Source organism: Dromiciops gliroides, chromosome 2 (genome assembly GCF_019393635.1).
Source record: "Dromiciops gliroides isolate mDroGli1 chromosome 2, mDroGli1.pri, whole genome shotgun sequence".
Taxonomy (NCBI): Eukaryota; Metazoa; Chordata; class Mammalia; order Microbiotheria; family Microbiotheriidae; genus Dromiciops; species Dromiciops gliroides.
This window is the reverse complement of record NC_057862.1, coordinates 297,492,918-297,555,734: the sequence shown is the minus strand read 5'-3', so window position 1 is coordinate 297,555,734 and position 62,817 is coordinate 297,492,918. Positions and strand designations below refer to the sequence as shown.

The 62,817-nt window shown below is 39.2% G+C and overlaps 1 protein-coding gene across 2 annotated transcripts; it reads left to right on the top strand.

Annotated features, from left to right (window-relative positions):
- The first annotated feature begins 13,939 nt into the window (after positions 1-13,939).
- Positions 13,940-60,109, top strand: LOC122741711 (cholesterol 24-hydroxylase). Of its 2 annotated transcripts, XM_043985437.1 has the most exons (15): positions 13,940-14,169; positions 14,803-14,880; positions 19,847-19,928; positions 30,001-30,074; positions 31,989-32,075; positions 34,439-34,577; positions 38,317-38,427; positions 40,064-40,220; positions 41,915-41,974; positions 44,415-44,487; positions 48,048-48,132; positions 52,893-53,006; positions 53,922-54,010; positions 56,340-56,406; positions 58,064-60,109. In XM_043985437.1, exons 1-15 carry the CDS (start codon positions 14,027-14,029, stop codon positions 58,205-58,207), a joined length of 1,503 nt encoding a protein of 500 aa, XP_043841372.1. In that variant the 5' UTR covers positions 13,940-14,026; the 3' UTR covers positions 58,208-60,109. The 2 variants fall into 2 exon arrangements, with proteins under 2 accessions (XP_043841372.1, XP_043841373.1); XM_043985438.1 differs by lacking the exon at positions 14,803-14,880.
- Positions 60,110-62,817: the final 2,708 nt, after the last annotated feature.

Here is a 62,817-nt window from a genome sequence, read left to right as displayed (position 1 = left end):
AACTCACCAAAACCCAAGGCCACCTTTGGGGAGAGAGACCGAGTCAAGCGCGTGCTGTTAACCGAGAGCCGGGCTGAGTCAAACTCCAGTCAGCGTCTGTTTGTGTAGCGCAGCCAGGAGACCAGCGGAGCAGGAAAAAAAGGCCTCACTTCTGTTCTCTCCTTGCCTTTTAAGCTCGCACCCCGGAAGTCGAGTGCTCAGCAGGCAATCTGGCGTGCGTCGCAGGCAGACTGGTGTGCTTAGCTCATGCTGTTGGTCTCCTCCCCAAAAGGGTGGTCCTAAAAAAAACCTGGCATCTCTCCATTATCTAACTGACTGTTAGAACTTTTTACCACATTAGCTGTGTGACCCTGGGCAAGTCACTTAACCCCAATTGCCTCACCAAAAAAAAAATCTACTACAAAATTGGTCTTAACACAGATTTAAATTATTTTGCCAATACCAGGTCAGATAATGAAAGTTAACTCAAACTTTATGTCTATTATTAGAAAATGAAATTTGAAAGCTTTTAGACTATTACAATTTTAGGTTGTCCAATTGTTATATATGAAACTCAGATACAAACAGAAAATTATAACCCAGTTTTTATAGTTGGCATTATTCAATCCCTCATTAGAAGGATGAGATTCTGCTAAACAATCTCAGAATGCTTTTTATAAGAAGATAGACTCCAATACAAAAATGAATACATGCAAAAGTTGTCAGGTTAACTTCAATTATAACAAAAGGTTCAGGGATGATATATGAAAATACGTCCAGTAGTTAATTTTACAACAGAGTGTATCAAGTAAGTTATTTATAGTAAAACATTTTCAACTTCTTGTTATGTTCAAATGAATAACTCCTAACAAAAGTAGATGTCTCTATACACAATAGATCACAAGCCATGTTGATATTCCTTTCCTTAACAAAGAACTGAGACAATTGTGATACAAGTTAAATAACAAAACATATCCTGGTTTCACAAGTTGTTGCATCAATTGCTTAATTATCCCAATACCATTATGAGAAATTAAAGGACCTTATTTTACACAGAAATATATAGCTAGTTATAGATGTCAAGGCTAAATATTTAATTTTTAGTTGCTTAGAATATAGAAAGGGGGCAGCTAGGTGATGCAGTGGATAGAGCACCAGCCCTGGATTCAGGAGTACCTGAGTTCAAATCTGGCCTCAGACATCTAACACTTACTAGCTGTGCGACTCTGGGCAAGTCACTTAAACCCAATTGCCTCACTAAAAAAAAAAAAATTAAAAAAAAAGAATATAGAAAGGATCAAAATTCTAGGCTAGATAGTTCAAATCTTATACCTGTATCTCACAATATTAACAAGGATCAAATATTATGTTTATCACATGACATCTGACATGATTATAGAAATTTGTCATAAAAGAATAGGGACATAACTTCAAGTCAATTCCAGGTAAAAGTTATGTAGATGGCTAATTGCTTTGAGAGGGCTTAAAGTCAGTTAGGTGGGATGTTTTTTGACTCCAAGAAATATCATGTTGGGGAAATTAAGTCAGGAGAATCCTACCTCAACCCTTGCTAATAGTCATTCTCCCAGTCTTTCTCAGGAGAACTCCACCTGCAATTTTAAGCATGTGAAACCCTAGAGGGTTGCTAGCATCATAGATCATTGGGTCATCAGCATTCCTTGACCCCTTCTTAAATACCCCATACACTCTACTTCAAAAGTATAGCAAGAACTAATGTACAAACATTCCTACCCTCTGAGCACCTCAGGCAATATATTCTCTTCTATACTATCTATGTTTCTGGAGGAATAAACCCAAAACTTTGGATGCTGCAGTTTGGTTAGCCCTATTCTGGGAGTATTGGGGTACAGAGTGAGAAGGGGAAAACATAGTTTTACCCTCATGGAGCTCACAAGCAAACAATCTAGTACATTGAAGTGTCAAAAGACAGTCTTGAGTGTAGCTAGAACCAGATTAAAATGTAATTAGAAAATATTTAACAAAATAAATAAAATAGAGAAAATGTTCATATATGTCTTTTTAATCAACAGGTACCCCACAGGGATCTTTATGTATGATTTAGTGTCCTCATTTCTATTTGAGTTTGACACCAATAATCTGGTAAGTAGAATAAGATATGGATACAAATAACTATAATTCGGGGCAGCTAGGTGGTGAAGTGGATAGAGCATCGGCCCTGGATTCAGGAGGACCTGAGTTTAAATCTGGCCTCAGAAACTTGACACTTACTAGCTGTGTGACTTTGGGCAAGTCACTTAACCCCAATTGCCTCACCAAACAAACAAACAACTACAATTCAAAAAATGTGTTAAATTCTGCAAGAGAGGTATGGACCAAGTGCTTCAAGTTTCCATAGAGGGAATGATTGCTTTTGCCTTGGGTAGAACAGGGTAGGTAGAGCTGGACCATGAAGGTGAAGGTTGGTCTTCATCTCAGCCTTGAAGGATAGGTTAGGATTTGTATAAGTGACCAGAGGGTATCTCAAGGTGAGGGAAAGGTGAGCACAGGAAGGGAGACGGGAATATTCAGGAGGCATTGAGGAAAGGACAAGTAATTTATTTTCAATATTAATAGTAACAATGCATTAAGGAACTGTGATTTTTACAGTATAGGAATCACCTCCATTGATGCAGGCCATAAGCTCTCTATAACTTACCATTTTGGAGAGTGGCCCGAAGCTCGAAGAGTTTCAATAACTTGCCTGTGGTCATGCAGTTAGTAAGTTTTGACTAGAATGTATTTATACATATACCGGTGAGTATATATTTAGAACTGGATGGTTTATAAAGCACTTTCCTCACAATCATTCTGTGAGGTAGTTGAGAAAAGGGATTCCTTTGACTCTCATCAATTCCTTTTTTTTTAAGTTACATGTTGAGTTTATTACATATTTTAAAAGTTTTACTGATGTATTTTGTTTTTATATTTAAAATACTGCACATTATTTCCACTTTGTGAGAATTCTTTTGTGCCAAAGTAGTATAATTAAGGAAAACTAATAATACATTGGTCTCATCTAAAAGTACATGTAATATTTTATATCTGTAGCTCCTTTGACCTCTTTGTTTTAAAAATAATCAATATAAATCATTTATTTCCCACACCGTTTCTTAAAAAATTATTGTACCAAGCATGCATAATCAAGCAAAAAAATTTCCCTTAGTGACTATATACAAAAAATAAACATGTCTCATTCACTACCATCAATCTATCACCTCTCTGTAATGGAAAGAATGTTTAATCATTGGTCCTTTGGGATCATAAATGGTCATTAAATTGATAATAATTCTCATAGCCTACAATGGTCTTTTCATTAATATAAATTGTTCTTCTGCTTATGTTCATTTCATCCTTTATCATTTAATAAAGGGATCTCAGTTTGCTCCTGGCAACTCTATAATTCTAACCAAAAAAGCAAACAAGAAAGACAAAAATAGATGTAATAGACCTCTGCAACTAATGAATGGAAATATATATATGTATATATATACACATATATGTATATATACACACATATATGTATATATATGCACATATATCAACAGTGCATGGCATCTTTACAAAAATTGATCATGTTTTAGGACATAAAAACCTCACAAATGAATGGAGGGAAAGAGAAATATTATATGCACCCTTTACTGATCACAATACAATAAAATTATAATAAAGGGCCATAGAAAATATATTAAAGTAAACTGAAGTTTAAATTATTTAATCCTAAAGAATTGTTGGGTTAAAGAAGAAATTGCAGAAATCAAAGATAATTTCATTAAAGCTTATGATGACAATAAGATAAAATTCTAAAAATTTGGGAATGTAGCCAAAGTAATCCTTAGGTAAAAAAATCATATCTCTAAATACTTTTAGTAACAAAAAAAAGAGAGTTGTAAATGTAACCAAAAATATTAGAAAACCAAAAACAGATACATTTGAAAATCATAACTAAATACCAAAATTGAAATCCTGAAAATTAAAGATGAAGTGAACAAAATTTAAAAAACAACAACCAAGTAACAGGTAAAACTAGGATCTGGTTTTTAAAAAATAGATAAATTATTAGCTAACTAGATTAAAAGGAAAGAGAAAACCACATTACCAGTATCAATAAATGAAAAAGGAGAATTTGCAACAAATGAAGAAGAAATAGAGGACTTGATTAAAAACTATCTTGCCAACAAAACAACTTAAATGAAATAAATGATTATTTGCAGGAATATAAAAAACTCAAATTAAGAGAATAAGAAATAGATAATTTAAACAATTCATTTTCAGAGAAAGAAACTGAACAAGCCATAAATGGACTTCCAAAGAAATCACTCCAAGGCCAGATAGATTCACAAGTGAATTCTATCAAACATTCAAAGAATAATTAATTACAATATTATACATTATCATTACATATTAATTATAATAGCAATTAAGAAATGCCTATTAATTACAATATTATATAATATAATTACAATATAGACATTATTTGTAAAAGTATTAAAATAAAGTTCCTGCAATAGTACAGAAGTGATCTTGATATATCAACCAGGGAGAGTCGATAAAGAAAAAAAAAAGAAAATTATAGACCAATATGGGGCAACTAGGTGACACAGTGGTTAGAACACCCGCCTTGGAATAAGGAGGATCTAAGTTCAAATCTGGCCATGGAAACTTACTAACTGTGGGACCCTAGGCAAGTCACTTAACCCTGTTTGTCTCAGTGATATTCCTTCTCTGAAGCTTCTGTTTCTTCAACTGAAAATGAGGCTAATGGTAGCTGTACTGCATACCTCACAAGGATGATACAGGGGAAGTAACTTCATAAAGTTTAAAGCACTATAGAATATCAACTCTTTACTCTTTCCCTCCAAACTCACCATTCTCTTTGCTAGATCCTGAGTTTAGAATAGTCAACTTTCTAAGGATTCCTGGTACATGGTGCAGAATGGAATATACTTTTCTGCAACTATTAAGAAACCAAGCCTGATAACTTCTCACATTGCTCTTTTCTGATACTGCCCTGTTTTCTCACTACTCAGGCCCTAAGAAATAGTATTGCCAATTAGGGGAAATGGGAAAAGAAGAGAGGAAACAAAAAACAAACAAAACTCTGTACTCTGTACTGTTTTAGTCAAACTCCTTCAGAGACAATTCATTAACTTAACAAGCATTCCTGCTTGGAATTCTCCCTTACCAAAGTAGTGTCCACTTACATTTTATAAAAATAAAACAAAAGATCGAAATCCACAGCAAAGGGGAAAAAAAGTACATAGTTTAGGTTTAAGGTTTTTGATATGCTTAAACAGATCAATAATCAGTGTGGGCCCACAAGATCAATTGTAGATAATCACCTTTGGAGAAATATCCTCCTGATAATATATCTTCCTGAAATATCCTCCTGAAACCAATTATCCCCTCTTTAACCAACTACTCTGAGGATTTCCATTTCAAGACAGTCAAAAGTGAACAAGGCCATGCCTCTCAACTGGATTTAAGCAAGAAGATATTCCCACTCTAAGCTTGGTCACCATAAATAAAGCTGTCTTTTTCCCCCAGGAAATCAAGGTTCCTGCCTGAAACTGGTTAGATCTTCTATTCAAAGAAAACTGATTGGCTTTGATTCAAGTGATTTCTGAGCATGTCAGATCAGGCAGGGTACTGTCATGATATTTTTTCTTAATATTTTATGACACAACAGAGACTTTAGTGCTTCATTCTTCAATATCCTTATACTTTACATATATTTTCCCAATGCTAGTTGGGGCTTTCTTATTATGTTAATTAGATAATAGATTCAGGTCTGGAAAGAGATTAGAGAGAGACTCACTAAACTGAGCTTCAGAGAGGTTGACTTGCCTATGGTCAAATGGGTAGTGTTGATGTAGGAGGCAAAAAAAAGATTAATAGAAAAACCTAAGACCCAAGCTCTAATACAGATATTATCTCTAAAAGGGAGTTAGATCCCAGTTAATGGATAACTTATGTTAGGTTCTCATACCCATAGTGATCAATATCCATAACGGACCAGAACAGGTCAGGTCAGGTCAAAATAACAATAAAGGAAAAAGACAACCTATAGAAATTCTGATGAAAAATGATTATATTTTGAAACTAGCCATGGGGATCAGAAAGAGACATGTGCAGAAAAGGCCAAATTTGTTCCCAGTTCACCTTATGACGTGTAAACCCCCAAAACACACTTCCACTGAAAAAAGTACCCGCCTCGGGGGTTGGCTTAGGACCCCCCAGGAACTCCAAATTAGGATAAGCCTTCCCCTGTAACACCCCTAGGTGGAGAATATTATGAGTAGGACAGGCCCTCCCTTGTACCTCCCTGAGGTGGTGATTATTATAATGAGACTGATAATCAATTTATCCATACTATAAATATAACTGTCTTTCCTTTCACTACTCGAGAGATACCTTTCCACTTTTCTGGTTCTCTCCCTGTGGTCACCCACAGTATTGCAATAAAACTTGGGAAACTGAGTCACTGAGTCTTGTAATTCTTTTGGGACGACTTACGATCAATTGGACCCCAAATTTCCTGCCCACATCAGTGTCAGAGAAAGGATTTGAACCTAGTCAAAGATTCTGCTGGGAGGATAAGGCAGTCACTGCTAGCTTTTGGAATTTCCTCTCCTTTCTCCAGTAGTCGGCCCACTTTGAACTCCTAAACCCTGCTGCCTGACTATAACATAACACTTGCTTCAGCAAGCTAAGATCTTCGGAGGGGCCTCACAAAGACACAACAGTGACCTTCTGTCATGACCTCAAGACCTCAAGAAAGGATCTACAACAGTCTAAATCCCTGCCTCCCTCAACAGACCTCTCTTCATCCACTGTTACTCTGCCTGGACTTGTTCCAATCAGTGCTAATACTAGAAACTGGCCTTCGGGATTTTCCCTAGAACCCAAGGGGAAAAATAGTAGTTGCCCTCTGGCGACCCAACCAGCCAGGTCAGTAAGAGTTGGGAAATGGGAGACTGCACCACACTTCCATTTCTTCTTTTGAGAACTGCCCATTCATATCCTTTAACTATTTCTCTCTTAAGGAATATATTTGTATGAAGACATATTTATTTCAATTCCTTACATATCTTGGGTATCACTTTTTAATCAGAGAAATCTGCTGCAAAGATTCACCTGACCACACCCAGTTAATTTCCCTAATTCTGCTGTTAGAATTAGTGAAACTATTAACTAGAGGAAGAAGTGTCTGCAGCAGATTTCTCTGGTAAGATAACATGCTAAAACTTTTTCAATTTTATGTAATTGAAATTGCCTTCCCCTTTGTTTCTTTTATGATTATCTCTACATCCTGTTTGATCATCTCTATCCTACAGTTGTGAAAAGTATCTCTTTCCCTTCTCTAATTCATTTATGACATAACCTTTATAATTATGTCATGTATCCCTTTGCTGTTAACTGTGGATCATCAATAACTTTTCAAAGTTCTGTCACATCCATTAGCTCAATGAATCCCTACAACCATATGAGATTTCCTGGAAAAAAAAATACAGCCTCACAGAGCTCAAATAATTTGGTCAAGGTTATTGCTACAGAGGGTATAATATCCCAAGCTAAGCTCTGCGTTGGTCTCTTTTACAATTCTGGGTAGAACTCAGAATTGCTCTGGGTACAACCCTTCCCATTTAGTGATTATCTAAGGCCCTTGAGGTGTCATCCGATTGAAAGTCTGAATTCTTTGGGGGAGTGAGTATGGATATGGTAGGCCAAGGGTTGAGAGACTTTAGTCAGATAAAGGGCTCATAGACATGGCAGTGATTTTTTTTTTCAGAGGTAGGAGGCAGTTCCCTGTTGGAGACAGGGGTGAAGTATAGTAATCTACTGGTGGGTCTGCCTGCCTCAAGTCTCTCCTCCCTCCAATCCATCCTCCACTTAGCTGTCAAAGTGATCTTCCTAAAGGTGAGGTATAACTATGTTACTTACCCCCTATCGCCATTCAATAAACTCCAGTGGCAATCAGTATCAGTACACAAAAATATATAAATTTAAATACATGTGATGTAACAAAAAATATATTTTATTTATATATTATACATTATAATATAAACGTATACTTATCTCTTATATAATCACATATTATACAATCATATTATTTTCATTTATTTATTTTTATGTGATCACATTATATATTAATCACACATTCATATATTATAGATTTATTATATGATTATTGTTAAGGGCTAAAATTCTAGCTAGTCTGTCTAAAATATTTAATGAGTGGTCGCCAATAAATTATAAGCTTTAGCAAGAGTTAGACTTTTAAGCGTTTATTAAGGAGAATAAGAATTTGATAAAGAGAGAAGAAAAGGCCTAGATTCCTATCTATTAAAGGGAGAGCACATTTCTAGCTCCGCTCTCCGCCAGAGTCCAAAGGAAAGAGGCGCGAGACTGAGCGCCAGTCTCTTCCTTCCTCCTCCCACTAGCCCGCATCACTTCCTGACTCCTGGTCTTGCCCTCAAAGACCTTCCCTTCATGGGCAGAACTCTTCTACAGTAAGTATCCAGCAGGTGGCGTTATTCCAATCGTTACAGTCCCCCCTGTTGTTCCTCAAGAAACAAAATGTTTCCTTGACGGAACAGTAAAAAGAATATAATAACTATTGCTAACTAATAATATGTGAACAACAATATAGAAAAGGAAGAGAGGAAAGTTTTGTCCAGAGGGGCGATTTTTTTTTTTTGTCCTCATGAACCGCCGCTTTGACATTAGTCTTGCAAAGGGAGGGCCTCTGCAGAGAATACATGTTACAGATGGTGTATATTATAACAGAAAGAGAAAAAAACAACAAAAACAACAAATCAAAACTGTTCATTTAAAGTCTCTGAAAGTCTTTTCTTAGATGTCCTCTAGGTGTAGTCGTGGAATGGAAGTCTTTTCAGGGGTTGATGTGTGGATGCTGGTAATCAGCCAGGAAAATTTCCTACAAAATTGAGCTTAACACAACTTTAAAATAGCTTTGTCAATAATCAAATCAAACAATGAAAGTTCTCAAAAACATGTCTAAGGGAATTCAGAATCTTAGTTGTTACACATGAAACATATAATAAAACAAAAATTGAACCATTCTTTAAAATTATATTATTATTATAGTCCCCCTTTATGGAGGGTAATTGAGAAGACAATTGCTGCGATATTAATTTTTAAAAATAATTTTTATCTTTGTTTCATCACTTTTTGCATCATCTGCCTAATTATCCTCATGTCATTATGAGAAATTAGAAAATCTAATATAATTGGTAACAGGTGTCAAGGCCAAATTCAACACTGTATTTATCATGACACCTGAGATAATTATGGAAGTTACCATAAAAGAACAGAGAAATGATGGGATATGAGCATTCCCACACTTGAGCAATATATACTGCCCATACAGTATGCCAGGCTTAAAATAGGTGGATGGAATATACGTCCATGCCACCGAACATATTGGAGGAAACTGAGTCAGACTTAATCAGATCCATGGGATTAAGATGTCCATGGCATCAGGCATATAGGAGGGAGCATAGAAGCCAGGTGTAGAAGTGAGATGGGTGGGATGAATACTTCCAGCTATCTGTACAATATTGTGGGGAAAAATAAAATAAAATATTAAACCAAGAGAATCCAACCTCAACATTTGTCAAAAGCCGTTCTCTCGGCCATACCTTGACTTCATGCATGTCTCCCCTCATGTGACAATTCAGTGTCTGCTCTTGCATGTATTCCTCTTGTGATTGGATGGCACCTTGGCCAACTGGCATCTGATAACTCAGAATAAAGGTAATTAGTGTCTTAAATGATAAGTTCCCATAATCCAAGTCTCATATGGATTTAAAAATTGAGGATAATAAATGATTGCAAAAAATGTGAATACATCTTGACTCAGAACACAATATATAATTATGCAACAATTTCAAATAATACCCCTTTTTTTAACTTAGTATACAATTACTTTTTTGAAAAATCTGAACATATTTAAATACAAGTTAAAGCACAACACAATCTCAAAGAAAACTTTTACAAATGTTCCCCTCTTTTTTTTTTTTTTTTTTGGAATATGCTTATCAAAAATAATACTTCTAGAATCAATTTACACTTGCCATGGCAAACAATTTGCCAGGGAAATGCTTTAAAGAGTTTGATCAAATAATCAGTTGAGAAAAAATAACAAAAACAAACAACTCAGAATATGGGAGCACAATACTCCTAGAATTAATATTGTATAATAAAATCAAAACCATCTTGCAATGTTTCAAAATTAGATAGACAAATGAATAGAAGAAAATACACATGGAACAATAAAATACAGTGAAATTCAAACTAAGGAAATCTAAATGAATATGAACTTAATATCAATAAGAGTATTATAAAATATAAACTTGATCACATGACTATAAAAAGCTTTTACAAATATTCTCCTTGTTTTAGAAACTAAGTATAAGACACAATCTCAAAAGCATGAAAATCTCTATGAAAATAAACCCATACCATTAATTTCAAAATGTATATATAATAGCACAGAAATCCTATGTAACCTCTGAACTGATACTATTACTCTGAGTGAATTCAGAACACTTTTGATTCCGATATCTAAAATCCCCACTACTCATATCAATACCTTGCTGTTTACTTCTACATTTCTGTAAAATATATATACTTCCATGGCAAAAGAAGCGGAGTCTTGAACTATGGTGATGATTGTCATTCTCATTCAGCTTAAGTTTTTCTTCTTTAACCCCTCTATATTGTCTGTCAGTCTTTTCACCATACAAATGCTTTATAAGATTACTAATTAAAGACAAAAGCAGGTTAGCAAAATTATGAACAAAACGAGTATATCTGGAATTTAAAGGGTTTTCTAAGGTTGTCTCAGAAGCACAGCCAGGCCGGGGAAGGGCTGAGCCTGAAGCTGCAAATGTAGTTAGAAAAAGGTGAGCATGCGCATCAGATCTCTGGACTTCCCAGGCAGGGGAAGCTATGGGCTTGGCCATAGGAGGAGTAGAGGGTGGGGTCTGGAGAGGAGGGGAGGGACCAGAGCAATTTGAATCAGACTTGATTTTGAACTCAGGCCTGGATTCCTCTTCCCCCACTTTGCCTCCAGGTGCTAGGGGATTAAAAGCTTCTAGAGGGTGGGTCATTGCCTCCAGGCATGCAAAATTAAAGCAACAATTACTGTTAGAACTGGGAAAAGCTGCGGGAATCTCTTCAGGTTTCTCTGAAAAAGCATGGTTGGGAGAGGGAGAGATATTTCCTTGTGTGAGTAAGTTGCTGGCTCTTTTAACAAAAATAAAAAGAAAAATAGAAAATCCACAAAAACAAAGCATTAACATGATCTTATCTCCCATTTGTCTGGTTAAACAGACTAAAATCAAAAATAGGGTAATTAGGGAGTTTAAAAGGTCCATTTGAAAAAATTTAAAGGAAAACACAGCCAGTACACCAGTACTTAGCAGTTAAAGGGAGAGGGAGGGGAAATTTCTTACCCAACTAGAAGATCAGAAGAAGACTGAGGGTTAGCTTTCCTCTTCGTGGTCAGCCATCTGTTAAGGGCTAAAATTCTAGCTAGTCTGTCTAAAATATTTAATGAGTGGTCGCCAATAAATTATAAGCTTTAGCAAGAGTTAGACTTTTAAGCGTTTATTAAGGAGAATAAGAATTTGATAAAGAGAGAAGAAAAGGCCTAGATTCCTATCTATTAAAGGGAGAGCACATTTCTAGCTCCGCTCTCCGCCAGAGTCCAAAGGAAAGAGGCGCGAGACTGAGCGCCAGTCTCTTCCTTCCTCCTCCCACTAGCCCGCATCACTTCCTGACTCCTGGTCTTGCCCTCAAAGACCTTCCCTTCATGGGCAGAACTCTTCTACAGTAAGTATCCAGCAGGTGGCGTTATTCCAATCGTTACATTATGTTATAGTTTTGGTTATTATATAGCATAATAGGTTTATTAAAATTCTATAACATATAACATGCCATATTATATAAAAATATATTATGTATCATATAAAAATATAAAATCCTATGACTTGCAAATCCCTTCATGACCTATCATTCCTACCTCTACCCCTACCCTTGCCCCCTCACCTCAATCTTCTTACGGCATGTACTCTGTGATCCAGTGACATTAGCCTTCTTGTTCCCTGGACAAGAAATTCCATCTCCAGACTCCATGCATTTCATTTTTTGTTTTGTTTTGGTTTTTTTTTGTGAGGCAATTGGGGTTAAGCGACTTGCCCAGAGTCACACAGCTAGTAAGTGTTAAGTGTCTGAGGTTAGATTTGAACTCAGGTCCTCCTGACTCCATGGCTGGTGCTCTACCCACTGGGCCACCCAGCTGCCCCAGACTCCATGCATTTTCACTGGCTGAGCCCTATGCCTGCAATTCTCTTCCTTTTCATCTCTTTCTCCTACTTTTCCTTGCTTCCTTCAAGTCCCAGTTAAAATGCCACCTCCAGATGTCATGGTCCTCTTCGAGAATGAAGGACAAACAACAAAATCCCACCTTCTACATAAAGCCTTTCCCATTTCCCCTTGTCAGCCCTTTGAATTTCTGGACCTCTACCCTGTTTTGATCAGCAATTTCTAACCACACCCCCCAATTAATTTAACTGCCCCCAAGAAGTCTCCCACACATTTCAGCAGTTTCTAACTACACCTGCTCCTGGACAGATAATCGCAAGGACACTTTTTGAAACATTCTTTCCTGTTCTATATATCCCAGCAATACTCCCTCCTATTTCCTGTGAGTAAACCCTATAAAAATCTCCTTTCTCCCTGGGGGAACCTTGTCTGATTAAGTCAGCAGTTTTCCCAAATTGCAATTCTTCAACCCTGAATAAATGCCTTCATTTATTTACTGATCACCTAGTTAGTCTGAGTTTTTGTACAGAATCTGACACCTTTAATCCTAGTCCATTCTCTCTGGTGATTTCAAATTTATTCTGTATGTGGGACAGCCAGGTGGTGCAGTGGATAGAGCACCAGCTCTGGAGTCAAGAGAACCTGAGTTCAAATTCGGCCTCAGATACTTGACACTTACTAGCTGTGTGACCCTGGGCAAGTCACTTAACTCCAACTGCCTCAAAAAAAATTATTCTGTATATAGCTTGTTTATACATAGTTATTTGCATGTTGTATCCCTCATTAGACTGTGAGCTAATTTTGAGCAGACACTTGTCTTTCTATGTATCCCCATTCCTTAGCACAGTGACTGCCTTAATCAATGTTTATTGACTGACTAACTAGAAGGGGAAGTAGCTGAGAAGAGGTGGAGAGGGGAAGGAATGAAAGAGTGGTACTAATAGGGGAAGGGAGACTTGCAGAGGACACAGACCGGACCAGAAGAACAACGGGCTGTTGTTCAGTTTCACACGCTTTGTGACCCCATCTCCTTTTCCTTTTACAGATGAGGAATTGAAACAACTTGCCCAGGGTCACACATCTAGTAAGCTGTCTGGGGCTGGATTTAAACTGATAAGGGCGAGTCTTGTTTCGAAGCCACTGGAGGACCCAGCCTTTCTTACATACAGGTTAGGCCTAGGTTACCTACATACTGGTTGCAGGGAAACCTGGAGGAAGTGTGGAGGGTGGGTTACTGAGCGGGACCGAAAAGAGGATCGAGACTGAGCAGGCATGGAGAGATGGGGGACAGATTTAGAGAAGGGACAGGGAAGGATGGAGGTTAGGAATTGGACGCGGAAGAGGGTGGGATGGAAATGCGGCTGAGATGTATTACTGGAGAATGATGACGGGCAGACGCGGCTGTGACTGGTGAGGAGTGAGCAGAGAGGTAGGAAGGAAGAATGGAGGGCATGGGGCAGAGACCCAAGGGTGAGGGGGGTGGGGCTAGAAGGACCTGCCTCCAGACTGGGTAGGGAGCCAGAGAACAGCAGGATCGTGGGAAGGGGAGGGGAAGGATGGAGACCGGAGGTGGGGATTGGGGCGGAGATTGGGAGGTGCAAGCGCTGATGAAAAGAGTCGGAGGAGCTTTGCAGGCCCGCTCTGAGTGAGACTTTTGAAAGGGCATAGTGGGGTGATGGCGCTGGTGGCTAGCGGTCTGTGCCTGTCCTGCCTCTTCCTCTTATTCTGCGGGCTCCTGGTTGTTTTCGGTTTCTACTGCGCCTATGTGCACTACGTCCATCTGCGCTATGATCACATCCCTGGGCCACCCAGAGCCAGGTGAGGTGGAGGTGAGGCAGGGCTAGTTTGGGGCAAAGAGCCGGAGCGTAGTGAGTATCAAATGCCATAAGTATTTTGCAAACTTTAAAAGCGCTATATAAACATCATCTCTTATTATTATCACCATTCGGATCATTATCTTCTTTATTATTCATTAACTTCCGGTCTGGTGAAGACTTCATTTCTAAACTCGACTACTGCACTATTGAGCTCAAGCAATATTTATATGTCGATCAATATAGAGGTATGCTGGTAAATGGTGAACCACCAGCCTCATGGAGGGAGGAAAATGTATGTGCACAAACTTTTACATCTAATCTATATTATTTACATTTTCTCGAAGTCTAGAAAAATCAACAGAACAATCACTGAAACCCTGATTTTCACACTCAGAAACACCTTTGGCCGAGAGGAAGCTGGGATGTTCTTTTGAAATTTTCCCCACCCACTGAATATCATAAAGTAATTAATTGAAACCCAGAGAGTACAGAAACGTTTACAATGGTGTTTTATTTGGTCCATATGACTGATAATTTATTGGTGGAATTACAATGATTATAAAGGGCAAAGAAATGGATATTTTCTTTGTATCTCTGACTTCAATTTCTAGTCAACTCCGATTTTTTTTTCCAGTTTTTTATTTGGACACATATATTACCTCATAAGAGCAAAAAAGGACGGTAAAATTCAACATGCTGTGTTTTTGGAATGGTGAGTTCTAATTTGAGTGGTGTAGTGTGTATGTGTGTGTGTGTTTAACTAATTCTATTTCCTTTAAATATTTCCACATAAGCCCTCTTTGGATGGCTCTTGCTGGTACAAATGACCCTGGGTTATGGCTGGTTCAGGAAAATTCTTGACAATAGTCTCTGTCTTCTATCCACCAGTAGGTTGGCCACAAGATGATTCATTTTGGGGCCAAAGAAGAACCACAAAATGTAAAACTGCAAAACTGTTTCTGTAGCTACTGGTGGTTACATCAATATTGATGTCAATGTTGATGGTAATATCAAGAGTGATGGGAGAGAATACTAAGACTAATGGTTCTTAGATTGTGTATAAACATTCATTTAACTTTTGGTACTTTTTTTGTGGAACAATGAGGGCTAAGTGACTTACTCAGGGTCACACAGCTAGTAAGGTCTGAAGCTGGATTTGAACTCATGAAGATGACTCTTCCATACTTCAGGCCTGACACTGTATGCCACCTAGCGGCCCCATCATCTTGAGGTTATATAGCCTAAATTTATAGTGAACCTAATTAATAGAATTTCATTATCACTCTTTGCAGATGATATGATAGCATACTTAGAGAATCCTAGAGAATCAGTTTAAAAACTACTTGAAATAATTAACAACTTTAGCAAAGTTGCAGGATATGAATATAAATCCACATAAATGATCATTTCTTTATATAAACAACAAAGCCCAGTAGCAAGAGATAGAAAAAGAAATCATTTAAAATAACTGTAAACAATATAAAATACTTGGGAGTCTACCTGCCAAGACAAACGCAGGGACTTTTTTGCTTGGGAATCTGATGATTCTCTCCTTGACTTGTTTTTTAGGTGAGTTATTTTTGATGGATAACATATTTTCTTCTATTTTTAGTCAGTCAGTCAATGAATATTTATTAAGAGCCTCCTCTTTGCCAGGCACTGTGCTAAATGCTGGGAATGCAAAAAGAGGCAAAAAACAGTCCTTGCCCTCAAGGAGCTCACACTCAATTTTACAATCTTTTGACTGTTCCAATATTTTTTGTATTCTGGGTTCTTTGAATTTCGTTTGCTCTATTTTAATTTTCAGGGAGCCTATTTATGTAAAGTTTTCTAACTTTTGTTCTATACTTTTTCTTCTTCCAATCTTCCCCTGTGGAGCCTTTTTTTTTTTTTACTCCCCCCCCCTTATTTAATTTCTCCCAAGTGTCCTTGTAGTCCTTGTGCTCAAAATATATTTTTTCTTTCAAGGCTCTGTTTCTACTTTTTGTAATTATTCTCATCTCACTCACTCTGACACTTTACCCATAATATTTTTTGATAGTGCCTTCTGTTTGCTCATAGCTCTAAAGTTCCTAATTTGGGATTTGGCACCAGGGCCAGGATCTACCTCCCTCCTGCAGTCTTGGATGAGGCAGTCAGGCTCTCTGTTCCTGACCTCAATTTTCTGGGCTCCTATTACTGGATTTCACCTCCTCCAGTGTGTCTATGCTAAGAGCCCTGGCAGGTTAATGCCCCTCTGTGGCATCCTCAGTAGAAGGCTCTGTGGATTTTTGACCTTTCTGTGGCTTCCCAATCAGAGGATTACTGGTTCTTAGCTCCTATACAATGGCAAAGAGCTGTGGGTTTCAGATTCCCCTGCCTCCCAAAACCTCCATGACAGCTATACCTGGGATTTCTTCCTCTTCCCTACCCTGAGTTCTCCTGGAACAGTGCTGCAGGCTTTGGGTTCTCTTGGAGTGAGCCTTGCCCAAACTTCAGCAGGCTTTCTCCCTATATACCTGGGTATGTGCTGGATTCCCTAGTGGCCCCCCTTTTCCAGTGTTTGCCACCTTCTCATCTTTTTTGTACCATCTGGGATGGATGCCAGGGCTTACTATTGCTCCTATTTGGATTTCTTGAACATTATTTGATTTGATGCATTTTTTAGATCTTTGCTGGGATACATGTTAAAGGGCTGGACTCCTCCCTGACTTTGCATGTCCCTATCTTTACTGGACTAAATCTTTACTGCTTCTATAGATTTCTTTTATACAACCTTTAAAAAGAATTACAGAGTCTCAGTCTTAGAAGGAACCTCAAAAGCCAACTAATCCAACCTTCTTTGACCAAGAATACTTATTCTTCATCTACAAAATGAGCTGGAGAAGGAATGGCAAACCACTTTAGTATCTTTCCAAAGAAAACCCCAAATGGGGTCACGGAGAGCTGGACTCCACTAAAACAGCTCAACCACCACCACTACCACCTGTCAATTCCCCTCCTTTCCCCCTTAGTCTTTGTTTGCCAAAGTCCAGTAGGAGAGAGTCCATTTTCTCCCAACGCCACCAACTCTACCTTAGGGTAGGTCTAATTGTTAGGAAGTTTTTCAAAACCTCAAGCCTATTTTCTCTGTAATTTTCACCAAGGATAATGATTGGTGGGCAAGCAAGCAAGGTGTTAACTGATACCTTAATTTGCAGTTCCATACATATTTAGACATTTTTGAGCATTTTGATTTGTTGAGGGAGTAACGATGGGAGAGTGTGAGAGTCTAATTCAAGCCAAGGCTGTCTGGGTTTATTCACATAAAGATAAGCATATACTTACATGACTAATATGGAAAGATGTTTTGCATGGCTTCACATGGATGATCTATATCAAATTGCTTGGTTCTCAAGGAGAGGGGAAAGGAGAGGAAAGGGTGGAGAGAATTTGGAACTCAAAATTAAAAAAAAAATGTTTAAAATATTTTTAACATATAATTGAGGGGCAGCTAGGTGGCGCAGTGGATAGAGCACCAGCCCTGGATTCAGGAGTACCTGAGTTCAAATCCAGCCTCAGACACTTAACACATACTAGCTGTGTGACCCTGGGCAAGTCACTTAACCCCAATTGCCTCACCAAAAAACCCCAAACAAACAAACAAACATATAATTGAGAAAAATAAATTAAAACAAAAAGGTAAACACAAGCTGTTCATGTTTTTGACTGAATTTTGAGAAACTCTCTCCCACAGAGGTGGTTATGAGAGATTGCAAAGATGAAGGTCATAAACTTTGTTGTTGAATCTCTGATTTAACTCTTAAGATATCTGACCCTAAAGTGTGCTATATGTACAGGGAAGAAGTTACCATTCACTGAGGACCTCTTTTTTAGTACCTCATATGTGGGGGTGTCTTGTATCAGTACAACAAAATATTGAGTATGGTAATTGACAGACTTGTGCTGTCACCACCACCACAGAAGTCCTCCCTGGAGGGAGGCAGTAGGAAGAATATGAGTGTGATGTACTATGGTACAGAGGGAAGAGGGCTGGGTTTGAAGGGCAAGGCCCTGGGTTCTTGTCCTGACTCTACCACTTATTACTGGTATGACTTAACATCTTTGTGCTTCAATTCCCTTAACTGTAAAACAAAGAGGTTGTTGGATTAGATGACTATGGAGATCTCTTCTGGTTCTAAATATATTATTCTAATTTCATCACCTTGGCATTAGACTTTTTTTTTTTATTTACTGAGGTGTTTTAAGTGGGATTCTGTGACAAGATTTGTTCCAAACTTAAAATTTTTTTATTAGATATCAATATATTAGACATCAATTATATGATATTATATACCAATTAATTTGATATTGCAAAAGAATTGTGCTTTCATTCATGGATACATATTATCCGCTGATGCAGATTGTAGCCTCTTTTTCTTGGTTGATGATCATTATGAGCTGTGATAACCAAAATAAAATCTATCGCCTAGCAGCCAGAATTCTGTTATTGAGCCTCTCTGCACTTAGTCTGGTTCTTAGATTATAGACTTGCTCTCTCCTGTCCCTGGATCTATTCTTTGAAGCCTTTCAAACTTGGTAATATTCCCTGTAAGGCAATCCCTTAAGTCTGCAATGTATTCTTCTCTTTCCTCTGCCTCCTAGGATCCCTAGCTTCTGCAAGGCTCAGTTCAAGTACCACCTTGCCCACGAAGGCCCTTCCTGATTTTGCCCCATCCCCACCTCACCCTTGGTTCTCCCCACTTACCTTATGCATATTCTGTACATACTTATGCTTTTGTACATACATAGAAACATATATGTATGTGTCGTCTCCCTCAATAGAATAAAAGCTCCTTGAATACCGGAGTTGTTTCATTTTCTTTGTAGGAGTTTAGTATAATTGCTTCTTCTTCTTCTTCTTCTTCTTCTTCTTCTTCTTCTTCTTCTTCTTCTTCTTCTTCTTCTTCTTCTTCTTCTTCTTTTTTTGCTGGGCAATGAGGGTTAAATGACTTGCCCAGGGTCACACAGCTAGTTAGTGTCAAGTGTCTGAGGTCATATTTGAACTCAGGTCCTCCTGAATCCAGGGCTTGTGCTTTATCCACTGGGCCACCTACCTGCCCCCTAGTATAATAGCTTCTTGCTGAATTGTATGTTGTTGTTCAGTAATTTTCCATTGTGTTTGACTCTTTGTGATCCCATTTGGGATTTTCTTGGCAGAGATACTGGAGTGGTTTGCCATTTCCTTCTCCAGCTCATTTTATAGATGAGGAAACTGAAGAAAACAGGGTTAAGTGACTTGCCCAGGATCACACAACTAGCTAAGTGTCTGAAGCTGGATTTGAACTCATGAAGATGAGTCTTCCTGACTTCAGGTCCTATGCTCTCTCCAAGTATTATGTGCTCCAGTATGTCGAAGCATTGTATCCCTAGGGCATGATAAAGCATTGGAAAAAAGACTTGTACCAGGTCCTAGAGTTAGTAGATATTTAATAAGGATTTGTCAAAACATTAAATTATGACTAAGAGACTGGAGCATTGCTTATGAAGTCTGGTAGTATTGTAATAGCAGAGGAAATGTAATGTTTGGAAACTAAGGTATAGCAACCTCTTTTCTTTCTGTTTCTGAAAGATATTTTGACAGGGTGTCTGCTGAGTTATTTCACAGAGAGTGAATTCTTTTTGAACATAACCTTTTTCTCTCTCCTTTTGCTCCACAGGGCCAAAGAATATGGACCAATTGTACGTATAAATATCCTACACCGAGTCTCAGTGATTATTACAAGTCCTGAGTTAATTAAGGTATTTAAATTGAACCCACCCTCCACCAATTAGGTAATAATGGACAGAAGCACTGGATTTGGAGTGAGAAAACCTGAGTTCAAATTTCAGCCTTGCCACTTATTGTATCTGTATGACCTTAGGTAAATTTTCTGAGCCCCTTAGGCCTCAATTTCCTTATCTGTAACACAAGGGGAAGAGGGCTTGGAATAGATTATCTCCAAGATCTCTTTTTGTTCTAATACCTTTGATCATGTGTGTGTGTGTGTGTGTTTCCTGACAAAGATATTGGAGTGGCTTGTCATTTTCTTCTCTAGGTCATTTTACATCTGAGGAAATTAAGGCAAATAGGGTTAAGTGATTTATCCAGACCTGCATAGCTAATAACTGTCTGAGGCTGGATTTGAACTCAAGAAAATTAGTCTTCCTGACTTCAGGCTTGGTACTTTATCTACTGTGTCCTCTAGCTGCCCTCCTTTCCACTTAGAAATAGCTTTAATTTTTAGGAAGTTTTCCTGATAACAAGCCTCAGTTTGCCTCCCTGAAGCTTCTGTAACTTGTTCTTTATCAAGCCCCTTTCCTATAATAGCCCTTCAAATATTTGGAGCTATCTCACCCCTCCTCCAAATCTTCTCCTCTTCAGGCCAAACACATGGTCACAGATGTAAGGTTCAAAGGGACCTCCAAAGTCATCCAGATTAGCCTTCTTGTTTACAGATAAGAAAACTGACGTCAAGGGAGAGTAAGTGACTTGTCCAAAGTCACACAGGTAAGAAGTACCAGAGCCAGAATTTGAACCCAGTTCCTCTGACTCAAAGAGCCAAGGCCCTCTACCTCATTAGCTCCTTGTCCTCCTATAGCTTGAGTTATCCCACTTGCCCTTCTAAACAGAGCACTTGGAACCTCAGCTAACACTCCAAATGTTATCTGACCAAGACAGATCATAAGACCATCATCACTTTCCTAGGCTTGGATGCTGTAGCCTGTTTGTTTTAGTGCTTTGAGCTCAGGAGGTAGATGTTTTCTAACCAAGTGTAAAACTTGACATTTTTAACCCTATTCACTTTTTTCTTACTGGATTTGGCCTAACCTTCTAGTCTGTCAAAATTATTTGAGATCTCGACTGTGGTCATCCATGGCATTAACCATCCCTGCAAACTTTGTGTCATCACCAACTTTCATTATCATTCTTTAGATATTTCTCCCCAAGGTATTGATGAAAATGCCAAACAGAAGGGGTACAAGGGCAGGTCTCTAGGGCATGCCACTGGGGACATTATTCCAAGATGTTGTTTAATCATTAATGGCTGGCAGCGCTTTGAATCTGGCCATTCATCCTGTTCTGAAAATCCCCATCTTTGCCACAAGAAGAAGATGAGACCATCAAATGTTTTTCTAAACTCTAGGTGAACAGTAACCCCAGGCCTTTTCTATCAATTCAAACTTCACTTGTTCTATGCCTAAATCAGATTCTATGGCTGAAAACAGTTCATCACCTGATAAGTCAGGCTTTTGGTGATGAATTTTTCCTCACCTGGCTGGTCTGGTCCTTGGATGAGACACATATGTTTCATTGCCTGAACTGTACTCAAAACCTTTCCAACTTCATGTATGGCAAGAGATTGTCACTTGCATTTACTTGCATACATATTTACATAGTATACTTATTTACATAATTATTATACTAGTGTGATTTTTATAGCTAGGTGACCTAATGGATAGATTGCCAGGCTTAGAATAGTGAAAACTTATCTTCCAAAGTTCAAATATGGCCTCAGACACTATATGACCCTGGGTAAATCACTTAACCCTGTTTGACTCAGTTTCCTCAGCTGTAGAATGAGCTGGAGAAAGAAATGACAAACTACTCCAGTATCTTTGACAAGAAAATCCCAATTGGGGTTATGAAGAGTCAAACACAACTGAAACAACTGAACAATAACAAGAACAAACTATTTCTTCTGAGCACTGATTTTGACTTGAAAATTATTGAAGAATAAATCATGATCAGGAGCCAAAAACTCCCCAACAAAACCAAAACTTTAGAAGATAAAATACATCATTTGAATTCCTTTCAATGACAAGGTGTTCGAGATCTAACCCTTGGATGAAACTGGCATGTCCTTTACAATACTCCCAATAAGTGGTCTTCTAGCCTCTGTTGGGAGACCTACACTGATAAGGAGAGGCAGTGTGGTGTAATAAATAGTGTTGGAATACTTAGGAAGACTTAGAATCAGGTTCAGAGGCTTACAGAAGGGACCTCGGCGGCTACAAATGAGAAAACTGAGACCCATGGAAGTTATGCCCTCTGACTCTAAATTCAGCTCCACTATTCCAAGTTTCTTTTTATCAACATACACAATTGCCCTTCTTTTTGCAAAGGCCAATCCCTCTATATGTATCCTGGATCCCATCTCCTCTCATTTTCTCTAGCAGATTGTCCTATCATCCCTACATTTTCTTTTTCAATCTTCAATCTCCCTGTTGCTTACAAACATATCCACATCTCCTTTATCCTTCAAAAACCTACTTCCTTGGTCCTTCTGTCTTTGTTAGTTATCATCCTATCTCTCTTCCTTGAAAAAAATATATCTAAATCCAATACCTCCACTTCCTCTTCTCTCACTCTTAGAAACCCTCTGCAGTTTGTCTTCTGAATTTATCATTCAGCTGAAACTGATCTCTTCAAAGGAGCTAATGATCTTTGAATTGCCAAATCTAGTGGCCCTTTTTTAATTCTCATCCCATTTGAACTGTCTTTAGCATTTGATACTGCTGGCCAGGCTTTCCTCCTGGGCATTCTCTCATTTATGGGTTTTCCTGTCACAGTTCTCTCTTTTCGATTTCCTACCTGTCTGAACCAAGTCTCCTTCACCAGATCATCGCCTATCTCCCTCCCATTTACTGAGTGTCCCTCCAGGCTTTGTTCTAGCATTTATAAGCATGTATATGCACATTTGTACAATTATTATAGTGATTACTAAAGGCAGCTAAGTGGTGAAATAGATTGAATGCCAGACCTAGTGTCATGAAGATTTATCTTCCCCAGTTCTAATTTGACCTCATACTTAGTAGCTGTATGACCCTGGGTAAATAATTTCATCCTGTTTGCCTCAGTTTCCTCATATGTAAAATGAGCTAGAGAAGGAAATGGCAAACCACTTCAGTATGTTTGCCAAGAAAATCCCAACTGGGGTCACAAAGACTTGGACACTATTGAAACAACCAAATAACAACAAACTATATTTCTTTTAAATAGTTATTCTGACTTCAAGATTATTGAAGGGACTTTTGTTGCCAAGATGGCAGAGTGAGAAAGGAACCCTCTGAAGCCCTCCCAAATTTCCCTTCCAAACAACTGGAAAACTGCCTCAGAATTGATCCAGGAGCAGGGAAGCAGCTTAACAGCCTAGCAGGAGAGATCTGTCTCACTGGGGTTGGAAGTGAGCAGGGTCCAAGAGCAGAAGCAGCAGCCAGTCTCACAGCAGAGGGCCTGAGCAAGGCTCTAAGCCTCGGGGAAGCCACTAGCAAGGGCCTGCCCTCTGGCACACCAGCAGTCCCCCTAGACAAGTGAGCATTCTGAGCTATGCAGTAAGATCCTACTACAGTGATCCCACACTCAGCACAAGCCTCCAGAGAGACCTTGACCCCACCGCTGATCAGTAGGAAAACGCTGACCTGAGGCTGGCTAACAGTGAAATCCCACCCCTGGGGCCTCTAGCAGAGAGACTCTGTTTCTATAGCAACCTAGCCACACAGTACTAACCCTGGGGCAGACCAGCAACAAAATCCCTCCTCCATAGCCAAGCACCAGAAAGACTCTGTTACTACAGCAACCCAGCAGTGAAGCCCTATGCTTGGGACAGGCCAGCAGCTAAACACCATAGCCAGGGTAGACCAACAGGACAGATCCACCCCCCCCCTTCCCCCCCCAGTATAAGAGAGAAGGGAAGCCTATCCTGCAAAGAAAGTAAGCACTTAAACCCTGAAACCCAGTGAAAGCACAAAGTGAAAGTAAGACCTGGAGCCCCAACAGTACAGCAACTCTCACATGAAAACACCAAGTTACAAAAAATGTCAGGAAAATGAGCAAAAAACCAACCAAACAAAAAAGATTGACTAAAGAAAGTTACTATAGTGATAGGGAAAATCAAGGCATAAACTGAAAAGAGAACAATAGTGACAAAATGGCTACATGTGAAGGAAGCCTCAAAGAAAAAATATAATTTGGTCTTGGGCCAAGAAAGAATTCCTGGAAAAGCTTAAAAAAGCTTTTAAAAAGCAAATTAGAGAAGTAGAAGAAAAACTGGTAAAAGAAATGAGAGTAATGCAAAAGAATCATGAAAAAAGAGTCTATAGCATGGGAAAATAATGCCCTAAAAACTGAATTAGCCAAATGGCAAAGGAAGTACAAAAGCTCAATGAAGAAAATTATTTTTTAAAAATTAGAATTGAGGGGGCAGCTAGGTGGAGCAGTGGATAAAGCACCGGCCCTGGATTCAGGAGGACCTGAGTTCAAATCTGGCCTTGAGGGGCAGCTAGGTGGCGCAGTGGATAGAGCACCGGCCCTGGAGTCAGGAGTACCTGAGTTCAAATCCGGCCTCAGACACTTAACACACTTACTAGCTGTGTGACCCTGGGCAAGTCACTTAACCCCAATTGCCTCACTAAAAAAAAAAAAAAAAAATCTGGCCTTGAACACTAACTTACTAGCTGTGTGACCCTGGGCAAGTCATTTAACCCTCATTGCCCTGCAAAAAAAAAAAAAAAATTAGAATTGAATAAGAGCAAACTGATGACTATGTGACATCAAGATATGATAAAACAAAATCAAAACAGTAAAAAAAAGTAGAAGAAAATGAAATTTCTCATTTGAAAAAGAACTGACCTAGAAAATAGATCCAGGGGAAATAATATAAGAATTTTTGTACTACCTGAAACCATGTTAAAAAAAAACCAAACCTAGATTATATCTTTCAAGAAATTATCAAAAAAACTGTCCTGCTATATTAGAACTAGAAAGCAAAATAGAAATTGAAAGAATCTTCTGATCACTGCCTGAAAGAGATCCCAAAATGAAAACTCCTGGGAACATCATAGAAAAATTCTAGAGCTCACAGCAAAAAGAAAGAATTGCAAGCAGCCAAAAAGAAACAATTCAAATATCATGGAACTACAGTCAGGGTTACATAGGATTTGGCAGTTTCCACATCAAAGAACCAGAGGGTTTGGAATATGAAATACTGGAAGGCAAAGCAGTTAGATTTGCAACCAATAGTCACCCACCCAGCAAAGCTGAACAAAATAGAAGACTTTCAAGCACTTCTAATTAAAAGACCAGAATTGAATAAAAAATTTGATCTCCAAATACAAGACTCAAGGGAAACATAAAAAAAGGCAAAAAAAGAAAGAAACAAGAAAAACAAAATATGAAGAATTCAATAAGGTTAAACTTTATATTTCTATATGGCAAGACAATATTTGTAACTAATAACAACTTTATTATTTGTAAGAACAATTAGAAGGAATATATATTGGACAGAAGGTGTGGATATAAGGTGACATTGATGGGATGATACCCCCCAAAAATAGAGGGGTGAGAAAGAAATTGCACTGGAAGAAGAAGGGGGAGATGGAATGGAGGGTGGGTGGGCAAAACTTAACCATTACTCTCATCGAAATTGGCTTAAAGAGGGAGTAACATACAGACTTAGTTGGATGTAGAAATCTATCTTACCCTATAAGGAAGTAAAAAAACCCTACAGGGATAATAGAAGGCAGTGGGGGGACTAATAAGAGGGAGGGTATGTTGGGAAGGTGATGATCAACAGTAAAACACTTGTGAGGAGGGGAAGGATGGAGGTAAGAGAGAGAAGGGAATAAACAGGTTGGATATAGCTTGGAGGGAAATACAGTTAGTTATCATAACTATAAATGTGAATGGGATGAACTCACCCATAAAACCAGAAGCAGATAGCAGAATGGATTAAAAACCAATAAAATATGTTGTTTACAAGAAACACATTTGAAGCAGAGATACACACAGGGGAAAGGATCTGGAGCAGAATGTATTATGTTTCAGTTGAAGCAAAGAAAGTAGGGGTAACAATCATGATTTCAGACAAAGCAAAAGCAAAAATAGATCTAATTAAAAGAGATAGGGGCAGCTAGGTGGTACAGTGGATAGAGCACTGGCCCTGGAATCAGGAGTACCTGAGTTCAAATCTGGCCTCAGACACTTAGCACTTACTAGCTGTGTGACCCTGGGCAAGTCATTTAACCCCAATTGCCTCACAATAAATAAATAAATAAAGAAAGAAGGAAACTATATCTTTCTGAAAGGCACCATAGACAATGAAGTTAAATCAATATTTAACATATATGCATCAAATGGTATAGCATCTATATTTTTAAAGAAGTGAAATGAGTTACAAGAGGACATAGATAATAGAACTCTACAAGTAGGGGAACCTTAACTTTTCCCTCTCAGAACTAGATAAATCTAACCAAAAAAACAAAAAGAAGTTTAGGGGGTAAATAAAATTCAGGAAAAATTAAATATGATAGATCTCTGGAGAAAACTGAATGGAAATAGAAAGGATTCTACCTTTTCTCAGCAGTACATGGCACCTACACAAAAACTGACTGTATTAGGACATAAAAACCTCACAACCAAATACAGAATAGCAGAAATAGTAAACACATCCTTTTCAGATCATAATGCAATAAAATACATTTATTAATGGACAATGGAAAGAGAGATTAAAAATAATTGGAAATTAAATAATCTAATCCTAAAAAAATAAGTGGGTCAAAGAAGAAATCATAGAAACAATAAATAATTTCATTAAAGGAAATGATAACAACGAGACAACATATCAAAATTTATGGGATGTAGCCAGAGTGGTACTTGAGGGGGAATTTATATCTCCAATTGCTTATGTCAGTAAAATAGAGGAAAAGCAGATCAATTAATTGGGCATACAACTAAAAAAACCTAGAAAATGAAAAAATTAAAAATCCCCAACTAAACACCAAATTGGAAATCCTGAAAATCAAAGGAGAGAATAATAAAATTGAAAGTAAGAAAACCATTGAACTAATAAAATAAAACTAGAAGTTGGTTTTATGAAAAAAAAAAACAAAATAGATAAACCATTGGTTAATTTGATTTTTTAAAAAAGGAAGAAGAAAACTAAATTACTAGTATCAAAAATGAAAGGGATGAACTCAACGCCAATGAAGAGGCAATTAAAACAATTGTTAGGAGCTAATTTGCCCAATTATATGCCAATAAATTTGATGATCTAAATGAAATGGATAAATATCTCCAAAAATATAAATTATACAGATTGACAGAAGAAGAAATAAAATACTTAACTAACCCAATCTTAGAAAAAAGAAATTGAAAAAGCCATCTATGAACTAAGTAAGAAAAAATGCCCAAGACCAGATGGATTCACAAATTCTACCAAACATTTAAAGAACAATTAATTCCCACTACAATGTAAACAATTCAGGAAAAAAAGTCCTACCAAATTCCTTTTACAACACAAACATGTTGCTGATACCCAAACCAGGAAGAGCCAAAACAAAGAAAGAAAATGAGAGACCAGTTTCTCTAATGAATATTGATGCAAAAATTTTAAATAAAATACTAGCAAATAGATTCCAGGGATATGTCAAAAGGATCATACACTATGACCAGGCGAGATTTATACCAGGAATGCCAGACTGTTTCCACATTATTAAACTATCAGCATAATTGACTATATCTATAAGAAAACCAACAGAAATCATATAATTATTTTATTAGATGCGGAAAAAGCCTTTGACAAAATACAGTACTCATTCCTATTAAAAACACTAGAGGGGCAGCTAGGTGGCGCAGTGGATAGAAATGCCGGCCCTGGAGTCAGGAGGACCTGAGTTCAAATCCAGCCTCAGACACTTAACACTTACTAGCTGTGTGACCCTGGACAAGTCACTTAACCCCAATTGCCTCACCAAAAAAAACCAAACACACACACACACACACACACACACACACACGCACAAACACTAGAGAGCATAGGAATAAATGGAGCTTACCTTAAAATGTTAAGTAATATTTATCTAAAACCACCAGCAAGCATTATCTGTAATGGGGATAAACTAGAAGCCTTCCCAACACAATCAGGAGTGAAGCAACGATGTTCATTATCATCTTTATTATTTAATATTGTACTAGAAATATTAGTTGTAGCAATAAGAGAAGAAAAAGAAATTAAAGGAATTAGAATAGGCAATAAAGCAACAAAATTAAGATGATATGCTATACTTAGAAAAACCTAGAGAATGAATGAAAAACTACTTGAAATTATTAACAACTTAAATGTAAAATGCAAAATAAAGCCACATAAATAACCAGCATTTCTATATATTATCAACAAAGTCTAGCAACAAGAGATAGAGTCACATAGTCACCACTCTAGTTAGGGCTCTCATCACTGCTCACCTGGACAATAGCAGTGGTCCTCTTTTTACCTTCCTGCCCCAAGTCTTTCTTTTTCTTTTTTTCTTTTTTTTTGGTGAGGCAATTGGGGTTGACTTGCCCAGGGTCACACAGCTAGTAAGTGTCAAGTGTCTGAGACCGGATTTGAACTCAGGTCCTCCTGAATCCAGGGCCAGTGCTTTATCCACTGTGCCACCTAGCTGCCCCGTGCCCCAAGTCTTTCACTCCAATTCATCTTCCATATTGTTACTAAAGTCCTCTGTTCAATAAATTCTAGTGCTTCCCTATTGCTTCCAAGATAAAGTCCTCTGTTTGGCATTTAAAACTCTTTAAATGGTACCAACCTTCCATTATTAAGTGATCAAACATCACTACCTTTCAGGCACTTTACAATCCAATTATATTGGTCTTTCTGCTATTCTTAACCCATTATATTCTTATCTCTTGTCTCTGGGCCTTGGCACTGGGTGTTCCTTTTGGTTTAACTGTCCTCCCTCCTTAATTCTGCTTCTTAAAATCTCTGGCTTCCTTCCAGACTTGATTCAACTGCTATCTCCTGCAAGAAGTCCTTTTTTCACACCCTCAGGCTTCAATTGCCTTTCCATCTAGGTTACCTTAGATGTGTTGTGTATCAACTCATATACATACCTGTTGTCCTTCCCATTAGAATATAAACTCTTTGAAGGTCAGGACTGTTTCAGTTTTGTCTGTGTATATCCAGCACCTAGAACTGTTTCTGGCATACAGTAGGCACTTAATAACTGCTTGCTGATTGAATGTTTGATTAACAATATGCTTAATGAAGAGAGGAAAAGATGTGATAGAAAAGACCAAACTAGCAGGCTTTCATCAAGAACATCATGCTATGATAACCTTGTTTCCATTTTTGACAGGGTTAGTGAACTGTTAGATCTGAGAATGCTGTGGATGTATAGTTTACCTAGCTATCTCCAAAGCATTTCATGGAGCATTTTATGTCATTCATGTGGAAAAGATGCAGGCTAAGACAACTAGATTTATTTGTAACATTTCCTGGATGGATAATCAGCCCCTACCACTAGTCAGCAATGATTTAATGTCAAATTTGGGGGAGGCCTCCAGTGGTGTGTGTCTGGGCTTTGTGTTTGCTATTATACTGGTTGGCATTTTTGTCAATGACTTGCATAAAGGATGGCATACTTATCAAATCTGCGGATGCCACGAAGCAGGAAGGGATAGGTAGCATGTTGGAAGACAGTCAAGATGCAAAAAGATAATGATAATGATTGTTACAATAGCTAACATTTATATAATGCTTCCTTCCTTCCTTCCTTCCTTCCTTCCTTCCTTCCTTCCTTCCTTTCTTTCTTGGGCAGGGCAATGAGGGTTAAGTGACTTGCCCAAGGTCACACAGCAAGTAAGTGTCAAGCATCTAAGGCTGGATTTGAACTCAGGTCCTCCCAAATCTAGGGCCAGTGCTTTATCCACTGTGTCACCTAGTTGCCCCCCACCTCCCAGTAGTTACCTTTGATGGTCTTTTACTATCTTTATAGAAAGAACTAGAGGTATGAAGGTGTGTAATACTAATAAGAGAAAAAAATTTAATTTGCTCTTTAGGTATTCCTGATGTCCCCCAAATACAAAAAGGATCCCAAAATCTATCTGAATCTACAGAATTTGTTTGGAGAAAGGTAAAATATATTATAACAAAATATATTTGGGATGAGTAGAAAAGACTGATGGGTTCAGTCATTCCCTGGGTACCTCATCCCTATGGTCCAATAAATTCAATTCAGCATACAAGATGTTTTTAAATGTCTACTGTGTTCAGGGGGGTACATCACTGAACAACAAAACAACCTCTGTTTTTGAAGAGTTTCTTCCTATATAGACTATGGTACAAGTTAAATTGAGATCAAAATATCAAGGAGAGATTGAGTAGTTTAACAAACCAAAGAAGGAAATAATTCCTTTTAGTTTGGGGGGGGGTGGCTTGGGAAGAATTTATGAAAAAATTTAAAAAAATTAAATTTAAAAGATAAAATTAAAATTTTAAATTTAAAAATTAAAAAGGAGGTATTGTCAAAGCTGGACCTTTAAGAGAAAGACTTATAATAACAACAGTGATAATAGCTAACATTTTTGCTGTGCTTTAAGATCAATGAAGCATTTTGTACACATTATCTCATTTGATCCTTTCAAAAACCATGTGAGATAGATGCTACGGGTATTGTCACACCCATTTTACAGGTGAGGAAACTGAGGTTCAGAGCAGTTAAATGACTTTGTCATGACCATACAACTGTTAAGTTGCAGAGGCAGATTCAAACCCAGGTCACTCCTGACTCTGTAAATCTAGGACAGTAACGTAGATACAGCAAAGAATAAAAGTTGGGTAGAAGCAGCCATTCTAGGTACAGGTGGTGGAGTGTGCTTTGAGAAATTAGAAATAATAAATGCTAGCATCTATATAACTCTTTAATGTTTTCAAAGCACTACAACTGTCATCTAATTTGATCTTCACAATGATCCTGGGAGGCACTTTTATTATCACCCTTTTATAGAAGAAGAAACTGAAGTAAACAGAGATTAAGTGACTTGTCCAAGCTCACATAGCTATTAAATGTGTCTGAGTTAAGATTTGAATCCATGATTTCCTGAGTCTAGGTCCAGTGTTCTACCCACTCTAACACCTAGGTGCAGTTCTTGAAACCGAGGATCATTTAGTAATCCAGTTTGGAAAGGAGATTATAATGAGGTTGGAAAAGTAGCTTGGACCCTGATGGTACAATATCCTAAAGTTCAACAAAAGAGTTCCTTTTTTTTTCTTCTTTTTTTTTCTTTTCTGAGAAGCAGTTGGGAGCCACTTAAGAGTCTTGAGAATGGTAATAGCATGGTCAAATATGTGCATTAGGAAAATTAATTGGTAGCATGGACAGAGTAAATTAGACAGTGGACTAAGGAGGCAGGGTGATCTATTAGCTGTAAGCTCATACTTGCACAACGTATTTCACAGTGTGATTGCCAAAATTATTGTAAACTACAAAGCTCTATAGAAATGTGAGCATCTGTTGTTATCACTATTATAATTCAAATGGTGGCAAAGTGGCTAGAGCCCTGGGCCAGAAGTCAGAAAGATTCCTCTTCCTGAGTTCAAATCTGGACTCAGACACTACTACTCTGTGATCCTGGGCAAGTCACTTAACCCTGTTAGCCTCAGTTTCCTCATCTGTAAAATGAGCTGGAGAAGGAAATGGCAAACCACTCCAGCATCTTTGCCAAGAAAACCCCAAATGGGTTGGACATGACTGAACAACAGACCTCCATTGACATCCTCCTCCAATGCTTCTTTTGGGGCAGGATGGAACCTGGCCCCTCCAAGACTTTTCCAGTGAATTCCAAGTTCTTTGGGCTACTGCAAATCTGGAATGGCTTTGAATTTAGCCCCAGTTGTGGGAATGGCCTAGCCATATATGGATTGGCCATTAGGTTTTTGTTTGTTTTAGGGTGTTTTTTTTTTTTTTTTGGAATGCAGCAACTCATCAAGATTATGTATTAAGGGACACAGATTATGATCTTGTAACATGTCTTTTTCTTTTTCTAAGATTTTTAGGGAGAGGTTTGGTGTCAGAAATTGATCATGAAATTTGGTACAAGCAGCGGAGAATTTTTGATCTAGCTTTTCAACGAAGGTGAGTAGGCAGTAGAAGGTGGCATAGTAAGTCATATCCATGTTCATATTGAGGCCACAGAAGTGCAAGACTAGGGTGGCTGGAATTACTATGCCTAAATCTCAAGTGTTTCTAGTTTGCCCATAAATGATCTTTTTACTGTTTTTTGGCAGTGGTGGAGATATAACAATTTCCTGATGGACAGAAGAGTTCACATGCTAATTCAGAAGGAGGCAGAGAGGATGAGTGGGGTTGGGAGTGAAGTATCAAGTCAGATAAAGAAAGATAAATTTTTCTTTTAATTAATAACATTTATTTGGCAGCCAGCATGGCATGGTAGAAAGAGAATAAGACTTATTTCCAAAGTTAGTTTATCTATTTTCTTTCACAACCTGACTAATGAGAAGATGTTTTGCATAACTGCACATGATATTGAATTGCTTGATTTTATAGGGAGGGTTGAGGAGGGAGGGAAGAAGAAAACAGAACACAAAGTTTTAAAAAATCAATGTGAAAAGTAATGATGAGGGGCAGCTGGTGGCACAGTGATGGAGCACTGGCCCAGGATTCAGGAGGACCTGAGTTCAAATCCAGCCTCAGACACTTGACATTTGCTAGCTGTGTGACCCTGGGGCAAGTCACTTAACCCCAATTGCCTCACCAAAAAAAAAAAGAAAAGAAGAAAAGAAAAGTAATTATGAGCAGGAGGAGTTCAGAGAAACCTGGAAGGACTTACATGAACTGATGCTGACTGAGAGGAGCAGAACTAGGAGAACATTATACACACTAACAGTAACATTGTGTGATGAAAATGGCTCTTTTTAGCAATGCAATGATCCAAAACAATTTCAAAGAACTTCATGATAGAAAATGTTCTCAACATCCAGAAAAAAGAACTGTGGATTATGAGTGCAGATTGAACTATACTGTTTCTACTTTGGGGATTTTTTTTTCCTTCTTTTTTGAGGTTTTTCCCTTGTGCTCTGATTCTTCTTTCACAATATGACTAATGCACAAATATGTTTAATGTGATTGCACATATATAACCTGTATCAGATTGCTTTCTGTCTTGGGGAGGAGGGAGGGTGGGAGAAAAATTTGGAGCTAAAAATCCTATGAAAACAAATGTTGAGAACTACAAGTGAGATTGGTTAAAAGATACCCTTTACAACATCCTGGGGATAGAATTGATGCTGCTCTCTTCCAGGCAAGTGTCCTAATTGGGGTCCTGTTGTGGCAGCTCCTTCCTAGCTTCCCAGATTCCCCCCTTTAGTAGAGGAGTCCCATCTATATATTAGAGATGCTTCTTTACTTTTGACTGGCTCCAGTTGGTGGGCAAGCGAGGTGTTATCTATTACCTCCATTTGCAGATCCATTTTTGGGGATTTTTGACCATTATAAACCGTTGTGAAGAAGGGAGAAAAGGAGAGGCAGTCAGAGTCTGATTCAACTCATGGCTGACTTTGCACTTATTCCCGTAGATATAAGCATTTGCTCTTTATATTGTTGGTTGAATTCTGAGAAACTACCCCCAGCCCCACCCTGGTGCAGATGCAGAAAACCAAGGTCACAGACTTCATTGATGGTGGAATTTCTGAGTTAATACTTAACTGCAACCCAGACCTGCCTTGTATGGACAATACAAGAGAGTACTGCACCCAGTGCCAGCAAAGGGTTCCCTGTAATCTCTTTCTGACCATTTGTCCAATCACCTCACCTTCTGTGGGCTGAAAGCTCCTGAAGCTACTGCTGCCACCACTGCTGCAGCTGCCTTGGGCCTACCACTAGTGTGGCCCAAGCCACAATCTAGTCAGTCACTATGTGGTGTCACAGACTTATCCTGCTGACCTCTTAAGTTATCTCAGGCTGGAAAAATGCCTTATACTGACCTTTTATTGGCTCTGCCACTCCAGAATTCAATTGCATGAATGATTTTTAATTTGTTTGGAGGGCAATTTGGGGAGAGTTCAGCTAAGTTGCTGCCTATATTCTGCCATCTTGGCGCTGACTCATGTTTCTAATTTTGATACTGCATAGTTCTCTAATTCTAAAGTTTCTCTGGAGTCTGGCATTCTGTGTTTTATAAACTGATTTTTGAATTATGAACTGCTACCTGTCCTTTCTCCTTCCCCTCCTCTTCCCCTTTTCCTCCTCCTCCTCCTTTTTTCTCTTCCTCTTCCTTCTCTTCCTCTTCTCCTCTTCCTTATTTTCCTTCTCATTTTCCTTCCTTTACTTTCTTCTTTTTCTTTCTCTTCCTTCCTTTCCTCCTTTCCCCCCTCCTTCTCTTCTTCATACTAGCTCTCTATTTACCATTCTGTGATGTTTCCTATTTGTCTAGCTGGAAAATGTTGTTAAACATCATATAATTATGCTTACTTTATTAGTTATTTGATGAGTTTGATGGGAGCAATCAATGAAAAAGCAGAGCAAATGATGGAAATACTGGAAGCTAAGGCTGATGGGCAGACTGAAGTATGCATGCAAGATATGATATGCTCGACCATTTATGCCATAACTGCTAAGGTAACTAAGGGACCTTTCTTTTTCTTTTGTATTTTTATTTATTTTATTCAACATTTCCAAATTATACTTTAATCTGTTCTGGCAGCACTCTGAAGGTTTTGTTGTTTTTTGTTTTGGGGTTTTTTTTTTTTTTGCAGGGCAGTGAGGGTTAAGTGACTTGCCCAGGGTCACACAGCTGCTAGTAAATGTCAAGTGTCTGAGGTCGGATTTGAACTAAGGTCCTCCTGAATCCAGGTACAGTGCTTTATCCACTGTGCCACCTAGCTGCCCCTCAACACCTCTGAAGTTTTGCAGCTGTATGCAACCCTTGGGCTACATGTTTAACCCTTTACAGTTTGTACCTCACGTCTCTAGGTTTTTGTGACACTACCCTCTCCTGGTTCATTTATTACCTTCCCAGTCCACTTTAATGGCTCATTAACCACATAATTCTCATAAACTGTAGGTACTGCCCAAGGTCCTGTCCCAGGTCTTCTTCTCTTCTTTTATATTCTTGATATCACTGGTCTAAGGGACTTTTCTATCATCATGTCAATGAGCAGAGAATGGAAAAGCAATTTACTTAATTTATTTTTTCTTTAGGCTTTTATATTTTGGCCAAGGCAACCTGATTTCTTCTTTCCATTACAGTCTGAATACTGTACATTTCTTTATAAAGTGCCTTTTTGGTCACTCCACTATTTTAATAGTAAAATAATGTGGAAGAAAAGATCCATTGCTTTATGTTCTGGGCTCAAACCTGCCAGAGATAAATATTTATTAAGTTATTCTAATTCTAAGCAGCTCTGCTTAGTGAGAAAAGGAAACACAAAGTCATCTTGCCTTTGATAATCTCTCTCTTTCTCTCTCTCTCTCACCTGAAGCATTTTCAAGTTACAATTTATAGTATCCTCACACAGACTAAATTCCACAATATGAGAAAACATAATTACAGAGGTCAGTTAGCAGTTCTGATTCATCAAATCAAACATGTCCACATTTGCTGGCGAATCCTTTTCCTAAACCATTTGCAGCTAGTAAATGTCTGAGGCTGGATTCCAACTCATCAAGATGAGCCTTCCTGATTCCAATGGGTCCAGTGCTCCATTCATTGGGTCACTTAGATGGAACTCAATATATATTTCCACATTCCCTCTTTTTTGTACCCAGCACAAACCATTTTAAAGCAATCTATTAATTATAGGATATTATGTGCCCACTAATCAGTAGCAAAATATAGTGTTCTGTTGGTTTATTGTAATTCTGATATTTTATTTTAATACAGAAAAAGTAGTGAAACAAAAAGAACTATTCTACTATGTGTATCATAATAGGGTTGAAGTCATTATATGGCAGATTATATTATTTGGGGTACAGAAAGTTATGCAGTGGAGCGTAAAGAGAAAAATACAATGTTAAACACATGTGAGAAACCAGTCCTTCAGCCTCTTCCTGAAAGGTAGCCAGAAGGCTATTAAGATTAGTCAAACTTTCCAGAATCAAAGTGGTCCAATCTATCTATCTATCTATCTATCTATCTATCTATCTATCTATCTATCTATCTATCTATCTATCTATTTTTGTGAGGCAGTTGGGGTTAAGTGACTTGCCCAGGGTCACACAGCTAGGAAGTGTTAAGTGTCTGATGCTGGATTTGAACTCAGGTCCTCCTGACTCCAGGGCCGGATCCAATGCGCCACCTAGCTGCCCCCAAAGTGGTCTGATTTAAAGACAATTGGAACTTTAGAAATAATAGTATTCTTATGGGCCATAGACAAAATAGATAGCCTGGTCCTCTTAGTTATAGCTTTATCACAAAATAAGTATCCTAAAGGTACATACTGATTCTTGTAATACAGCTCCAACTCATCTCTGGAGAAGGTACTTCTTATTCATTGTTCAGCCCAACAAATCTTGGAATATACTGTTGCTGCATCTTCCTCTCAAATATCATGAGCATAAGAACTACATGGCTGTGATGGTCAGAATGTGCACTGATTTCCTATACCACACCACCTATCTGGCACTGTTTGAATCACTTTCGAACTTTCTTAGCACTTGATCCCTGACATGTCATGATGAACTACTCAGTCCTATATACATCCTCCCCAAAGTCCACATGTCAGGGCCCCGACTTCTATAATGAGGCCCTAAGTGTTAGAAGATACAGTGAGAGTGGTTGCCTTTTAAACTTAGGAACTTCCGGGGGGGGCGGCTAGGTGGCACAGTGGATAAAGCACCGGCCCTGGATTCAGGAGTACCTGAGTTCAAATCTGGCCTCAGACACTTGACACTTACCAGCTGTGTGACCCTGGGCAAGTCACTTAACCCCCATTGCCCCGCAAAAAAACAAAAAAACAAACAAAACAAAAAACAACTTAGGAACTTCCAAGCATAACTCTATGGCCATAGGTCAGAAGGAATTCCTGATTCTTTGTAGACTCCCAGCCCAAATCCATTCCTTGAAATCCTACACTTTAGAACATTCTCTATCCCATCCTAGACTGAGATTTCAAAGGGTCTCTGAAATTGAATAGAACAAAAAAAATTACATCTTTATTTTTACTGACTTCATTATGAAATTTGGCATTTTCTCCAATAAAGATTTTTAAAAATACCTTATTCTGAGAAAGGGAAATAAGAAAGGATGGGAGAGAGAGAATGAAAGACATTTGCCTGCAAAGATATTGTAATTGAGCTTACAGCATAAGGGGAAATGAGTTAACTATAAGGAGACCAACACTAGAACCTGTTCCCTCAGTGGGAATGGGCAGGGTAAGAACAATGAGTTAAAGTTTTATGGATTTCAAGAGATTATAGATGATTGAAGAAAAGTGAAGGATTCCTTGCAATAAGTAGAAAAATTCCCTTCTGTCGCCTTGTCAACTTCACACACTCCTAGAAATCTATCCAGATGGCTCTGGAAGAGAGAGTGAGGTTGGTGACCTTGAACAGCTCTCTCTTGCTTAAATCCAATTCACTGCAAGTCATGACATCATCCCAGTGTCATGGTCCTCTTTGAGAACGGACAAACAACAATAACAAACAACCACCCTCCAATACTTATGGCCCCATTATGGAAGTCTGGGCCCTGACATGTGGATTCTGGGAAGGATGTATAAGGGATTGAGATGTCGCTAAGATGGAATGATATTTCTCTCCCTAAAGGCAGAAAAGGTCCCTTATAGGATTCTGTCTTAAATTGTCCCATATAGTAGGATTCTGTCTTATCTGAGGCAACATTAAACTTAATCTTCTTCCCCTTAATGAAGATCCCAGTCTAAGATGTGAATATTTCCTATAGATCTTCCAAAAAGTCATGAATCTGTAGGATCACCAGCAGTCAATCGATCATCAGTCCCTTAAGTGTTATATATTATTTTTTTTTTTGTGGGACAATGAGGGTTAAGTGACTTGCCCAGGGTTACACAGCTAGTGTCGAGTGTCTGAGGCTAGTTTTGAACTCAGGTCCTCTTGAATCCAGGGCCAGTGCTTTATCCACTGAGCTACCCAGCTGCCCCAAAGTGTTATATATTCTTACAATGCAAGAAGTGAAAACAAATCTTTTAAATAGTCTAGCCCAACTCCCCCATTTTACAGATGCAGAAACTGAGAACCACAGAGGATCAGTGGCTCAACCAAGGTTACAAAATAGTTCTCTTGACTCTCAGTCCAATGCACTTTCCATATCCAGCTGATCTTATAGCTTTCCACCCCAAAATGATTTGACTATCAACACTTTGCCTCTTTTTCTCTGCAGGCATTTTTTGGAATGGAGTTTAAATCTTTGGTTGATGAACAGAAGCCATTTCTTCTTGCAATACAAAACATCATCACGGGCATGACTCTGGCCAGAATTCCCTTTGCAAAGGTACTAATCTAGCATTCTTGAATGAATATCCTATTAGAGTCATCACTGATTTTAAAGCAAAGAATATTGAGGTGAGAGGGACCTTGAAGTCATAGAACGTAGACTAGACAGCTGTAAAGGACCTTAGATATCATTTAGTCCCATTCTTTCATTTTAAAGAAGAATTTGACATCTAGGGAAGGGAAATAATTTACCCAATGAGTAAATGGATGCACTAATACTACAACCTACTCTCCCAGTTCCTAGGCTATTTCTCCTTTTAGCACATTACAACGTCTTTTAGGCAAGAGAAATTATCCTAAGTAGTTGGCCAACCAGAATCTTTTTTTTTTTTTGAGTGAATCCAATAAGCATTCAATTAACAGGTCTTCTTAGCAGGGTCTCTGCCCTTGAAGATCTCATTTCTAGATGGAGGGACCATCTTTATAGAGAGGAATTGATTAAATAACAGTACAACACTCAAACTCTGGACCATGTGGTGGCATAGATTTACTAAATGAAGGGTGGGGTGGAAGAGACTCTGTAACAGATTAGGGGAGGCAAAGCCCAGGAAAGAAAAATTGTGGCATCTATAAAATTTGGGGCTTCTTCTACCTGATCAGTGATTTAAAACTAAAACCACTTTATTTTTTTTAATTAAATTTTTTTTTTTAGTGAGACAATTGGGGTTAAGTGACTTGCCCAGTGTCACACAGCTAGTAAGTGTTAAGTGTCTGAGGCTGGATTTAAACTCAGGTACTCCTGACTCCAGGGCCAGTGCTCTATCCACTGTGCCACCTAGCTGCCCTTAAAACCACTTTCTTAATGTGCTGTTACCTTGTCTCCTCCACATTGGTACCTGAAGCACTCCACTTGGATCTGAATCCTCTACTTGCTTAGCCCCCATTGTCTCCTGATCCTGGCATTCAAGGTCCTTTATAATTAGGTTTAACCTTATTTTTCCATCCTCTTTGAATATCGCTCCCATTTTCCTGACCATTTGTTCAGAATGCTCCTGAAGGTGTTCCTGCCAAAATGTGAGTTGGACTAGATGACTTCCGAGATCCCTTGCAACTAAAAGATTTTGCCAACATGCTGTGTTCCAAGCAAACCAGACTAATTTCTGTACTCTTTTCTTATGCTGCCCTCACCCATCTCTGTGCCTTTCCTTATCCCTTTTTCTGTGCTGGAACCCCTGCTTCCCAACTCCATTTATGGGAAGTCCCCTCATTCTTTCAAAACCTCAGTTACCCGGGGCAGCTAGGTGGCGCAGTGGATAAAGCACTGGTCCTGGATTCAGGAGGACCTGAGTTCAAATCTGACCTCAGACACTTGACACTTACTAGCTGTGTGACTCTGGGCAAGTCACTTAACCCTCATTGCCCACCAAAAAACAAACAAAAAACCTCAGTTACCATTTCCTAACCCTCCCTTCTTATCACACTTTTTTGGGTTTGTTCCCCACCTCCACTTCCCCTCTCTTCACTGCACACATTAGATTATAAGCTCCTTCAGAGCAAGATCTGTTTGATATTTATCTTTACATCCCCAGGACCTAGCACAGGGCTTTGTACACAGCAAAACCTTAACGTGTCTTTTCTGAATTGAATGGAATTGTCCTCTGAAATAATGAAACAAAAATGAACACCCTGTTAAGTTTTCACCAGGGAAACGGAAGTTGATAAACAAGACCCGGGAGAGCATAAGGTTTCTGCGTCAGGTGGGAAAAGAATGGATCAAGTACAGGCGTGAAGCCATGCAGAATAACCAAGAGTTCCCACCAGATGTCATGATGCAAATGCTTAAAGGAGCAGGTAGATACATTTGCTTCCATTTCCCTTACAAGCTTACCCAAGAAAGAGAAAAAAACCTTGACCTTCAACTTAATTTTACTTTAAGGGCTTTGTAAAGAGGCAGAAAGGATGCTTACAATCAGCATTATTGTTATTACCTTAGTATTTCAATTCATTCAGGTGCCTATCCATAAAGCTCTGTCCTCTGTTGGTACATATTATAACCTTTCCAAAACTTTCTTATGCATAACTCTTGTTTGTATCCTGTCAAAAATCTTTCACAGAAGATCCGCCTTTTAGGATGAAAGCCTCACACTAGGTCTTTTACCATTTCATGAGGCCCAAGGTAGCACCTTGAATGTCTAGCCATTGTCTTCGTATGACTGGTTCACCTCTTTTTCTGATTCCGTGCTTCCTGCCAAGGTTTTTAATGCCACCTCCTACAAGAAATTCATTGCTGATAATGTGGTCCTACCTCCTTGCGTGGACCATGTGTCTCTCCATGACCCTTTAGGTCACTTCCAATTTTTGTTTCTTTCTTGGAATGATTTTTTTTTCATTTTATTACATGAAAAAATTTAACTGATCTCTGTTTAAACAATTTTAATAATTTATAAATAAAATATAATAATGATACATAATATAATAAAATTATAACAATTTATTTAAAATAATTTAACCAATTATAATAATATAAGCTTTGAGTTTGTTTTAAAATTTGTGTCAAGGCAACAGAAGGGAATGTCTCTACTAATTGCAAGGAAATCTTCACTGATTTACAAATCCTTCAACTTCATGAACCTTCGTCTGATTGTTCTTACCCTGTCCATTCCCAATGATGATATGAAATAGGTTTTTGGTTGGTCTCCTTGCCCGTGAATCATTTCCCCATATTCTGTAAGCTCAGTTACAATTCCATTTCAGGCAACTGTCTTTTTTGACTATGTCTCTCCCTTCCTGGCTTCCTCTCTTTCTTCAGAGAAGAAGAGGAGGAAGAGGTTGAGAGAGATTCATCGTGAGTTTTGGTGATGAATCTCCCAGCCACAGCAATTCTCAGACCATTTACTAAGGTATAGAGGATTGCAATCTTCATTGATGAAGAGGGTATCCCTATCAAACAAATTACAGAGCATTGAAATTTTCAGGGAGATAAATGAATTAAAAAGGTGTGAGTAAATTTTTATAGAATTTCCAAGGAGGGAACAAATACTTCTGACTGGGGGTGGGATTTAAGGAAACTTTGTGACCTTGCCTTTGAAGGATGAGTAGAATGCCAGAGAAATGGGGAAGGGTGTTTTAGAAAGAGGCAGTGTCATTAAATATGTAATTATTTTAATATGTGAAGCAACAATTATTTTTGCTAAACTTTAATTTTATTATTTTCTTAATTAGTAATTTTTCCCTACTTCACATTGAATACACCAAAAAGAAAAATTAGACCCTCATACCAATCAGAATAGTCAAACAAAGCAACTTCTTATATTAACCATGTACTAAAGCATATTTCATTCTCCATCTTGAATACCATATCTATCTATCCAGAGGTGGGTAGCATGCTTCATCACCAATCCTTTGGAATCGTGGTTGGTCATTGCATTGATCAGTCTTTTAAAGTTGTTTTTCTGTGCAGTGTTATTATTATATAAATTGTTCTTCTGGTTTAAGCAATGATGATCTTAATGTCATATTAATAGTCTTTCCCTTGTCTTTTGCAGCTGAAGAAGGGACAAATGATGAATTTCTGGTGGACAATTTTGTCACTTTCCTCATTGCTGGTTTGTAATCCCTTAATTTCTTGGGGCAAATTAAAAAAGAAAAAAAGAAAAACTTGTCATTTTAGTCTTTGACCCTAAAAGGAAAATTTTTCTCTTTATCTTAATAAGAATTGGGTAACTAGAGTCCAACTAAAGACAGGGGCTAATGTGAGCCCGTTTTCTAGTTTGCATATCATTTTCATATTGGATGTGAATGCTAGAAAAGGTCTCAGAATATAGAGTCCTAAAATGTAAGAGCTAGAATGGGCCTTAAAATTTTAGACCAAAGAATGTTGGATCAGGAAAGCATCCATCTTAGGCTAAGAATTAAAAATGGCAGAGACTAAATGGGGTCTAATCTTCTAGCCCAGTGCTACATAACTAGATTTATACTTGGTCACATGATGCTTTTAGCTGGGAAATTGAACACTAACATTATCTGGCCAAACAATGACTTTACTGTGGATCTCAATAATCCCCCCCATTTTCAAGATGAGGAAACTTGGGAAGGGAAGGGAAGGGAAGGGAAATGATTTATACTAGGCCTCACGGCAAGTTATTAGCAGAACTGGGACTCAAACCCAGGTGTCCTAACTCAACCCAATCTACTGTATACTATATAGATGTCAAAATATTAGGTTATGATAGCAATGAATAACTTTCCATTTTATTTTTCTAATATAGGTGAACCTTCCTAATTTAGGTTCTACCTATCAAGAATTTTTGGTCATTGAGACAAAGACTGAGCTGAAGCTGAGCTATTATCTAGGAAGCAAATGTATAATATAAATAAGTTTCCAGGGTCTTGGTACTTTAATCATCACAGTAGTTGTGAGATCTTGTGATTATCTGGTGCTTTGCAATTCATACAATATTTTATATATGCAATCTCATTTAAACTGCATAATAAACTTCTGGGTAAGTAGTACAAATATCATTCCCATTTTGTTGAGAAAACTGAGGCTTAGGTTAAATGACTTGACCATGGCTGCACCACCAATAAATAACAGGCTAGCAAAAGAACTCAGGTCCTCCGATTTCAAATCCAATGTCCATCCACAACATCAGGCAGTCTCCGTCATGTTGTTAAGTCAGCATTTTCAGAGGTTCATTGGCTTTAGGACTGGAAAGGACTCTAGTGATTTAGTTAGTCCAAATCCCTCATTTTACAGATAAGGAAATGTAAGGGGAAGTAATGAGCTCAGCATCACAGAGCCTGACTCAATAATAATAATAATAATAATTTTTTGTGGGGCAATGAGGGTTAAGTGACTTGCCCAGGGTCACACAGCTACTAAGTGTCAAGTGTCTGAGGTCAGATTTGAACTCAGGTCCTCCTGAATCCAGGGCCAGTGCTTTATCCATCTAGCTGCCCTCAATAATTAATTGTTAATGGATGAGTGGTGTACCAGCTGCCAGGAAATTTAGTCTCTGGTCTTGGCTCAGCCATGACTAGTTCTGTGTTTTTATGTGACTCATTTCCTTTTTCTGGGTCTCAGTTTCTTCTGTGAAATCAATCAATAAACATTTATCAAACAACTACTATGTTCCAGGCACTATGCTGAGTGCAAAGGATATAAAAAGAGGCAAAAGATAGTCCCTGCCCTCAACAAGCTTATAATCTAATAGAGACAAAATGCAAACAAATCTATACAAAGCAAGCTATAAACAGAATAAAGAGGAAGTAGTTGAAAGAAGGAAGTCACAGGAATTAAGAGGGTTGGGGAAGGCTTCTTGTAGAAGGTGGGATTTTAGTTGAGACTTAAAGGAAGCCAGGGAGGTCAGTAGTCAGAGGGAAATGAGGAGTTTGGATGAGTTGACCTCTCAGCTCTCTCCCTGCTTGATCATTCTGTGACTCTATGATTCTAGAACCATTCTAACTCTAACATTCTGTGACTCAGGGATTCTAGGGATTTTTTCCTATTCTGATAGTCTTTGGTTTTGTGATCTAAATGTACTTCAAGTTGCAGTATTATAAATTTAGCAATACGATTTGTTTAGCTCTAAAATTCATTTCATTCATTCAACAAGAACTTATTAAAAGCCTGCTTTGTGTTGGGGAATGAGGGAGATGATTTATTAAGTAATTTGAACCTAGTCCTTGTGCTTTTAGTCCTTACAAGTAGTATGTGTCAGTGACTCTAATGCCTCAGCAACTTTGACAATAAGTGGGAGATATATAACACTTGGGCATCTAGGTGGCTCAGTGGATAGAGTCAAGAAGTCCTGAATCAAGTCCCATCATACACACTAGGTGTATGACCATGGGCAAGTCACTTAGACTCTATTTGCCTCAGTTTCCTCATCTGTAAAATAGGAATAATTATAGTGTCTACTTCCCAGAGGTGTTGTGATGATCAGATGAGACAAGATTTGTAAGGTGCCTTGCAAACCATAAGGTGCTATATAAACGTTAGCTATTTCTTATTCCTTTCACCATTTTTTTTTGTTGTTGTTTCAGGATCTGAAACTTCTTCCAATCAGGTATTATTTGTATTAATGGAACTGCAACGACATCCAGAAATAGTAGAACGGTAAGTCGTTGGCATTTGAGTTTGGTGTTTCTTGAGGATTATCTAGCCAGGATATTAATTTATTGCTTATAACTTTCTGGGCAAAGATTCTGTATTATAGGATATTCATGGTTTATATGAAGTATGGACTCGCTGTGGAGGTGTTGAAATTAGTGCTGAGCAGTTCTTGATGGGGGCAGCTTCAAGATTCATCTCAACTACCACAAGAGGCCTTTCCTAGTCTCTCTGGGCAGCTAAGGGGCACAGTGGTTACAGTGCTGGGCCTGGAGTCAGGAAAACCCAAATTTATCCAGCTTCAAATACTGCCTAGCTGTATGACCTTGGACAAGTTAGTGAACTTCTGTTTGCCTCAGTTTCTTCAACTGTAAAATGGGGGTAATAATAGCACCTCTTTCCCAGGGTTGTTAGGATCATACCATGAGATAATATTTGTAAATCACTTAGTATACTAATATTCCTGGCACATTGCTGTTAAATTATTTTTCAGTTAGCTGGTGCAGCTAGGTGGCGCAGTGGATAAAGCACCGGCCCTGGATTCAGGAGTACCTGAGTTCAAATCCGGCCTCAGACACTTGACACTTACTAGCTGTGTGACTCTGGGCAAATCACTTAACCCCCATTGCCCCCGCAAAAAAAAAAAAATTCAGTTATGTCCAACTTTCCACAATCCCATTTGGGTATTTTTTTGTTTTGGCAAAAATACTGGTTTGCCATTTCCCTCTCCAGCCCATTTTACAAATGAGAAATGGAGGCAAACTGGGTTAAGTGACTTGCCCAGGGTCACACAGCTAGTAAGTGTCTGAGTTTAGATTTGAACTCAGGAAGATGAGTTTTTCTGGTTCCAAGCCCAATGCTCTATTCACTATGCCACCTAGCTTCCTTCTTGACTCACAGTAGGCATTAAATAAATGCTCGTTTATTTCTTTCCTTCCTTCCCAACTGCTATTGCCTTGCCTTTCAAGGTTACCTTTTATTTAATTTGTATATATCTTGTATGTATACCTACATATGTACATGTTATCTCCCTTATTAGATTGTAAGATTCTTGAAGGCAATGACTGTTTTGCTTTTCTATTTGCACTTTAACTCTTAGCACAGTTGTTTTTCAGTCATTCAGTCATGCCCAATTCTTTATGATGTTGTGGTTCACAGCACAACAATACTGCCCATGGGGTTTTCTTGGCAAAGATGCTAGAGTAGTTTTCTACTTCCTTTTCCAGTAGATTAAGGCAAATAGAACTTAAGTGACTTGGCCAGGGTCACACAGCTAAGTGTCTAAGGACAGATTTGAATTCAGGTCTATCTCACTCCAAGCCCAGCCAGCATTCTATCAATAGAGTCATCTAACGGACACTTAGCACAATGCCTGACACATGAATTCATTGCTTGATTGACAGTGATAGATTCTCCACAGAATATCTTTTTTTTTTTTTTGGGGGTGAAGCAATTGGGGTTAAGTGACTTGCCCAGGGTCACACAGCTAGTAAGTGTCAAGGGTTTGAGGTCGGATTTGAACTCAGGTCCTTCTGAATCCAGGGCCAGTGCTCTATCCACTGTGCCACCTAGCCGCCCCCAGAATATCTTTTACAACAGAAAAAAATATCTTGGGCAGGTATACATTTCCCCACTTTATGTCTTGATTGGTAGTGATAGAGGATCATTGAACAAAGTTATCTATGGTTGCCTCTATCAAGGAATTTTTTAAAAGAGGATATTATTTTTTTCAAATAGCATGTAAAATAGTTTTTTATTTTATTTTAATTTATTTATTTTTTTTTGTGAAATAGTTTTTAACATTACCTTTTTTTTTTTTTTTTAGTGAGGCAATTGGGGTTAAGTGACTTGCCCAGGGTCACACAGCTAGTAAGTGTTAAGTGTCTGAGGCCGGATTTGAACTCAGGTCCTCCTGACTCCAGGGCCGGTGCTCTATCCACTGCGCCACCTAGCCGCCCCTTAACATTAACTTTTAAAAATTTTGAGTTCCAAGTTCTCTCCCTCACACTCCTTCCCAATCCCTGAGATGGTAAACAATTTGATATATGTTATACATCTGCAATCTCATGCAAAACAAATTTTCACTTTAGTCATGTTGGGAAAGAAAACAGATTTTAAAAACTATGAAAAAATAAAGAATGTGAAAAATATGCTTCGATTGTCTTCACACTCCATCAAGTCTTTCTCTGGAGGTGGATAGCATTTTTCATGAGTTCTTTGGAATTGTCTTGGATCATTGTATTTCTGAGAATAACTAAGTCATTCACAGTTGATCACCCTATGGTACTGCTGTTACTATGTACAATGTTTTCTTGGTTCTGCTCACTTCACTTTGCATCAGTTCGTGTAGGTCTTTTCAGGTGTTTCTGAAAGCATCCTGCTCATTATTTCTTATAGTACAACAGTGTACCATTATAATCATATACTACAATTTCTTCAGCCATTCCCCAGTTGATGGACATCCCCTCAATGTCTGATTCTTTGTCATCACAAAAGGAGCTGCTATAATGTACATATAGGTCCTTTCCCCTTTTTTAAAATCAAGAACATTTTAAAGATCTTTCAAATTTTTTTCTATTGGTGTCTTTTATTTTTTTTGTCACCCACTTTTTCTTTCCCTCCTCTTTTCTCCCGCTCTTACACTATCATTGCAGAAATGGAAGGGGGCTAAACAGTACTGAGGGCCATTTGGTGTTTTTCCTTCCTTTGAGGGTTACAGGAGCCAAACTTAAAATCATGATGATCTTCATATTTATAGTGCTGTAGTTTAAAAGCTGGAAGGGACCTCAGAAGCTCCTCATTTGGTGGATGGGGAAACTGAGGCTTAAAGAGATTTAGTTTCTAGCAAAGTCACACAGAGCACAGAGAGGGTCTGAAGTAAAACTTATCTTCCTGAGTTCAAATCTGACCTCAGACACTTACTAGCTGTGTGACCCTGGGCAAGTCACTTAGCCTCTGTTTGCCTCAGTTTCCTCAACTGTAAAATGGGGATAATAATAGCATCTACCTCCCAGAGTTGTTGTGAGGATCAAATAAGATACTAATTATGAAGGGCTTAGCACAGTGCCTGATACATACTAAGTCCTATATAAATATCAGCCATTGTTATTAACACAGTCTGTCATAGGGACCATAGTCAAAGCCATTCTTCCAGACTGGTAGAACTTGTGAGAACTTGTTACATGTAGCCTTTGAGAACCCAAAGTCATCCTAGTTCAAGATAAAGCACCAAAGTGATATTTCCACATGATAACTCTTTTAATCGTGAGAGAGAACCATCGTTCCTCTCCTAGCTTTCTCCATTTCCTTTAATCACCCTCTAATGACAAAGATTTAAGTCTCATCACTGGAGGGTTGAATAGTATAGGCAAAGGACCGAATACCATGTCACATGAGGAGTAGAAGTAGAGAATCTCTAAGATGAGCAGGACCCCAGAGACCACCAGGCTCTGCACATCTTGAACAGAAACCCCCTCTATAACCTCCTTGATAGTGTTTGAATCTAATTGAATGTGGAAACACTTGGAGAATAGTTTCTCACTGTTCCTTTTTGATTTCTCCAATAGACTTCGTGCTGAGTTGGATGAAGTTATTGGTTCCAAAATAAACATTGAATATCAAGACATTGGAAAGTTGCAGTACCTCTCACAGGTATAGAAATCTACAAACATGGCTCAGAGCCATGAAGAAACAGCTCCTGAATTTGAGAGTTGTACTTCCGGCTCAGCTGTACAACTTGTTCAGCCATTCCCCAATGGATGGGCATCCCCTCAATTTCCAATTCTTTGCCATCACAAAAAGAGCTGCTATAAACATTTTTGTATAATAGAGATTCTTTCAAGGACTTCTGCCTTGATTTGAGACCTTAGCTGATGAGGGTGTTCTTGCCTTTCCCAAGTGTGCTGGAAATTCACAAACCATAGAGCCCACACTTTACACCTAATAACTGAACTCAGTAAACTCCATGTTAACAATTGGAACCTCATTTAAACCCAGAGTTATAATTAGGATATGGCACACAGAGCTGAAACATAGACGGTACTTAGAGCATTTGTATTTTTTCAGCAGGTTAGAAACAACCAATGGGTTAGGTAGATAGCCAACCTCTAGGTGTTCTACTCCCTCTGTCTGGAAGTCCTCTGGCATCCCTGCACCATGGCCTCTTTCATCCATGTTATGATTATTCCTGTTCTCTTTCCTAAGGGTCTAAACTCACATTCCCAGTGGTCTCATAGCCATTATGCCCCTCCTCTCAGTGTTGATGTTCTACCCACCTTATCTGCCCAAACCCAATGCTGTATATTCTTGCTATATTTCAGAGTTCAGAGAAATAATTGCTGCCACATCCCTGCCTGCTTCCTCTATTATCTATATTTATATATTTATTTATGTATTTATTTATTTTTGCAGGGTAATGGGGGTTAAGTGACTTGCCCAGGGTCACACAGCTAGTAAATGTCAAGTGTCTGAGGCCAGATTTGAACTCAGGTACTCCTGAATCCAGGGCCAGTGCTTTATACACTGTGCCACCTAGCTGCCCCTATATTTATTTTTTAATTAAATTTTATTTTAAAAAATTAACCAAAATCTGTCTTCTCTCCCTCCCTCCTGTACCTCATCCCCATTGAAAAAGAATGAAAAGAAAAGCCCTTGTAACAAATATACATAGTCAGACAAAAAAAAAATTCCTACATTAGCCATGTCAAAAAAAAGATGTCTCAGTTTGCACTTTGAGTCCATTACCTCTCTGTCAGGAGGTGAGTAACATGTTTCATCATGAATGAGGCCTCTGGGATTGTGTTTGGTGTGTATTAATCAGAGTTCTTAAGTCTTTCAATGTGTTTTCCCAATGTTCTTATTATAGAAATTGTTCTGGTCACTTCACCATTCATCAGTTCATATAAGTCTTTCCAGGTTTCTCTGAAACCATCACTCTTATCATTTCTTACAGAAAGGCAATACTTCATCCCGCTCACACCACAACTTGTTCAGCCATTCCCCAGTTGATGGACACCCACTCAATTTTTGGTTCTCTGCACCACAAAAAAGCTATTATACATGCATACATGCATGCATATGTATATGTATTCTACTTAAGACTCATTTTCCTCTTTCTTGTTTTCTTTGGGGTATAGACCTAGTAGTGATGTCACTGAGTTATGCAATTAGTAACTTTTTAGACATTATGTCCATTGCTTTCCAGAATTGCTGCATCCATTCTTAGCCCTCTCCAAATTCTTCCTTTTGGCTGAGCAACAGGGTTGTAGGACAGATCCCTTATGGTTAGGCCTCCCCTACCAGAATGAGACTATACCCCAGTGGGGTAGACTGGCCATACTGCATCACCAGGCCAGGTTCCAGATTTGGAAAATGAGAGGGATGGATTAGTTAATCTTTAAGGTCCCTTATTTCGCCTGCATTTTCATTTCATTTTGGCCAAGGCTTTTTTTTTCTTCCCAAGGCTTTAAAATAATTTTTTTTATTACTTATGCCTGTAGGAGAAGAAGCATTTCAAACACAGGTAGAAAATTATATTGCCATGAAGAATTCTCCTCTTCAATCTGTGCAAGGTTAAGCATTTTAATACAGTTGGAAGAAACAAACAAAAACCAAATGAGACTAGGAGACAAGCTAAATGAAGCTACAGAAAGTTGGGAAACAGGGTATAGATACAAAGTTTAGTTAACCAGATGGAGTGTATGAATTGTGACTAGAACATTTGGGGAACAATTGATTTCTTTTTTTGTGGTCACTGAGGGTTAAGCGACTTGCCCAGGGTCACAAAGCTAGTAAGTGTCAAGTGTCTGTGCCCGGATTTGAACTCAGGTCCTCCTGAATCCAGGGCCAGTGTTTTATCCACTGCACCACCTAGCTGCCCCAACAATTAACATTTTAATAGATAAAGTAATTACTGCAAGTGGGTCTAGTGCTTTCCATTGTTCTGTCTAGAGATAGCAAAGTTTCCTGTGGCAAAATATGTTTCTTATAGACTTTCAGGGTAGCAATGTTTAACCTACCTATAGACCTTTGCAGTAATGTCAAACTCAACATAAAACCAAAAAGGAAAGCCTAGAACCCTTCTCTCTGCCATACTTCCCTCTATTTGTACTCCTAGAATAGAAAGCTTGTCAGCTAACGTCCTCATTTGTGGCCAAGGGAGCCCCGTGGAGGCAAGGACCATGGGAAAGACCCTGTTCCTTGGAAAGGGATTAAAAGTAGTTGTTTGCTTGGACAAAAGTGTAGGAAAAGTGGTAATGACCAACCAGAACCCCAAGACCTAGGACAATGACAAATATAGTCAACAAGCTTTTATTAAGCACCTGTTCTGTGCTAACTGCTGGAAATACAAAAAGGGCAAAAAACAGTCTTTTCTTTCAAGAGGCTCAGTCTAATGGAGGAAACATGTACAAATATGATATAATCACAATGAATTGGAGAGAATCACAAAAGCAAGGCACTAGCATTAAGGGGGATTGGTAAACGCTTCTTGTAGAAGGTGAGATTTTAGCTGAGACTTAAAGGAAATCAGTGAAACCAGAAGGTGGAGTTGAGGAGGGAAAGAATTCCAGGCTTAGGAGACAGTCAGCAAAATGCCCAGAGTCAGGAAATAGACTGTCTTGTGCAAGGAATAGCAAGGAGACCAGTGTTACTGGATTGAAGAATACATGTAGAAGAGTAAGTTGTAAGTAGACTGGAAAGGTAGAAGAGTTCAAATTATGAAGGGGTTTTAAAAGCCAAACAGGATTTTATTTTGTATTCCAGAGGTAATTGAAGTCATGGAAGTTTACTGAATAGGATGGTGACATGGTCAATCCTGTACTTTTGGAAGACTTAATTTGATAGCTGAAGGGAGGAAAGCCAAGTTGGGACAGAGAGATCAAAAGGAAGACTTTCTAAATAGTCTCAGGTGTGAGATGAGGAGGGCCTGCACCAGAATAGTGGGCGGCATCAACAGAGAAAGGAGAATGTGCAAGAGGAGTTCTGAAGGTAGAATTGACAGGACTTGGCAAGTAACTGGATCTGTAAGTTGAGCATGTGAGAAGTTGAGGACCATACCTTGGTTTCAAGCCTGAATGACTGAGACAATGGTAGTCCCCTTGACAATAAAAGGGATGTTAGGAAGAAGGGGGTGGGTGCTAGGGGGAAAGACATTACCTATATGACTTTGAATAGATCACTTAATCTTAAACAAGGGAGTTGAACTAAATCAACTCTAAGATCCCTTCTCTAAATCTGTAATCTTATGGAATTTGTTGTCAAACCAGTCATTTGTTTGCCAAGATTTGAAACAAGTTTCCTTACTTGCACCTGAACTCTTTTCATCATAGTATATCTTGGAGTGAATTCTAAACTCATGGAACTTAGAGTCTAATAGGAGGAGGACACAAAAATTGATGTTTGTAACACCATGAGGGGGCCAGGTAGAAGGCACAGTGGATAGAGCACTGGGCCTAGAGTTAGGAATATGTCTCCCTGAGTTCAAATTCAGCCATACACAACTTACTAGGTATGTGACCCTGGGCAAGTCACTTAACCCCGTATGCCTCAGTTTTTTTATCTGTAAAATGAGCAAGAGAAGGAAATGGCAACACAATCCCAAGTGGGGTCAAGAAGAGTTGGATATGACTGAAGTGACTGAACAACAACAAACAGCAAAGTACTAGGAGGAAGTGTGGAAAGAATGATTTACTCAGGTGGTGCAGTGGATAAAGCACTGGCCCTGGATTCAGGAGGACCTGAATTCAAATCCAACCTCAGACACTTGACACTTACTAGCTGTGTGACCCTGGGCAAGTCACTTAACCCTCACTGCCCTGCAAAAAAAAACAACAACAAAAAAAGAATGATTTACTCCTGCCTCTTACACTTGCTAACAACGTGACTATGAGCAAGTCTGAAACTATTTTCCTGAATAAGGAAGATGAGACTGGCAGTATGGGATGGATGACTTGGAAGAGGCAGAAAATGGAAGCAGGATGGGCTGGTTAGGATGTTACTAAAATGGCTCGGGTAGGGATAATTAGGCTAGGCTGATTGATGTCCAGTGGCATTAGAAAACAGGATCATAGGAAAAGAAATTTAGAGCTAAAAGGGAACCTAAAGATCATTAAGTTCAAATTCCTTATTTTACAAATGAGGAAGCTCAGTTCCAGAGAGGTTAAATGACTTTCCCAAGATCACACAGTTAAATGTCTGTGTCGGGATTCAAATATGGGACTCCCTGACTCCAAGTCCAGCATGCCATATGAGAAAGAGGTTATAGAAGTAGAAAGGACAAGACTTGGCAACTGCTTCGATATGAGAATTGGGAGAGATGAGACTCAAAATTATGAGACTCAAAAATTGTTTTTCCTTCTTGTCTGTGTTTTTCTGTACGGAGGGCTAATTGCCCTTCTAATGTATTTCTCCAGATTCTCAAAGAAGTTCTCAGGTTATATCCTCCTGTAACAGGAACTGTACGGTGGCTGGAGAAGGACTTTGTGGTCGATGATGGCCTTCTAATCCCAGGATGCACCTCATTATGTGTATGTATGTCTATCTTTTCATAACTGGCTGTGAGGGGAAGCTTGACAAGTCAACTGAGAACCTTGGAGTTAGGGCAACATGCTAGTAATGAATGGAAAGGAAGGCATCAAATTTTCAAAGTGCCAGAAGCTCCCTTTTGAGTACTGGGTCCTGATGCTTCCCTGGAAAATGGGAGACTCCTTGGAACTCTGCACTCCTCAAAGGTTCACCTTTAAAAAGTAACTTATGGGGGCAGCTAGGTGGTGCAGTGGATAAAGCACCGGCCCTGTATTCAGGAAGACCTGAGTTCAAACCTGGCCTCAGACACTTGACACGTGCTAGCTGTGTGACCCTGGGCAAGTCACTTAACCCTTCTTGCCCCGCCAAAAAAAAAAAAAGTGACATACAAATCAAGTACCATTGTGAGCAGGGTGAACTGGGAGTGGCAAGGAGGAAGTCCAGCTGATCTTCTATGCCTTCTCACTTCCTTTTTTAGAAATGCCTTGAGTTCATATGGCACTTTCTAGTGTACACAGCACTTTCCATAGAATAGGCAGAGGTGGAAAGGGCCTTATGATTCTAGAACATAGAATATCAGAGCTTGAAGCAACCTTGGGGGAATAAATGGTTAAGTTCTTTCATTTCATTTCATTTTGAGGCCAAGAGGAGTTACCTGTTCAAGGGTAAGAGACAAGGCAAGGCTAGGATATTGACTTCCAGATTCATACTCTTTCCCCAGCATTGCCTCTCATTTACCACAATGGCAAAGAGATTTTTGTTCAGAGAGATACATTAGACCCCGTTTAAGATTTGGCCTATGTTTTGACTATGATGGGGCTCACTGGGGGATGTCCTTGTTCATATGGTGATTTCACTGTAGCTGGGCTATGGATCCCTGTGAATAGGGAGTAACAGAAGCTTCATTTGGTCAACAGTTCACTACCTATGCAATGGGCAGGATGGAGATTTACTTTGAGGATCCCTTGACTTTTAATCCAGACCGGTTCAGTCCTGAAGCTTTCAAGTAAGTACATTTTAAAAACACTAAAAGAAGAAACCCCTTTGAAAAAAGGCATGATTTCACTTGATTCTTACCTAATAGTGAATAGGTAGTGATAGATGACACAAAGTAAGTTGTCAAGTGGTTTTCTTTTTTTTTCTTTTTTCTTTTTTTTTTAGTGAGGCAATTGGGGTTAAGTGACTTGCCCAGGGTCACACAGCTAGTCACTGTTAAGTGTTTGAGGCCGGATTTGAACTCAGGTACTCCTGACTCCAGGGCCGGTGCTCTATCCACTGTGCCACCTAGCTGCCCCTGTCAAGTGGTTTTGAGATAGACTAGGGAATAAGAGGATGCTCACAGCAACTGACTTTATTTTCTCAATAAAATGTAAGGCCCAAACCTTCCCTTATGAGGGGCTGGGGGTTGAGGAGAGAAGAAAAGGTTTGGAACAAATACTGTGGGATGTGTGATAGAGAATCAATCAACAAATAAAGGTGATTGCCTTGCTTCAGCAACCACCTAGTTAAGAATAGATAACATAAATTTGTAGTAGACCCTCTCAGTACAATTGCTCAAGTCAGAGAGATTGTGAGTTACATTCTGAACTCCTTAAAAAAGATGGAAGGGGTGGCTAGGTGGCACAGTGAATAAAGCACTGACCCTGGATTCAGGAGTACCTGAGTTCAAATCCGGCCTCAGACACTTGACACAGCTGTGTGACCCTGGGCAAGTCACTTAACCCCCATTGCACTGCAGAAAAACCAAAAAAAAAAAAAAAACCAAAAAGATTCTTTGGGGGCAGCTAGGTGGCACAGTGGATAGAGCACCGGCCCTGGAGTCAGGAGTACCTGAGTTCAAATCCAGCCTCAGACATTTGACACTTACTAGCTGTGTGACCCTGGGCAAGTCACTTAACCCCAATTGCCTCACCAAAAAAAAAAAAAAAAAGATGGAAGACTGACCTGGAGGCTGGAAACTGTTGACAACCAGGTTCCAGACCGGGTGATATAGACAAATGGGATGAATTTCAAGATGGTGGCCCAGGGAGGATCTGGAAGGAGCAGTGAGAAACAAGGAATATACCCACTATTTCTGGCCAGGTTTGTTGGGGGATTTGACATAAGTTACCGTGAGCAACACTGAAAAAGGTGGCAAGGGAGTAAGATGTCTTCAGGAGATTTCTGTAAATGCAAGAAGTTGGGGAAAATATAATCAGAAGATATCTAGGATCATGTTAGTGATAGATTGAGAGACCAGGAAAGCATAATAGAAGGGGAGGGAAGAAAGTAGAATAGGTATTAGGGAAGCAGTAAGGCTGAGGGATGAAAATTGGGAAGAATTGCTAGAGAAAGGACTTTTTTTTGCCTTGAAAGGCAGTGACTCTGACTTGAGAATAGGGAATAGGAGTGTTGTTTGCTCGTCTAAGGATAGAGGCAGGATCAACTATGAAGCATCTTGTAAATCAGCTCCAAGGTCAGAAAACTGAAAATGCTTCTATAGGTAGTGAGTATATCTGAGATGAAACTGCCTCAGTGATTGGAGGAGGGCGTTGAAAGGTTGGTGGGTGTGGCATTTGGTGAAGAAAGGAGGGCTGAACAGTTACCATTTGCAGTTTCCATCTCTAGACAGAGCCTTCATTGTTAGCCAGCTAGGGAGAAATCATGGTGGTCAACATGAAGAAGTCTTGGGAGAGAGGGGAGGGGCAGATGGATAAGACAATATCATCCCCTTCTTCAAGTACTCAAAGAGTTGGCATGTGGGAAGAGGTGTTGAATTTAGTCTGCAAAGCTCTAGAAGGTGGAATTAGAATCAAGATTGTAAGATCAGAATGGAAGACCAGCAGCAACAGGAGGCAGATTGTAACCCAAGATAAGGAAGGATTCATAACAATATAACTGTTGGAGGCAGCTAGGTGGTGCAGTGGATAAAGCACTGGCCCTGGATTCAGGAGGACCTGAGTTCAAATCTGGCCTAAGACACTTGACACTTACTAGCTGTGTGACCCTGGGCAAGTCACTTAACCCTCATTGCCCCTCCCCTCCCCCAAAAGTATAACTGTCCATAATTAGAATCTACCACCTTCTTAGGGCCTACAGGGTTCAAGTAAAGGATGGATGATTGCCCGACACAGGTGTTATAGAGAATATTCCTCTGTGGTTGGACCCTACTGGGGCCCCTTCAAACTATAAGGCTCTCAGAGTCATTTATTCCTCTGGGGTACCTGTTGCCTATGGGAACAGCTTTCTGCTGTAATTATATGTAAGTCTTCTGAGGTGGGAGTGGTCCCTGACCTGAGTGCTATAAAGAGGTCTCTGCTATCAATTGTGTGGTTAACCATCTTTTCCTTTTCTAGACCGAATTTTACCTACTTTCCATTTTCTTTGGGGCCAAGATCCTGCATTGGTCAATATTTTTCACAGGTAACAAATGACTATCATTTACTACCTTACTTCCAGAACAGTTAGGCATCAATGAATAGAATTCCAGACCTGGAGTTAGGAAGACCTGAGTTCAACTCCAGCCTCAGACATTTACTAGCTCTGTGACCCTGGGCAAGTCATTTATCCACTGTCTGCCTCAGTTTCCTTATCTGTAATAGCACCTACCTCCTGGGGCTGTTGTGAGAATCAAATGAGATATTTGTTAAGTGCTTTGCAAATCTTCTAGCTATCATTATTATGTTATGTAAAAAATGACTCATTTCCTTGGGGGAGCCCTTCAAGCAAAGGTTAGGGAATTACTGGTCAAGGATTTTGTAGAAAGGAGGCGTTAACGCTTCTGGTGGAGAGCCAACACGGCTCCTTGGGCAAATAGCTTCCTCCTTTGGACTTTAGTTTCTTCTTTTGCAAAAAGAGGATACTTAACTAAATAACCCTCTAGCTTTGACATCCTCTAAGAAGTTTGACATTTTATAAGGAATATGACTTTGTCTCAGGTTTATAGTCAGCAAACATGTATTAAATATTTGCTGGATGTGAAGCCCTGTATTGAGCAAAGTGGGAGATAGGAAGATGAATGAATCATAAGCATTGCTGTCAAGGAGAGAGAAGACAGGGATTCAAATAGCTCTACCAGCTGACCTTTATATGGGACTTTATTAAGTGCTTTGCTGACATGATCTCATTCAATCGTTATGCCTGATCTGTGAGGGAGGACACGAGTCCCCATTTTACAGATGAGGAAACAGACTTAGATTCTCTTGCTCAGCATCATCCAGTGAGTAAGGAGCAGAGCCCAAGTGTTCTGGTTCCAATTCTGGTGATTTTTTTTTTTCACTCTTCCACTATTAATTTGTGCTTGGGATAAAGGGAGGGTAAGGGAATAAGCATTTATATAGTGCCTATTGCATGCCTGGCACTGTGCTAAGCACTTTTACAGATATTATTTCGTTTGATCCTCACAACAATCATTAGAGGCAGGTGCTATTATTATGCCCATTTTAGAGTTGAAGAAACTGAGGCAAACAAAGGTTAAGTGACTCGCCCAGGGTTACACAGTGTCTGAGGCTGCAAATGAACTCTAGTCTTCCTGATTCCTGGCCTCCAAATTCTAACCCCACCCCACCCCATCCCCCTCACCCTCATGCTCTAAACCAGGGCTTCTTAAACTTTTTCCACTGGCAATGCCTTTGCCCCTGAGAAATTTTTAAGCGACCTTGGGTATATAGGTATATAAAATAGGTATACGTTACCTTTTACTATTGCCAAATTTTTCACAACCCCCACATTCAGCTACATGATCCCATATGGAGTTGTCACCTATAGTTTAAGAAGCTTTGCCATGAGCTTCCTCAAGAGAAAGGTATAAAGAACATGCCAGGAAAAATTTGAGAGGATTGGGATCACTTCCCCTGGGGAGATTAGGGAGGGCTTCATGGGTCTTGGAGAAAGGGAAGGATTTCTATGGTCATAGCTGGGGAAGAAGGAGAATAGATGGTACTGGAATCTTCTTTCCCCAGCCTGATGATATCACCGGGGGCTTTGTGAGTCCTTTCCACCATGACAGATTTCTGAGTAACAGCTTTAATAGCAAAATAGTGGCACTGTTACTGACCCATTATTTTTCCTTCATGTATAGATGGAGGTGAAAGTGCTGATAGCCAAACTCTTTCAGAGGCTGGAGCTTCAGATGATCCCAGGACAGGACTTTGGAGTATTGGATTCCATTACTCTGAAGCCCAAGCATGGACTGGTCTGCACCCTCAAGCCCCGGGGAAGTTAGGAAGGCTTTCTCTGGTCATAAAGGACATCTCTGGTTCAGCCTCTAAATGTTGGTTTCTTTAGATCACGGCTTCTTAAATTTTTTCTACTCACGACCCTTTTCACCCAAGAAATTTTTACGTGACCCCGGGTATATAGGTATATAAAATAGGTATGCATAACCTTTTATTGTTGCCAAATTTTTCATGACCCCCCCACATTCAGTTATGCAACCCGATATGGGGTTGTGACCCACACTTTAAGAAATTTTGCTTTAGATGTCATGGACCTTTCCCAGAATAGAATTTGGAACCAGAGGTTTCTGATTAAGACAGCTGCTGGAATATAGGTTGCTAAAATATTGGATCTCAAAGGCCCAACTTGCAAGAAGCTCTCTGCCATGTAAAGCTGAGAATCATGTAATGGATAGTGCTAGATTAGGAGCCAGGAAAATGTGGGGTCCTATCCTGCCCCAGATACTTAGTAGCTCTGTAATGTTGGGGAAGTCACTAGACTCATCTCTGTTTCCTTATGTGTAAAAATGAGAATTATAATAACAACAACATCTAGTTTCACAGGTTTATTTTGAAAATCCAATGAAGTTAGGTATGTGAAGGGCTTTGCAGATTTCAAGATGCTACATAAATGCCAGCTATGATGGGGAATTAGGATACCTTTGTCTTGGGATTCATGAGAAAATAATCATCTTTACCTACATTATGATTGAGAAGGGTCCTGGTGAAGGGCAAAGAACTGATCAAAGTTGAACTCAAAAGATGAAGTAATCAGAACCTAAAACAATCAGAGAAGTTTCTTCCTTCTTGTAGTCTGAGGATTGTTCAGACTTGTTGCACCTCAGCTTCAGAGGCTGCATTGAGTGCATAGCCATCTGCAAACAAAAACACATGTACCAATACTCCCTCCACTTTAGTTTTGGCTTATGGCCTTTTCAAGTTGAAGAATTTACCATCCTTGTGGTAGCTGACCTTGATGCTGTGTTCATCCTCATTGAAGGCATTTACCAACGTGGAAAACCGTGCTAAAAAGCATGGGAGCAAGCACACAGTCTTGTTTCACTCTATTGGTGATTGGGAAAGTGTGCCAATTCTCTGCTGCTTGTGATAATTTTGGCCAAACAATTAATACTAAGAAAACACAGGTGCTCTATCAGTCAGCATCACACCATCCATATGTGGAACCGTTAGTAACAGCAAATGGAGAAGTTTTGAATGCTGTGGATAAGTTCCCTTATCATGGCAGTGTGAGAAAATAATTATTAATAAATTTTTTTTGGTGGCCCTTACCCCCCCCCCCCCCACACACTTTGGGATGTTTAGCTCAGGAAGTTTAGCTAGTCTCTTTCAGAGCCAATGAAAAAGTACATTAGAGATGAGGCTCTTTGAGACTAGCTCAGTGAAGTAAGGAGATAGAAACCACACCTATCTGAAAGCACCTTTGCCCTCAGGGAATCTGTCTTTACACTAGACCCTGACATCATCACTGTAGAGCTCATTTTAATATGAACCACCCTCAAGTCGCATCAATCAATGGAATTGAATGACACTGACCAATTAAGCTTTGATCAGTGTGTAGAGACATGCCTCTATCAAAAGAGGATAAAAGGCAAGCTCAGAGGAGGCTCCTAGCCAATGCCATCTTGGAACTCACTTTTGGTATGAACCTGCCTGGTTGGTGAGCACTCTCCTAATTAGGTAATGTAGGGCTTGAGGCCATGTGTGCTCTCTCTCTTAGAAATAGGGCACTGGGGAGTTTTCAGTTTGGTTTATATGCCATGTGGTCAACTCTATACTAACATTAGGGACAGCTAGGTGGCACAGTGGATAGAGCACCAGTCCTGGATTCAGGAGGACCTGAGTTCAAAACTGGCCTCAGACCCTTGACACTTACTAGCTGTGTGACCCTGGGCAAGTCATTTAACCCCAATTACCTCACCAAAAAACCCCAAAAAACAAACAAACAAAAAAACCCTCTATACTAACATTTAATATGATTTAATAAATGCTTAATATCAAACACTGGTGCAATGGCCATTAATTTATAAGTAGCAATATTTTAGAAACCCCAGCCTAGTTCCCCAATAATTTAGACAGAAACAGCTAGCCCCACAATAGTAACAATACTTTCCAGGGACTGTGGTAAAAATTATTTGTGGTAAATATTAATATCAAAAGTTTTAGCTGAATCATTTGGGAGGGGCCACACCTGGCCCACCCTGAGATTACATATGCTACTGAGAAGGACCCTCCCTTTTGGGGGAGGAAAAACTAAACGCCACCTGAAGGGAGGCAACTTCTGGTAGGCGGGGCATGTTCAAGAGCTCTTGCTCTTTTGGCCTGGTGGATGAGTCTGGTGGCATCCTGGACCTGGCGGTGGCACGTGTTTTGCTCTGTTTCAGGTGATTGCTGTTCTAATGAATAACTGTAGACTGACCGGGGTTGGTGAGTTTAACCCTAAATTCCTTTGAACTAGCTTAATTGGGAACACTCTGGGATTGCATAGGCTAAGCTTAGAGTTAAGACTATTAAAAGTAAAAGAATCCCTCATATTTCCGGGACCCTAATATTAAGGCGAGTCACCCAAATAACGCTCTGTATATCAAATTTTGGCCCTCACAGGATGTACACATTGATGATGATGTTAATGTACACATTGCCAGAGATAGCTCAGCATTTGGGAGGCTCTGAAGGAAAGTGTGGGAGAGAAGAGGTACTAGACTGACTACCAAACTGAATGTCTACAGAGCCATTGTGCTGACCTCATTGTTATATACCTGTGAGACCTGGACAGTATGCCAGCACCATGACAGGAAACTATTCACTTTTACTTGAATTGTCTTAGGAAGGTTCTGAAGATCACAAGGCAGCATAAGATACCAGACACTCATGTCCTCTCTCCAGCTAAACTGCCAAGCATTCAAACTCTACTGCAGAGAGCACAACTCCAATGGGCTGACCACATTGTTTGAATGCCAAATGTATGCTTGTCTAAAAGACTTTTAATGGAGAACTCACAGGAGGCCAGCACTCATGTGGTGATCAGGAAAAACAAAATAAAATAAAAGGACACTCTTGAGATTCTCTCTTAAGAACTTTGGAAGTGGGGGCAGCTAGGTGGCACAGTGGATAATGTACCAGCTCTGGATTCAGGAGGACCTGAGTTCAAATCTGGCCTCAGACATTTACTAGCTTTGTGACCCTCATTACCCTGCCCCCCCCCCAAACAAAAAACAACTTTGGAAGTGATTGTGTGACATAGGAGATGCTGGTAAAGGACTGCCCAGTATGGCATGCCCCATCAGAGAAAGAGCTGTGCTCTATGAGCAAAGTAGAATTAAAGTAGCTAAAAAGAAATGTGAGATGCGCAAATTTGAAGAATCCAACCCAAATGTTCACATGGACAATTTGTGCCTGACCTATGGTAGAGCATTCTGAACTTGGATTGGTCTGATCAGCCACAGTCAGACACGCTATAACTTGACTCTAACAAGGTAATGTCATTTTAGTCCTTTTGGAGAATGAAGGACAACAACCAACCAAAACCAACTCAGACTAAATCTGAATCTGGTAATCTGGTCAAAGTAATCTAGTCAAAGGAGATCAACTGAGAGCCTCCCACCCTTGCCCAATCACCACACTTATTACTTCAGGGAAGATTGTTCCTGGGCTGCACTGAAGAGAAGGGAATGGGACATGGTTTAGGAATCGGTAGTAAAGAAAAATTAATCCAAGGTCTTCCTGTTAGAATAATTTAAATTAATTAAAACTAAAATTATTTTAAAATCTCTTTTTTCTAAAAGAAGTATGGAGAGTGAATTTACTTTCACATTTGTTACCAAGACCTCTGAAAAAAGTAAGCACACCTCAGTTCTCCATGACCACAGAGGACATTTACGGGTAATGGCCAGGTAGGTGGCAGGCTGCCAAAATGCAATTGTAACCCATTTTACACTGTGCCCACTATCACTAACTGAATAAACAATAGCACCCTAACTTTCAGAACCACAGAACCTCCAAGCCGGGGATAGTTGGAGCCACTGCTGATACCTAGGCCTCTACCCTAAGTGTCTACTTTGACATCACTAGACCTGAGCATTTGGGGGTCTTGATTATAGCCCCTCCTAAAAGGGTAGAAATCTCCCTACCCTGCTTTACTCCATGGAATCATCTGAGAAAAACAGTCATGATTTAGACTGCAAGACATCAAAAGACTGGCCTTTTTACCCCAGTACCTCACAAACCAGCCTTGACCAGGAGCTGAGTGAATGCTCTGTGTGTGGCGTGTCTTCCAGGGTGTGGGTCATCTCCCATCATCTTGGAATAAACAAACTAGTTCCAAGAGTGAGTTCAGTCTCGCCTTGAGGGCCTCATCACCATTATATTTAGCCTCTCAGATGCACAACCCAATCTTTTTGCTGCTTCCTAGTGTTTAGAGAGTCAGCTTGATATGACCTTCTATGAGTGTGGAAACACCACTACAGCTTGAAGATGCCCACCTGCTCCTCCCTTTAATAAAAATCCATGATTCAGAGTCACTGTCTTCTGAGGCAAAACCCTCTTTCCAAAGCGGGGGCTTCCTTCTCTCCATCCAACTCCTTAGCCCCCATCATTTTCT

Excerpts from the sequence above, each read along its gene's own strand:
- LOC122741711 (XM_043985437.1), top strand. The coding sequence starts at position 14,027 with ATGGCGCTGGTGGCTAGCGGTCTGTGCCTGTCCTGCCTCTTCCTCTTA. Across the intron at positions 14,170-14,802 it reads CCTGGGCCACCCAGAGCCAG|TTTTTTATTTGGACACATAT; the intron begins GTGAGGTGGAGG and ends TTTTTTTTCCAG. Across the intron at positions 30,075-31,988 it reads CAGAATTTGTTTGGAGAAAG|ATTTTTAGGGAGAGGTTTGG; the intron begins GTAAAATATATT and ends TCTTTTTCTAAG.